We start from the raw sequence: 61,067 nt of genomic DNA on the forward strand, positions 1-61,067 counted from the left end.
ATAAGACCACATTCTGAGATTCAAGGTGGACAGAAATTTGGGGAGGGGACATAATGCAACCTACTACAGGGCCTGACAACCTCCATCTAATCTTTCTATAACCCTTATTCAATGCAGACTTCTATTAATGTTTAGATTGTGTGGAGCAGTGGTCCGCTCCGCGGCTCACTAGGCCAATCCTCTGCCTGTGGCGCCAGCACTCCGGATTCTAGTCCCAGTTGGGGCGCTGGATTCTGTGCCGGTTGCTCCTCTTCCAGTCCAGCTCTCTGCTGTGGCCAGGGAGCACAGTGGAGGATGGCCCAGGTCCTTGGGCCCTGCACCCACATGGGAGACCAGGAGGAAGCACCTGGCTCCTGGCTTTGGATTGGCACAGCACGCCAGCCGTAGTGGCCACTTGGGGGGTGAACCAACAGAAAAAGGAAGACCTTTCTCTCTGTCTCTCTCTCTCTCTCTCTCACTGTCTAACTCTGCCTGTCAAAAAAAATAGATGTGTGGAGCAGCAAAGTCATTTGGATGAATATCCAGCATTAGTTCAATGTGTGCCTGTGCAGAGAGAATGACAGGGAACAGAGTGCAGACACTCCACATGAAGGCTAGCAAAGGACTCATTATATAGGTAAGAGGAAGGGCAAACTACACAAGTGTCGTTGCCTATCTTTAGGAGAGAGAGGCTTGACCTAAGTAGACTGGAGCTTGCAGTCCAGTAACTGTGTGGTCTAAAGAGAGAAAACACTAGTCTTGAAGTCAAACTGGCTCATTGGTTGTGCATTAATAATATGAGGTTAATACTAAGATTCCCATCAAGATGTTCAAGTATGAAACTTCATTAGCACAAAGGAGCATAGTATGGTCTTGTCTCACCAAATATGCTTTCAAAAAGTAGAATAAACATGTATCAACAACATGGGGTCCACTCTGTCTCGATGCTGTCTTTCAGTTGAGTGCCTCTGTGGTCTATATGAAAGCCTTATGGGACAAGTCCTGTGGGAATTTGGGATCTCAATAATCTCATGTCATTTAGTTATATTCCAACTGCTATTTTATAAATAGTGAGAGTATACTACTCAACCCACCACTTGTATTCTCAGTTATTGTGTTCTTGTAAATAATTAATAACCAGGTCTCTGAAAAATATTGTATGCATACCTACACATATAACATAGCTTATTATAAATTTTACTTATATAAAAGATGTATAATACATTACTTACAAAGTACAACTTATTGTGTGTGTATGTGTGTGTATTTAAGATTTACTTGTTTATTTGAAAAACAGAGCAACAGAGTTCACTCCCCAAATGCTGCAATAGCCAGGACTGGATCACGCCAAATCCAGGAACCTGGAACTCCTTCCCATGTGGGTTGCAGGAACCCACATACTTGGGCCATCATCAGCTGCCTCTCAGGTACATTAGCAGGAAGCTGGTAGGAAGCATAGGGTAGCAGGTTCTCTAATGAGGTCCTCTGATAGAGGAGATGAGCATCCCAGGCATCAGCTTAACCCTCTGTGCCACAACACCTGCTCTCCAATTTGTTGTACATTAATAAAATGTACATCTCCTTTTTTTTTTTTTTTATAGGCAGAGTGGACAGTGAGAGAGAGAGAGACAGAGAAAAGGTCTTCCTTTTTCGTCGGTTCACTCCCCAAATGGCTTCAACAGCCAGAGCTGCACCGATCCGAAGGCAGGAGCCAGGTGCTTCCTCCTGGTCTCCCATGGGGTGCAGGGCCCAAGCACTTGGGCCATCCTCCACTGCCTTCCCGGGCCACAGCAGAGAGCTGGACTGGAAGAGGAGCAACCGGGACAGGATCCGGTGCCCCGACCGGGGTTAGAACCCCGGGGTGCCGGCGCCACAGGCAGAGGATTAGCCTATTGAGCTGCAGTGCCAGCCACATCTCCTCTTTTAAATTTCATATCTTCTAATGATTTTCACAGAATTTCTGTATTTATATTGGCCTAACTCAAACCATAGGCAACCTTTGATAAGAGCTGATGAATGTAGTTACAATGTGAATGTTGGTAAAATGTCCTCTTCTATTTTTTTAAAGATTTTTTATTTATTTATTTGACAGAGTTACAGACAATGAGAGACAGAGAGAAAGGCCATCCTTCCGTTGGTTCACTCCCCAAATGGCTTCAACAGCCAGAGCTGCACCGATCTGAAGGCAGGAGCCAGGTGCTTCTTCCTGGTCTCCCACGCGGGTGCAGGGGCCAAGCACTTGGGCCATCCTCCACTGCACTCCCTGGCCACAGCAGAGAGCTGGACTGGAAGAGGAGCAACCAGGACTAGAACAGGCACCCATATGACAGAGGATTAACCTAGTGTGACATGGCACAGGCTCCAAAATGTCCTTTTTTAAGTTAAAGAAATGTGAGACAATAAAGAAATGTGTTGGAACATCACTTGTTCATTAGTGACACTGACAAATCAGATGACAGTTTTTGAATACTAAGAAAATATTTTCCCTGTTTTTTTTTTTTTTTACATCATCTTCAACATAAGGGCTATAGTCACGGCACATGTTTCCCTGTCACTTTTCACATCTAGACAGTATTATAATAAATGAAAGCTCCGGCTTATATTGTTTACTGATTTCCATGGTATAAATCCCCATGTCTGATTCCAGGCTCCCAACATGATGTCGTTGAATGAAGAGCTGGGAAGAGAGTCGCAGCAGCATCCATGACCTAGTAACTTACTTCCACCACAAAGAGACACTAGCTTTAACAATAGTAACTTCATAAAATAATTAGTAAGTATTGAGTAATTAGAGGGTTTTATTCCCTCCATTTTAAACATAATTTATTCAGTGTAAGTTTGTGTAAATACATGTATCTTAATAATGGCCGTGTTTATCAATCAGCTCACAGTTTCCTGAAAATATAATAATTGGCTTTCATGAGTTGATCTGTACTGGCTCTATCGCAAGATAGAGTGTCGTGCTGTGGGAACCATGGTTGGCTACTGGGTGAAGAAGGAAGGGGAACGGTGAGAATAAAGAGCAAGTTCCCACATATAACCAATTCTTATCACCCTGATCCCCTTGGAGAGGCCAATAGGAGAGTGTCTTTGACCTTTAAGGTGGGTTCCAATTATGCTGACCTGGCCTTCCAAAGCCTCCTTGAGAGCACTGGTGGTAACAGCGTCTTCCCGTGTTCTATTCTCATAGCTCAACTCAGAACAGCACAGGGTCTCCTCCACCAATTCTAGCCATTTCTCTTCAATGAAAAGCCACACATTCCAAAATAAAGGTAACTCCCCAAAGCATGGCACAGGGCTCACTATATTCCAGCACATTGTATCCACAGGGAAACTGGATTTCTGCCAAGAAATCCACACCCCCACCCCCCACCCCACCTCTCTGTGCCTGTGGCACCAGGGCTGGAGTGCAGGCAGAAGTGTTCTCTGAGATTATAGGGCAAATGCATAGGAAGAGTTCTATCAGTTCAATAAAATTCAGTCATCTAAGTTGAGCTTGGAGCTGGCACATTTGAGGCTTGGCTTGACGAAACTCCCTCTTTTCTTTGCACTCTTAGAAGAGTTGTCAGAGGGAACTGCTCAGAGAAGTCATGACATCCATTTCCTGGAGACAGCGAAGGAGAGTAGGAAGGGAGCCCATTTCAACCCCACTCGGGGGTTTGGCCGGGATGACTACACAACCCTTTTCCCGGCTCCAGTAATGTAAGTGCCTGACTCGTACGTGTTTCTTGAGAACAAAAAGTGACTTCAGGCCTGAAGAGAGATGAGCAATCCTCGAGACACAGGCAGAAAAAGTCCCAAGTGAGACAGGAAGCTAGTTCAGGAACCTGCTGGCTGCTGATGTGTAAACTAGACAGCAGAGGCAGCACTGCTGACACGCAGCCCGCTTCTGCTGCCGTGCCTGCGAGCGGCCGCCGGGCTCCCGGCCAGGCCCCCTTCCCTCTCCTCGCTGGCTGATGGATACCAAGGGGTACTTCTCCTGGAGCCTCCTGCTGGTCCTGTCCCTGGCTTTTGGACTGAGCTACGTAGCGGGTGAGTGTTCTTCTGTTTAGGGGTTTGAGTCCCACAGCTAGCTGCTGGGGACCAGCATAGCCTTGTGGATGGAGAGAAGGCATAGGGGCTGGGGACTGTGGGTCAGCTGCCTCTTCCTTAGGGACTGGCTGTGAGTTTTGACTGCCTCTTTAAGGAGGAAGGACCATTATGAGTTCCTGGGCCCTTGGGTTCCCTGCCTTAACCTCATCAACCCTAGTTTCCAAGGAAACCAGGAGCTCCTAGCCAAAGGCATCTGTCACACTCAAAACCAGCCTCTCATCACAAGAGGTTCTCACCGGGGTCCTATCCAAGCGGGTTGATTTTGCATGACTACCCTTCGGCAAGACCCAGGCTTTGGGGGACAGATCCCTAGGATATGATTTGTCTGAATGCTTACATATACAAGCACACAAACCAGAATCTGGCCCAACAAAAAGCAAGGGCTACAGTGAGAAGAAAGGGTAAGAAGTGAAAACCCCAGGCCTTTGGTTGAGAACAAAAACAGTGGCCTCAGTGTGGTCATACTGGTGGCTACTTTCTTGGAAGAGAAGCTTCCAAAGCAACAGAAGGGGGTAATATTGGGATTTCTGAACCCAAGGCTGGTTACAGTATGTGGGAAATGCAAATTGAAAGCCCTCAGGGTCAGAGTGGCTTCAGCAGTAGAGCCAGATGGCAGCTGAAACTTTGGAGCTGGGCTTGTCTGCCTCTCAAGGCAAACTATTTTTTTCTGCTTAGTAGTTTCAGGGCTTGAGATTAAAAAAAAAAAATGCCAAACAAGAAAATAGACATTAGGCTGTTGGCATGAGGAGGAGAAGGATCTCCTGCCTACACCCCTGCGACTTAAGTTAGACTTTGGGAGGCAACCTGGAATAGAGGAGGCATTAGAGAAAGGGGCAGGGGGAAACCCTGAGGCCCAGGGTGTTTTTGGGGTTTTCAAGACCACAGATCCATCATAGACTTTGGCAGGAAAAGCCCCGGGATCTATGAGGGATGCAGGGAAGCCGTGTGTGGGATCTACCTCGTGCCAGTCTCCCAGGTAAAGAGGCCTTTCCATGGCCTCACTCTCTTGCAGAATCAACAAAATCAGAGTTCTTACTTGTGGGATCTAGAAAAGGGACAACTGAACACAGGGCTCAGAAGGCCACACTGGACCACTTAGAGTGATCACAGGGAGAGCCAAGCTTCCCTTGTTGTACCTCATTTGTGACTTAGGTTTTTGGCATGCTTGTGTGTGACTGTAAGGAATGATGGATTGTCCTAGCGGTTGGATTTTCTGTCTCCATGCTTATTTGAATGGTCAAGTCAGTTACACTGGTCAGTCCAGCTCAAGGTATTTCTCATACAGCTTACAGCGGCTCTGGAGGTAGTTGGTGAGGGAGAAATGGCCCAGCCCCAGAAGGCGTGTCTGCTCAATTGGCTGCTGCTCCTTCACTTGTGTTCCATCTTCTGAAATGTATACAAAATTTTTTCAGTCTTTCTCTTCAAATATGCACCCTTTTGTGAAACCCCAATAAAACCCAGACGGAAACACTTTGCAAATGGGACAGGTCAGTCATGACAGATTTACCCAACCAAGGTTTGATTCTTGTAAAATCAGCAACACTCTCCTTTCCATCTCTGCTCAGCTCAACTTCCAATTCCCAGTCAAAATCATAAAAGCCTAAAAATTCACATGTCCCCTTCCCAGCTCCCACCAAGGAAATTTTTCTTAGAAGATTTTATTTTTAGAGCAGGTTTAGGTTGACAGCAAATGTAGCAGAAGGCAGAGGTTTCCTAAAACCCTCTGCCCCACACAGACAGAGCCTCTTCTGTTATCCATACCTCCTACTATGGTGGTACATTTGTTAAACTTGATAAACCCAAAAAAGATTTTTTCCTTTTTCCATGCAGGACTTCCTCATCCTCTTCACATACAGGGGCTAAGAGGTGAGAAGCAAGCATACAGTTCTAGCCTTGACCTGACCTTGTGTGTTTAATGGTCCATTGTATTCCAGGATGTTGATCTAGGTGCTTGTAGTTCCCAAAAGCTTTCCTACTGTGACATCTAAACTAACTCCAGGACTGGAGTGGAAATCAGAACACCAGGACATTTTGGTTTTATCCATAGATGGACTTTGGGTGATATCTTTTAAGCAGCTATCTATTAAGAAAACATGATATGGTAAGCATTGTACAAAGTGTGGAGAAAGCAAATAGAATGATCACAGCCACTGCCTAGCCCCTGGCACAGTTGTTTGTATGTGAAAGTGCATCCAGAAATGTTTGTTGAAAGAAGAATGTTAGTACACATTTCATATTTGCTATGTACCGGGCACTGTTCTAAGTGCTTTGTGTGTATCTGTCATTTACGTCTCACACCAATGCTATGAGATGTATTATCATTATTACCATTACAAATTTATAAAAAAGGGAGGAGAGGTATGGAGTAATTTAACAGTTTCTCCATGCTCATACAACCTGACACCGGAGATCTCAATGAATGAAACTGGAGAACATTATGCCTGGAAAGCGGGGATGATGCTGAAATTTGCATCCAGCTCTCATGGTATAAGTTAGAATATGCGTTCTATAATTGAACTGTGTGAGTTGGATTGAATTACACGGAAGTATAGCATTCTCAAATGGTGAGAAATGTTGATAAAAATTATAGATTGTGGAGAGCATTTAAGAAATATTTTATCTAGAATTTGGAAAGTGGGTAGAGATTTTTTTCACCATGCCAGTTTTCACTTGATTTTTTAAGCTAACCTGTTTATTATAAGAATATAATGTTCGTCTATAAAACTTTAACAATATGTGAAGTGAAGACTCATCTCCCTTCCATGCCCCTTGCTGAAGGCAACCACTGCTACCAGTTTCTTATGTGTCTTTCTAGATATGTGAGTAGGTCTAGTAGGTTGGATTTTTATGGGACTTGCAAAAGAGTATTCTACCTGAAGGTACAAGTGCAGAGGTGAAGGATTGTAGGGGTTGAGGGGGAAAAGCAAGAGATTCGTTGTACCAAAAACTTAGAGGTCATAGCTAATATGCTTCCATCTCTTCACCCAGAAAGTGGGGAAAGGGGTTCCCATTATTTCCCCCCATACTATACCTTTTAGGGATGTTATAAAGACAAAGTCAAATACATAATTATTGTAGAAAGAGGAGAATTATATTTCTGTGTTGTCATTTATCCACTTATCCATTCATTCATCTCATTCTGTTTTGCTCATCAACTTGGGCTGCAGGATTTACTAAGCTCATGCTTTGTCCCAGGTGAGTATTAGGGATACAACAGTGAATAAAACAGACACAGTCCATACTCTTAGAAGCTTGTAGAATGGAGTAAAGGTGACAGACCTTGAATCAGAGTTAGAAAGGTGATAAATGATGTGAGAGAGAGATGCAAAGTGCTTTGAGAGCATGAGGCAGAAAAACCAAATCTGTGCTAGCAGTCAGAGAAGTCTTCCCTAAGAAAGAGGTGTGGAGGGTGGAAGGTGTCAGCCAGGCAGATAAAGGGTGGTTATAGGCTTTCACGCTGGGGAATAATAAGCACAGATAGTCTAAGAAAAGATCCAGCACTCCCAGTAGCATCAAGGAATGGGAATAGGAGTTTGACTGATTGGGCTTTAGTTTATTTATTTGTTTATTTTGAAAGGCAGAGAGAGAGAGAGAGAGAGAGAGAGAGCGAGGTCTTCCATCCACTGGCTCACTCCTTAAATGTCTGCAATAGCCAGAGCTGGGCCAGGCCAAAGCCAGGAGTCTGGATTTCCATCTGGGTCTTCCACATGGTAGCAGTTACTCAAGTACTTGAGCCATTGTTTGCTGCCTCATAGGCTGCTCATTAGTAAGAAACAGGAATTGGAAGTACAGTCAGGATTGAAATTGAAATTGGAGTTTAAAAAGTGACTGAGACAAGTTATCTTTTTCTTTCTAGACCTCCATTTACTGTAAGAACAATTGGAGTCAGTAAGTCCGGTCTCTTCTCTACCTCAAAGAAAGGCAGTAAAAAGTTTGCTAAAAGTACATGTGAAGTATCAGAACCAGGTCTCTCTGCCCCCTCAAAAGTTATCATTAGGTAGAATCCCAGCTTGTGGAAGGGATGGCTAAATTCTACTAATGTCAGGCCAATATCCATGGTCCCCTGTGAATCACTCTACTTTCTAAGTAGAATTACCCATGAAGGAAAGTGAGTTGGTGGCAACAGCTCTAAATGTTTCCTCCCCAACTCTCAGTAAACAGGGGCTGACTGAATCACAGGGCCCCTGGAAAACACTTATCAGACAGTCAGACGTTTCAGGAGCAAGGACTCCACTTGACGAGGTTGATGAGCCACTTTCAAGTCCCCATTGATTTTTCCACTTGCGCTGAGGTGGGGATGATCTCAAGTACCCCCTGCAGACCTGGCCACTCACACACTCTGGTGTTACATCATCATTCTTTGTGTGGGTTGAGGGGTGATAGGGTCTCCAGTCTTGATGAATTTTGATTCCACTCCCTATGTGCGCAAACCTCTCAGCCTTTCCTTCTTATCTTCCCCCTCCTTTTTCTTTCCCTCTGTCTCTTTATATTTTCTTTCTTTCATTCATTTATTTTTGGCTACATCATACTCCATCTTGTATCTTCTTTCTCCCTTCCTCCAATTCCAAGTTCGGAAAGCAACTGTGGTTCAAAGAAAGAGCCTGCAGGTTTAGGTAGGGAGAAAGGGCACGTGGGAGATTTGTGGGAGGGTGAAGGGTTATGGTCTGAGAATCAGAATAATTTTCATTCTTTTTTTCTCCATGTCAAAATTAGGCTTGAAAAAAAGCTATCAAAGGGGTTCTTAATCTTGTTCTGAATCTCAGATGCTTCCGAGAGATAACACTGACAGATACACTCCCAGTAAAATGTGCCTGTGCTGATACACACAATTTTTGGTACACAAGTGCAGGGATCCACACTTGCACGTGACTCTAGACTTTCTCTTACTCCTTTATAGAGAGAAGTTAGGTTCAGAATTCAAGAGTTCACTTTCTTGGGCACTATGCCTACAATTCAGACATGTGACAATCAGAGAGCCACATCACCAGACAGTCAAAGTGTGGATTAGAAAGTCCAAAGTCTTCCCTATTATCTATGTAAAAATAATAATGACTACTGTAACATCCCTTAACTCATCAAACAACAGAGAGCACTTTAGTTTAAGGAAGATGTATTAACACTATTTAACAAAGCAAATGTTTTATTCCTTTTTCACTTTTCTTTAGCAAGTATGTATTTAGCATTCCAATCCTGATTTTAACTCAAGTAGATTACTTTTTCTTTTTTCCCAATCACTGAATCTCATATTAGTTGGGCCCTTTATTTGACAGTGTTGGGATTTTAGGGCATTTTGTTATCAAGAACATTTTGGCCAGTTTGGTCAGTTTTCTCCTATCCCATCTTAGCCCCAAGTATAATGTGGAAGGTCTTTTCTCAGTAGCTATCTTACCTAAGTAGACGGTTTTATTTAGCTCCTCTGCTTTCTTATCAACCAGAACAATCTATGCTCGCTGTCTGAGTCATGGGCCCCTTCTTTTACAAACACTAGATTATGGTTAAGTTCAGTTATATACATAATAGGTAAAACTAAATAAGAGATTTTAGAAAAGTAATACAGTTTTCAGCATTTGTAGGCTGAACAGATATTTATTAAAAGCCTCTTAAACACCAAGTCATATTGTTTTTTGTTTGTTTTTTTGTTTGTTTTGTTTTTGTTTTTGACAGGCAGAGTGGACAGTGAGAGAGAGAGAGACAGAGAGAAAGGTCTTCCTTTTGCCGTTGGTTCACCCTCCAATGGCCGCCGCGGCCGGCGCACCGCACTGATCCGAAGGCAGGAGCCAGGTGCTTCTCCTGGTCTCCCATGGGGTGCAGGGCCCAAGGACCTGGGCCATCCTCCACTGCACTCCCGGGCCACAGCAGAGGGCTGGCCTGGAAGAGGGGCAACCGGGACAGAATCCGGCGCCCCGACCGGGACTAGAACCCGGTGTGCCGGTGCCGCAAGGCGGAGGTTTAGCCTCGTGAGCCGCGGTGCCGGCCAAGTCATATTGTGAGACTTACAGACAAAACAGCAAGTGAAATGAAACTCTTCTTGAGGGATTTGCATTCTAGTTGGAAATATAAAAATAAACAAATACACATTATTACATCAGGCATTGATTAGTTCAATAAAGGGGAGGCTATTTTGTACAATTATTGGAGAAAATCTCTCAGAGGGCATAGTTTTTTGAGCAGAAACTTAAAATAAACTGGGAAATGAAATATCCATGCATGTACAGGAAGAGATTTCCAAAGAGAGGAAGAGAAAATTGCAAAGCTTTGAGATATAAATGTTCTTGATGGGACCTGGGAGCCAATGTGACCACAGGGCAATGAGCAAAAGCAGGAAATGGATTTGGAGTGGTGCCAGGGACAGGGTGCAAGGGGGTTCTGAACCTGTATATTTCGAGGACTATGGAGTTTATTATACGAATGCCAGAAGACTCTGGAAGTTTAAAAGCAGAAGGAAGACAAGACTCAGGCATGGCTTTAAAGGTTCTACTTTGTCTGTTGTATGGATGCAGCGAAGTCAGTTAAAGACAGCGCTTGTTCCCCAGGCCTACAATGATGTGATAGAAAAAAAAGGTGCAGAGTGCTCAGATGCCAGAAGTCCATTTAAATTGAGGGTCAACAGGACTTCCTGTTAGACTGAAGTAGAGTGTGGAGAAGGAAAAGAGTCTGGAGTGCTTGCAATGAAAAAGAAGCTGGCTGAGGTCTAATGTTTGCAGAAGGGGCTGTGGAGTCAGGAGTTCATTTGCTGAGAAGTTTCAGATGCCCTCAGACCTCCAAGTACTGATCAATGAAAGCACTCGGGAGTAGAGCGAAGGGTCTGGGTAGGAAACATAACTCTGTAAACATTCCAGAATATTCCAAACTGTGCTACTGGGTGAGAAACACAATGAGTGTAGAAAAAGAAAAGAACTGTGAGTACCTAGCCCTGGGATGCACCAATATTTAGAGAGCTGAGAGCAGAAGGTCTTCACCAAGGAAATAGAAAAGGCAGAACAAATGAAGTAGAAGGAAAATCAGAAGAGTGTGGTGTTCCAGGAGCCAAATGAAGACAGTACTCCTAGGAGGGAGCGATGAGCCGTCAAGAGCTTCCAAGAAAGCGAGTCAGATAATGGTGGAGAATTGACCTGGCTACATGGAGAAGACAGACACTAACCTTGATAGGGGTGGCTCCAGTGAGTAGCAGAGAACACCTGCTTGGAATGGAGACAAGGAAATGTGGGTCAGAAAACGGGAACAGAAAGTAGAAATAAACATTAAAGGCCCTTCTATACAGAAAAACAGAGGGGAGAGTGTTTGGTGCAGCTGTTAAGACTCCACTGAGATGCCCACATGGCATCCTGAGAGGTAGCAGATGATGGCTGAAGTGGTTGAGTCCCTGCCCCTCCCGTGAGAGACCCTGGGCTTCAGCCCAGCCCAGTCACAGGCAATTGAGATGTCAACCAGCAGATGGATGATTCCTGTCTCTGTCTCTTGGATGTCAGTGTGTGTGCACCTCTCAAAAAAAATGAAAATAAAGAAAGAAAAATTTAAAAAATTGAAAACAGAGCAATGAGGAGGTCACTGGAGATGGATCTGGGATCAGGAAAGGTATTTCTAAGAGAGGGGAATTACATATCTGTGTGTTGAATGCAGATGGAAACATGCCAGTAGGAAAGTGACAATGCAAGGGAAGGGGCGATTGCACAATCAAAGCCTTGAGCTGGGAAGAGCTCCAGCAGGGAAGGTCCCGGCATTCAGTGGGGATGGAGACCTTCCTTCCAGTGAGGTGGGCTGCTTTGGGGTGGTACAAGCAGAAATTCTCTTTTTATTTCCTCAGTTTTTATTTTCAGTCAGATCAAAAGCAAGACCATCAGCTACAAGAAGTGGGAGCAAGGCAGGTTGTGGGTTTGAGCAGAAAGGAGGTGTTAAATAATCAGCAGAGGATCCCTTATGGTGGTTTGAAAGGTTTTCAGGGTTTGTGGGTGTGATTTTCCCAATCTTTGTTGGTTCAGCTTTTTTTGAAAAAATAAAATAATATCTCACCCTTGGTAGTTTTAATTATCTCAGGGGTTTTTGGAGAGCAAGAATGGCACACCTTGAAAAAACTGAGCTCAACATCTTCCCAACTCTTCCCTCAGGTTTCTATTTACCTCATCTGAGATGATGCTTCCTTCACTGTGGTCCTCTGGGCTTCTGAGTTCAGAATCATTGTTGGTTGCTTCTCTTCCTTCACTCGGTACACCCAATGGTGATGAGAACCCTGGCAGGGGCACCAGCAGGCCTGGGTGCTAGTCCTGACTCTGCCACTCACCAGCTACGTATCTTTAAGGCACTCATTCAACTTTTCTGTGCTTTTTTGAGTTCCTCAACAATGCACATGAATCCATAGAAACCCAATGCTTGTGTAGGTGGCTCACGGCACTAGGGGCTTTGGGTGAAGAAAGATGAAATTCAGCCCACACACCACGCACCAAGTCTGCCCCTTGGCACAGAACCACACCTCCCTGCGGGGAGAAAGCACCTTCTTCTTCTTCTTTTTTTTGGAAATGAATAATGTTTTATTTCTTTAAAGCTTTTATTTAATGAATGCAAATTTAATAGGTACAACTTTAGGAATATAGTGGTTCTTTCCTCCATACCTGCCCTCCCACCCCTACTCCCTTCCCACCACCTACTCTCCCATCCCATTCTTAAGATTCATTTTTAATTTAACTTTATATACAGAGGACCAACTCTATGCTAAGTTAAGATTTCAACAGTTTGCACCCACACACACACACACAACAATACACATGAATCCATAGAAACCCAGTGTATTAGGCCATGTGAAGATTTTTATGGGGAATTTTTAAATATGGGTAATGCAGTGAGGGCCTTTGTGGGAACTGTAGACCCCTAAGAATCTGGCCACACCAGGGATAGCCCCAAGAGGAAGTAAGAGATACCCTAGTTTGTCATTCCTGATGCGCAGACTTAATGTGATCCTCGGAGGGCTCCATGATAAAGCATTCTCTCCTCGCTCCCACAGGTAGGGGCGTGATGGACTGCCCCAAGAGCGTCCAGCAGTTGGGAAGCAATATTTTGCTGCCTCTGACAAATGAAAGGATAAATAAGAGCATGAACAAAAGCATTCGCATTGTTGTCACCGTGGCAAAATCACCAGAGAGCAGCGTCAAGAGGAAAATCGTGTCTCTGGATCTGTCTGAAGGGGGCTCTCCAGAATACGTAGAGGATGGTTATCGGTTTCATCCAGAAGACCTGAAACTGGGCCTCTTGGAAAGCAGGAAGGAGCATGAGGGATGGTACTTTCTGAGCCTGGAAGAAAACACTTCAGTCCAGCAATTTTGTGTGCAGCTAAGTCTTTATGGTAATGATGGGGACTTCCCCAATCCAGACTGGAGGGCCAACCAGGTCCCCCGTCCAAGAATACAGGCCTTTCTCAGAAGCAAAGGGTGTTCAGAATTAGAAGAAACTTGAGAGATCATCTAGTCTGGGGGTGTCAAAACTGTGCTTCATGGAAGAGGCTTCAGAGTTTATCTTTCTTTTTCCTAAATTGCATGTGCGTGGCAGCTGAATAGCCGTTGCTCTCCCTCCCCAGACTTCCCAAAGGAAAGGGGTCCAGATGCCTGGGGGCTCAGGGGTCTAGAGCCCCAAGAGTCTTGGTTTGCAAGGAAGATTTTACTTGACAAAAGTAAGTTTTTCCAGTTAGAATACAACTGATCAAACCCAAGTTCTCTTTCACAGATGGGGACACTGAAATCCAGAGAGAGGTGGTTTGCACATGCTCACACATTGCTTGTGTAGGTGGCTCACTGCACTAGGGGCTTTGGGTGAAGAAAGATGAAATTCAGCCCACACACCACACACCCAGCCTGCCCCTTGGCACAAAACCACACCTCCCTGCGGGGAGAAAGCACCTTCTTCTTCTTCTTCTTTTTTTTTTTTTTTTGGAAATGAATAATGTTTTATTTCTTCAAAGTTTTTATTTAATGAATGCAAATTTCATAGGTACAACTTTAGGAATATAGTGGTTCTTTCCTCCATACCTGCCCTCCCACCCCTACTCCCTTCCCACCACCTACTCTCCCATCCCATTCTTCAGATTCATTTTTAGTTTAACTTTATATACAGAGGACCATCTCTATACTAAGTTAAGATTTCAACAGTTTGCACCCACCCACACACACACAATATACGTTTTGAGTACAAGTTTTGCAGTTAATTCTCATAGTACAACTCATTAAGGACAGAGGTCCTACATGGGGAATAAGTGCACAGTGACTTCTGTTGTTCATTTAACAATTAACACTCTTATTTATGATGTCAGTGATCACCCAAGGCTCTTGTCATGAGCTGCTAAGACTATGGAAGCCTTTTGTGACCACAAACTCCATCAGTATTTGGACAAGGCCACAAGCAAAGTGGAAGTTCTCTCCTCCCTTCAGAGAAAAGTACATTCTTCTTTGATGGCCCCTTCTTTCTACTGGGGTCTCACTCACAGAGATCCTTCATGTAGGATATTTTTTGCCACAGTGTATTGGCTTTCCATGCCTGAAATGCTCTCACAGGCCTTTCAGCCAGATAGGAAGACTTAAGGGTTGATTCTGATATCAGGGTGTTATTTATAGCAATTGTAATTCTAGGAGTCTGCTGTGTAGACTGCTTCCCATGTTGGACATTCCCTCCTTTTTCTCCTTTTTAATTCTGTCTATTATTATTACCAGGCACTTGATGTTATTTATATGATCTCTTTAACACTTAATCCTATCTATATGTTCACTTTAACACTTAATATGATCACTGTAACAATTAAGATGTGCCTTGTTCTTAATCGAATGCGGGCTCTGGTCATAACATTGCTTAGTTGCAGTACATAAATTAGAACTCAGACCCAGCTAATCCCAAGCCAGAAGCTTTTTGAACCCCTTTAACTGCCAATTCCACTTGAAAGCACCTAGAGTTTGTGTCGCTGAGACCTAGAGGCTCACCTGGCTTCACAGGAATTCTGATAGCCACATGGGACTTTCTCACTTGTTCAACGTGACTTCCTTGTTGCTGATGCTGGGATATAAGGGACTCCACCTATCTCTCATTTCATTAAAATCTTCAGGCAACTAGAGCAAGGATGTCACTACCGACCCTAAGCCTCCTCTGCCCCAGCATTCCTTTTCCTTCAAACAGTGCATTCAGAATGTCCCCAAACCTCCCAATAGGTAAAGAGTATGTTTTACCTCTCTTGGACTCAGTTTCCTCATCTGTGAAATGGAAATAATTATGACCAGACAATAGCTATTGAGAAGATTAAAGAAGATGATGAATGTGAAACACCAGCAGTGTGCTTGCCCTGGTGTAGTTCATAAATAAACAGGTTTTCCCTCTTCCCTTGCCTATTTTATGGTGTTAGAGAGGAATAGATTAAGAGGCCTATGGCTGTCACAGAGAACTACCTCATACACACAAAAGCAGTTGCTGTACACACACACACACACACAATGATGAAACATCACCACAAAAAAGTCATCCTTTGGGGTCTAAGAGATACTACTTGAAGTCAAGTAAAACCCATGGGGGATGACTTGACAGTAAAGCACACTTATATAACACAGGAGAACAATCTAGATCAAGAACATCAGGAAGTACAAGCAGATCCCCATCAGTGTTGGTCGAAGGGAACAAAAACTAAAAACTAAATTCTCTATTTTATCCCAAGGTAGTGTAGTGGGGAGTGAGAGGTGGGGTGAAGCAGTTGTTCCCACGGCAGATGAACCACACTAAAGCCCCTCGGGGAGGGAAAAGTGCTGTACCGAGTTCTAATAAGGAGAATTCAAGGGGTTCATGTCAGTGATGGCTCCCTTCCTCCCCCTCCTGACAGAGCAGGTCTCCACTCCAGAAATTAAAGTGTTAAACAGGACCCAGGAGAATGAGAACGGGACCTGCAGCTTGATGCTAGCCTGCACGGTGGAGAAAGGGGACCATGTGGCTTACAACTGGAGTAAGAAGGAAGGCCTCCACCCACTGGGCTCAGCCAACAGCTCCCACCTCCTGCACCTCACCCTTGGCCCCCAGCATGCTGACAATATCTACAACTGCACCGTGAGCAACCCGGTCAGCTCCCGCTCCCAGGCCTTCAACCCGTGGTCTATCTGCAGGTCAGACTCCTCAGGTGAGTATGCCTGTGGCAGCTGGTGCACTGCAATAATGAGCAAGGGCTCCGTAGCCACCTGGGCCACCTGCCCTGCTTACGCCACCATGGCCTTCCTGTTGGTTACCACACTTTTAATTTTCTTTACGGTTTGCAAAAGCCTCCCCTGTGTGCTTTCAGGGAGCGCATGCTCATCTTGACCTGGATGACATTATAATGCTCAGGACAGAGTTGCGAGAACCAGAGGAAATGATGCAGCCAGACCCAGAGCCCAGGTCTCCAAGGTGTGATCCTTCCCTTCTGCCTCCTGCCCTGGCTCCAATCTGTAGGAGTGACTGGGGAAAAGGACTGCAGGTGGCAGATCTTGACTCCCAAGTCCATGCTTCTGTACTGGTGGGGCACTTCAACATCATCAGCATGTGTTTGTTGACCCCTTACACTGCAGGTATCAGGACTAGATACGCAATGTGAGCTCTGCTGTCCTCCCATGTGTATTAAAGACTTGACTGGCTAAAGAAAATGTGATATATATATATATATATATATATATATATACACACACACACACACAATGAATACTACTCAGGCATATAAAAGAATGAAATCCTGTATTTTGTAGCAAAATGGATGCAACTGGAGACCATTATGCTTACTGAAATAAGCCAGTCCCCCAAAAATACAAATATCATATTTTTTATCTGATATGTGGCAGTTAATGTAGAATACAAAAACAACGTGTAAGAATGAAACCGCTATCTTATTATTTGATTATTGTTTATAACTCTTGTCTGTATTCCTGTGGAACAGTGGTTTTTCCACTTTTTACTTGTTGAACACTATGGCTAGTGGTGCATTAAGCTTGTGATTATACACTAAATTGAAAGTATGTTATTGCAAAAACTAAAGGAAAAAAAGAAAGGAAGGAAGGAGGCGGGTATTGAGGAGGGAGGGACGGAAGGAGGTACTGTTATCTTCTTAGAATTATTATCTATGAAAAACATAAGACCTGTTCTCTTTACATTAATAAGATAAGAAAGGAAATAAAAAAGACCTAGAAATAAGAAAAGTGATAAAAATAGCAACGACTTTAATAAAACTATTATAGATGTTAAAAATGCTCAGTAATAACGCAGGACATAATGAAAGACCTCATCTTATGTAATAAACAGAATCCCAAGGGAGGTCAGAGAGCCAGGGATGTCAGAGAGACGTCGGACTCTAGTTGGAGGGAACACTGATCAATTGCAAAGCACTTGATTATTAACAAAGCACTTTCAACCGTATGACCTCTTTTGACCCCTGCAGTGACCTTGTTAGATAGGAATTATTATCCTCACTTTACAGATTTGGAAATTGACATTCGTAATGTTACATGCCCTCCTCAAGTTTCTTCATCTTGTGAAGAGTGGAGCTAGCAGTGAAACCTCAGTCTTCTGTTTTTTCTAGAAAGAAAGCATAATTGTTCTGTTACCAAAAGGAAGAGAGAGCTGAATAAGTAAGTTCATCTAACTACTTAGAAACAGGCTTGAACACTGCCTCCGTCACACCAACAGATCCTGTGTCCCTGTCTCAAGCAGGCTCAGGGGCAGCAGGACAATGCTGCCGGCCCTGTAAGGCATGGCAAGGCTTATGCCCTGACATTCTCTTCTCTGTGTCTACTGAGGGAATATAGGAGTCATTCCAAGGAAACCTCTGCCCGCAGTAGACCTGGTGACCATGGGGTGGCCAGGTTACCAGAATCCAGCCAGCTTATGTGCTCAGCAAAGCACCTCCTGCCATGAGACCCCCTGGATTGTTACCAGGTGGATAGCTGGGAAAATCCCCCTTTCAAGAAGCTGGATGGCACCTCACCCAACCATTTTATGGCAAGCCAACCATCTGTGTGACAAACTGCATGTGTCTGGCCACTTGCAGACAAACCATAATCAGAGGCTATCTCTCCAGCTCAAACCTCTATCCCTTCACACAGTTGCTCAGAATAGGCTAGCAGGACCAGGAGAGCAGTGTTGCATAACAGACAGTTTACAGAATGAGGCCCCTGAGCTCCTAGATCTAATGCTGCATTTTCTACTTAGAAGAGGAAGTCATTCAACCTCTCTGAGGCTTAGCTTCTTCATCTACAAATAATGACAACTAACAGTTATGTGGCTTCTCATCACATCTTCCTAGCAGCCAAATCATCTTGATAGACTGCTATCCCCTCTTTACAGATGAAGGAGCAAAAGTATGAAAAAGTTGGGCAAGGTTTTACACAGCAAGCAATGGGGCTGGGTTCTCTGATCCTGGGATTCTCACTAGTATTAGTGTAAGAGACAGTGCACCTAAATACTTTATAAATCATAATGAAAATGTGGTTTTTTTCCCTTGGTGGGGAGGAAGTGGTAGCCATTACCCTAGCAGCATAACTCTGGTTATTGCAGCCCTATTAAAGACAGGGCACCCAATGCTTTGTCTTGGCCTATCCTTTAAAAGGAAGAGAGCTCTATCATGCTTCTCCATGCGGTTTCACAAGAATGTGACTAGTGTACACCAAAGTCTTGATGAACCGTCAAGTTTATGCTTGGGGCTCTGGGCCCAGAACAGCCTACGGAGACATGTGAAGATACTATTTGCACCTAAGCCACTTTGAGGACTGAGAATCCACTAGTCTGAACCAGGTTTACTGACTATGAGGCAGCTCTTATCTATAACTTGGTGTGGAGGGACAAGAAGCAGCAGAGACATAGCACTGTGGCAAGAGCCCCATCACAATCTTGGCTCCGTCATCAAGAGAGCTACCCGCCATAAGGCAGCTATGTCCTTCCCTTAAGCCTGCTTAATCATCTGAAAGATGAAAAAGGTGAGCTAGTGAAGTGTCTACCAGATGGATGGTCTGTGAATCATTGTGTGTGTATGTCAATAGGAACTGCTAGTAAAGGGTTGCCAAGGAGTATTGGTTGTTAGGGTTGTCACCAGAAAGCACTACAAACTAAATGGGTTAAACAATTTACTGTCCCATAGGTCTGGAGGTTAGACTCCCAAGATCAAGGTCTTAGCTGGTTTTGTTTCTTCTGAGGCCACTCTCCTTGACTTGCAGGTGCCACCTTCTCCTTGTGTGTGTACATGGTCTTTCTTTCCTGTTCTTATAAGGAAACCAGTAAGAGTAGATTGGGGCAATCCTTGTGACCTCATTTTAACTTAATTGTTTCCAGAAAAAAAGGCCCTATCTCCAAATACAGTCACATTCTGATAAATTGGGCATGAGAATGTCAACATATTAATTTGGAGGAAGAGGCACAATTAAACTTCTAGCACTCTCCTAATGGCTTCATTTTAACTTGATTACCTCTTTAAAGACCCTATTTCCCAACAAGGTCACATGTCAATTTGAGGAAAACACAATTCAACCTGTAACACAAGGACATCTCCTCTGGGGCTGGGAGACTATACCATATCTAAAGCAGATCACACAGCTAGTTTGCTCTATGTCCTTCCCAGTTCACCATGTTGTCTAAATTATTGGAAAAAAAGAGTTTTATTGGTACATTTATTTGTGTCTGCAAATGAACACCACTAATTCTTAAGGCACTGTTCTTAGTTTGACATTCATTGAGGTTTTATGTTGCAGCACTGTCCTCAATGCTGAGTGCACAAGTATGAGGAAGACATGATCTTTGTCCTTAGGAATGAGATAGCTCCATAAATGGAACCCTAGATTACAGTGTGAGACAGGTGCAAAGCAGCAATGCAGGCAAAGTAACAAAAAGGAGGGATACTGTTAACACTATATCAAGGAATTAGGGAGAACGTCACAGAGGCTGTGACATAAACTGGGTTTCAGGCATAAATAGTAATTATCCAAGATGACAAAAGACTTCAAGCAATGAGAAAAGCAGAGCCAGCTGGGTCTTGTTCTGTGTTATCCCTTAAGTGATGGGAACTAATAGAGTTTTAAATACAGTAATCCCATCAATTTTGTATTTCAGAGAGGAAATTCAGTCACGAGAGAATAGACTGAAGCAGGAAAGAAGTAGAAGAGAAACTAGTTATGGAGGGACCTGGCTGCCCTGATCTTTCAAGAGATGCCGATACCCGCACCACAGCCATGATTGTTTGTCTAAAGTAGATTTCTTTCACGGGCACTCAAAGGGAAGCCACAGCCTCAGGGTGAAATGCTGGGACAACCAGGCTTATTAGAGGCCACCATACATAAACAGGACAATGGTTTTAAGGTATTTTTCACGTTCATTAATGAAAACCTCAAACTTGTTAATGATGTAATTAGACCAAACAGGACACCATGTCAGCACTATCTTTTGACACGACTCACTCAAGCTAAACCACAGAAAAACATATTTTTCTTGAAATCTTTTTTTCTTTTAAATGGCATTTTTTCCAGGCTGTTTTTCTTATAGTCATATTTGTTCCCATTGATATTTTGGCGTTTTTCAGTAAGAAACACAATAATGTCTTTAATAATGAAGCAGTTTTATTGCAAAGTCCAATCCTAGTGGGCAACAAAACCGTCTATCTAGGTCATGTGAAGGATGTTGATGTGGGTCAGCGCTGGACAGCATGCAACTTGCCGGTGCCCTTAATCACAGTGTTCCTAAATAGTCATGTCTGTGCTAGGATAGTTAATATAAAACCTGTGACAATCAACTAGAAGGGAATGCCCCTGGAAGCTCATCTTGAAAAGGAGACCTCTTTCAGTATATTAACAAAAAGCTAGCTCAGCAAGTCTGAGTTAGCTGGGTGGAAGAAAGGGTTGACACCTGCCAGTCAACTCTAGGGGCTCCCCCTTTCTCACAAAGCCATTTCCTCAAACAGGGAGATCCCATTGTTAGAGTCACCCAAATGTTCTATGCACGGGGGCCAGGCCCATTCCACAGTCTTCCCAGTCTAGCAAGCCTGAGATCGTGGTGGAAGCATGGAACCTGGGCACATGTCATCAGCCAGAGCATTGTCACATGGTTACACCTGCTAAAGGGAAGTTGAGAAATGTGGTTTAGCTGGGAAGCACGTGCCTGGACAAGACTTGCATTACCATGAAAAAAATGAGAGAAGCAATATTGGGGGCACAGTCAGTAGCCCCAACAACACAATGCTAAGTGGGATAGGCAGGCATAATGAATTTTTCCAGAAGCTGTTGACTCTGTAAAAAATGTTTACTTGGCTGGTCCCAGACCTTAAATTAGTATGTAGTTCGTGAGCATCCTTCCCCACCCCCAATTCTGAGTGGAAACCGCCAACAAAATCTCTCTTGAAGATGGCCGACTTCAAGGAGACGCGCTCCACGCTGGCAGCCTTGCTGACAGAACCACATCAAAGGCAGGAAAGAGATCCGGTACTCTAGGGCCGTTACGTGAGCGTCTCTGTGTCTCCTGGGGGTGAACTACATTTGTTTATCAGGTTCTTTTTTATGTTCTCCTTTACCCTCCTTTAAAAATAAGATTTGGGGAGCTGAGGAGAGGGAAGCTTTCACGTTTCTAGGGCAACAGACTTGCAGACCGTAAAGGGCCTCTGGCGTTTTCCTTGGAGGCGTGGCTACGTGCCCAGTTCCCACAACCGCCAGAGGAGAGGGCCGCAGGGTGGAGCCCGATGTGAAGTCGTCCTCTTAAGCCACACAGGAGTTCTCAACCGGCCTGCGCAGCCCCCTCTGAGAGACTCCAGCGGGGAAAGGCCCCCGACCTCTGGTCCAAGAGTGTTCAGGCAGTGTTTCTTTGTGAATGAAGGACGGTGGGATGTGAGATCACCACCTGAAGGCCTCCCCACGTGACCGAACAAAAAAGAGGAAGAAATGAGACATGGAGTTTCTGCCCCAGGAAATGGTGGTTTTGAAGCACAGGTGACCTGCTGCAGGCAGAGACACACACTTGCCTCCTGGCTCCATTCTCGTTCTTATAAAGCAAAAGCCTAGTAGGTCATTGCCCCTTCGCTCCGACTCCTGCCTTAGGCCATTAAGAAGGTGACCCTGAAACCTCCCCATGTTGGTCACTGAGATTATGCTTCATAAAGGGTTCATGACACTCTTCCACCATACCTATTCGAATGGCCACTGACTTAATTTAATTTAGTTCATCAAGTATATATTGAGTAGTCCCCCCATAAGCTACAAGAATTACCTTCATAGGGTTCAGCTGGAACTTCCATACCTTACCAGGCAAGGAATCTGAGTGTGTGTTGGATGATTCTGTATGAGAAAGGGAGATATGTTAATCTACAGAAAAAGAGGAAGAAAAGATCTGACGCTGTTAGGTGATGAAAGCTGCCTGGAACACGATGGAGTCTGCTCCCAAGACCCGGAAATCTTATGCATAGAAGTCTTGGTGTAGGGTTCTTTTGTTTTTGTTTGTTTGTGGGAGTTGGTGAAGGTACTGAGGCTTGAACCCAAGACAGCACTGAGTAGGAAGAATAGGAGCAAGGACTTAGAGGAACCCAGGAAATTTTCTTCAGAAATGACAAAAATCATAGACAGCCTGGTCCCAACAAGCTGGGAAGTCGCATTTTGTCCACATTTATATGAATTCCCACAGCATAGATTTCCTGACACGTGGTTCCCATATAAACATCACAGTTAGAATATAGCACCAAGTGAGTAAGCACGGAGAGTAAAATTAACTGAACCTGCAGCACAGATAGGGAAATTAAGTCATAAGCAAAGGGCAGGATGGAACAAGAACAGCTCTGGATATCAGTGAGGAGACTTCTTTGGACTTGAGATCACACCCGTCTTACTGTCTTTCCCATCAAGCAGAAGAATTTACCGAAGACCTATCATGCGCTGAGTCATAAGAAAGCCTCCAAGGAAGTATTACATGTGAGATGGTCTCTGGTCTCCAAGGAATTGGGGAAGTGAGACTAGTAGAAGGAGTCAATGCCCACTGACCACATAGCAGGTTCCAGGCACTTCTCGGGAAGCTTTCTGTAGGTTACTACTTCATCGGAACAACTCTGCGAGCTGAATGTTGCTATGCTCGTATTGCAGATGAAGGGACTGAGGCCCCAAGGCTATGAGTAGCCTGCCTACCTTGTTTATTTATTGGCTTTACATTTTTTCATCTCAAATGAAATTTGAGATAAATATTATCTTTTGAAATGATATCAGTGATTGAAGTGTTTGTCCTCAAATTAGCTGTTACTTTAGAAGTTCCCAAAATACATGTGATGGAAGAAAAAAGAGGAAATGGTCTCAAAAGAGTAAGTGCTATCATCAGGGGATCTTCAAAAAGTTTGTGGAAAATGATTAATTACAAAACTAAGCATGGGTTTCAAAAATTTTTTGCACTGAAGTAAATCTGTCCTTTAATTCCATTTTTCCATGAACTTTTTGATGTCCTCTCACCTGTTTGTGGGGTCAGTTCCGGGGCTTGAAAGAAACACTAAGCTTCAGCTGCTGATTGTGCTGTTTCTGTTAGTATTTGGAAGGTTTCTCCTTGGTCCCTGCTGGTCACAGCATAAGCCTTGACTCAGTCTCCTTCTCTGGCCCACACAACTGTACACAGAGGATTCCTGGCCTTTCAGAGTGGTCAGCCCATGGGAGCATGGGGCTGTTCACAGCACACCCCATCAGGTTCACAGAGCAGCCTCAGCAGTCATCAAAATCTTATGCTTTGTTCAAATTCAGGAGTATTTTTAGAATTATCTGCTTGGGGTGAGCCTTGTGGCATAACAGGTAAAGCCACTGCGTGCAACATTGGCCTCTTGTATGGGCACCAGTTTGTATCCCAGACACTTCTCTCTCTCTCTCTCTCTACCTCTCTACCTCTCTCTGTAGCTCTGTCATTCAAATAAATAAATAAATCTTAAAAAAAGAAAAAAGAAAAATTCTATAGATATTCGTTAGGTCGATTTGGTCTATAGTATCAATTAACTATTGTTTCCTTGCTGCTTTTCTGTCTGGTTGATCGGTCTATTGCTGAAAAAGGGTATTTTTTTAAAAAGATTTATTTGTTTATTTGAAAAGCAGAGTTAAAAAGACACAGAGGCAGAGAGAGAGAGAGAGAGAGAGAGAGAGAAAGTCTTCCATCCTCTGGTTCATTCCCCAGTCCCCAAGTGGCTTCAACTACTGGGGCTGGGCTGATCCAAAGCCAGGAGCCAGGAGCTTCTTATGGGTATCCCATGTGGGTGCAAGGACCCAAGGACTTGGGCCATCCTCCACTGCTTTCCCAGGCCATAGCAGAGAGCTGGATTGGAAGTGGAGCAGCCAGGACTCGAACTGGCACCCATATAGGATGCCAGCACTTCAGGCGGCGGCTTTACCAACTATGCCACAGTGCCGGCCCCCAGTCTGTGTCTTTTAACTGGAAAGTTGAGGCCATTTACGTTCAAGGTGACTATTGATAAGTAACAACTTGGCCCTGCTGTTTTTCCATAAATATTCCTGTTGTTTACCTTGGATTTCCTTTGTACTTTTACCAGGAGATTTTCTGCCTTCACCTTCTTTCATGGTGATGACCATGTTTCTGTGTTTCTGTGTGCATCACATCTTTATGCATCTTTTGTAAGGCTGGGTGAGTGGTGACAAATTCTTTCAATTTCTGTTTATTATGGGAGGTCTTTATTTCACCTTCATTCATAAATGAGAGCTTTGCAGGATACAGTGTTCTGGGTTAACAGTTATTTTCTCTTAACACTTGGAATATAGCTCACCATTCTCTTCTAGCCTGTAGGGTTTCTGATGAGAAATCAGCTGTGTGTCTAATTGGAGATCCTCTGAAAGTAATCTGGCGTTTCTCTTGTGCACATTTTAGAATCTTTTCTTTATGTTTGACTGTGAAGAGTCTCACTTCAGTGCTTCGTGGTGATGATCTTTCCTGGTCATATGTCTTAGGAATTCTATGTGCTTCCTGTACTCGGACATCCCTTTCTTTCTCCAAATTAGGGAAGTTTTCTATAATTATTTCATTAAAAAGGTCTTCTAATCCATTCTATCTTTCCATGCCTTCAAGAATTCCTAAGACCTGTATGTTGGGTCATTTGGTAATATCCCATAAATCTCTGACACTGGTTTTTAGTTTCCAAATTTCCCTTCCTTCCTTCCTTCCTTCCTTCCTTCCTTCCTTCCTTCCTTCCTTCCTTCCTCTCCTCCTCCTCCTCCTCCTCCTCCTTCTCCTTCTCCTACTTCTGCTGGACTATGAAATTTCAAGAGATTTGTCTTCTAACTCAGATATTCTTTCTTCTGCCTCACCAAGTCTGTTAAGGCTTTCCATCACATTTTTAATTTCATCTATTGAATTCTTCATTTCCAAAATTTCACTTTGATTTGTTTTTAAAATCTCAATCCTATGGGAAAATTTATCATTCATTTCATGTGTGGGTTTCTTTAATTCATGAATTTGATTCTGATTACTTCTCTTTTTTATCTTTTATTTAATGAATATAAATTTCCAAAGTACGACTCATGGGTTACAATGGCTTCCCCCCCATACCGTCCCTCCCACCCACAACCCTCCCCTTTCCCACTCCCTCTCCCCTTCCATTCACATCAAGATTCATTTTCGATTATCTTAATATACAGAAGATCTGATTGCTTCTAAGTCATCCTATGATCAATCTTTTGAATTCTGTTTCTGGCATTTCTTCCATCTCTTCATTTTCAAATTCTGGTATTGAAGTGTTGTTGTGTTCCTTTGGGGGTGTCATGTTGTCTTCCTTATTGTTGTTTCTTGATTTTCTGCATTTATTTTTAGGCATGTGTGGAGATACTTATTGGTTTTTTTCCTCCTGTGGTGGCTTATATCTTTGGACTATGCCTCTCTGGATTAGTGGAGTATGTGTTGGATGTGGCCAGAGATCTCTGTTAAGTGCTCCAGAATGAGGGGAGTGTCCAAGGTGAACCCAAATAGGGTGTGATAAATCTCTTTCTTTTATTAGAGGGAAGGTTTAATCTACTCTGTTGGTGTAGTCTCATGCTCACCTCCTCTCCTCCAAGGAGACCAAGGCCTGGGGGCTAGGCCCCGTGCATACAGTATTCATCCGTGCTGCCACAAGAACCATACAAAGGATCTGTGCAGTCCTCGGTGTGAAGATGGATCCCACAGCAATGACCCTCACCAGGGAAACCAAGGAGCCCCAAGCATGTAGAACTGCCCACAGTGACTGCCCAAGGACCCAGCCACACCCTGTTCCCTCACATACAGCCACAGTGTTTTCACAGTCCTGGCATACAAGGCTCCTACCGTCAGGAGCACCTGTCAATTCTCCCAGATGGACAGACTCAAGCATCTCCTCTTGTCTGGTTGCTGAGAGCATGGACACAAGTTGTTGTAGCTGTTACATATGTCCAAAATGGCACCCGCCACCTCTCAGCTAATTACAAGATGCCAGTGCCAGTGCCAGGTGGTTGGGGAGAGAGAAATGTGCCCCCATCTTTTCCCCTCCAGGTTGGCAGGTACACTGTCACCCACAGAGCTCCAAGCTTGACTCATACCAGGCTCTTCCAGCAGTTTTATCTCCTGTACCTTGGGCTGCTGCAGTCTGGTCTCACCTCACTCTCAGCTGCTGGGGTCCTGAGTTGTGTGAGTCCACACCCTCCATAGAGATCCATTGTCCTTCTAATTTGCATGGAGTTGCCTCTGCTGTTTTATCCCTACTCTACCCTGAGATTGCTCTCTCTCCTTATTTTTTTTTTGTCTTCCCCAAGACTAGAGCAGTAAGCTCCCTCCCTGTTATGCCATCTTGCCTCTCCTCCCCAGGTATCTTTCACTGTTTTCCCTGGCCATTAGCAGTGGGCTGGATTGGAAGTGGAGCAGCCAGGACATGAACCATAGCCTATATGGGATGCCAGTGTAGTAGGCAGCTGCTTAACCAGCTATGCCACAATGCCCACCTCATTTTTAATTAGATCATATGACTGCCAAGGATGGTGTCTGGAAAGATTAAAAAATTTTTAATTTGGGAAAGAGAATATATAATCAAAGCTTAGCAAGATAAAGAATCTTTTTCACACCAAGAAAGAAACTTATGGTTAGCCATCAGGATGGACACCCACCTAGACCATGATTAGATGCCTTTGATAACCTCAGTGAGATTTCAGCCTTATTTTTGGTCAGTTCTGTAAACATCTGAATTGTTCCTGCCATTACTCTGTTCCTCTGTAACCCACCTATTCCTTCCTTTCAACTTTTTCCCAACACAGCCATCACAGTCACAAACAGCATCCTTATTAGAGAAAATGCACACTATCATTTCATTCCAGTTTTCTATGAACTTTCTGAGGCCCCCTCCCCTGTGTAACCCTTACATATTAATACTTAACACCTGGCATTACACAATTTAGAACCTTCATGCTATTACTTTGCTTAGAATGGTAATGCTTTAGATTGGCTTCCAGTGTTCATTATCCTGGGATTAGTCTCCGCCAAGCCCATATGTCTCTCTGATTCTCCAAGAAGTCTGTCTCTGGGATTCAGCTATGTTCCTACTCCTAGATTACGCTCTAATTCTTGAGGTTTTCTATGCCTGTCTCCTTGTCCATAACGTGAGAGTAATGAGAGTACCTACCCTGTAGGGCTGCTGTGAGGACAGAGTACATTAGTGTGCATACTGCTTTAAAAAAAATGTCCCATTGTAAGCACTCAATTATCATCTACTATTAGCTTATCAAGCTAAATGTCTTGCTCACTAGGGCAAGAGGTCTCATTCGCTGTTTTCCAGGGTTGCTCCCTGTTCCATGGTACTTGGTAAAGTGAGTAAAAGAGAGCTGGCAATAAAAGTTGGCTCTCTCAGTTTCAGCATGGGTGACCTCAGTTAATTTTAAACATGAGGGGATGATTGACAGGAAAAACTACATACTTTCCTCTCAGTTAAGGTCTAGTGGGTTTGACACAGTTATTTGCATGGAAGAACAATAATAGCACGATTACATATATTTTTCAAAAAGAAAAGTAGGTCTTTCTTCCTCCCAGCGTCTCATGAGAATTGCACTGTGGCAGGGAGGCCACACGTGGAACCACCATGTTCTTTTTAACAAAAATGGATGCAAGATTTATTAGAAATTTTGAAATAGAGATGAAGCTAAGCAGAGAAGATTGAATTAGGAGCGATTAAGAGAAGTTTCATTTTAAAGTGGTAGTTGAGGTGAAAATAAGGCATTTGTCCAGAAAAACCTTCATGGAAATTAAGAATATGAAAGTCAAGTATGGTGAGCAAAATTAAGATGAGAAAACAGGTATGGAAATCTTGGGTGACCTAAAGCTGATCTCTAAACCATGGCAATAAATGTCTCCCTGGGGAGAGAAGATAGAAACAGAACTCAAGATTCAATCTTCCCACTTCCGTGCAGGATGTTTCTCAACTCACTGTGTTTTTGAGATTGCCCTTTGACTTCTTTTTCAGGTTCGAGACAGTGGGGACTGTATGCTGGGCTGTTCCTAGGGGGCATCGTTGTTGCCATCATGGTGCTTGAGGTGGTCATCCTACTGTCCAGAAGAAGAGGTAGGTTCCTAACTGTAAAGAAATTCATGTCAGACTGTGCTAAGCAGGGGGCTCTCTCCCCACAAGCATAGATTGCTGTCAACCACTTTGGGTCTCTGCCTGGGGCCACCTTTGAAAAATATAGAATAAAAGTACTGGGACCTGGCTTAATTCAGTCTAATTCAACTCATATTGAGCCTCTCTACTAGGCCATGGGGTAAGTTAGTGAGAAGAGCCATGGTGTCTGATGTCAAAGACATTATGCAAATAGTTTCAGTACTGCAGTAGAGGCATGTAACTGAAGCGGTGCAGACAAGGGTCTTAACACAGTATTCACTAGGGAGCCAAATTCAGAAAATTCATTGATTTCCTTAAACAAGAAGTCATCCAAGGTAGTTCAAAACCATTAAGGAATGATTATTTCCTTGCATTTCAAGTGCCTACAGGTAGTGCCTCCTGCCTTGTCCCCCAAATTGTCCTCTGATTCTATATCTCAGGGAAAAAGCTCCCTTTGACCACACTGATTATTATCAACCCACACTGGAATCAGAACGTCCTGCCCCAAACCAGGGCAGGAACCCTGACTGGTCTTCCTGTGGTAAAGATGGAACTTGATCCTTACTGATAGCTGATCTCATTCTCAAGTAGAACAGTGTTGTCCACACACAACCTTTTTAGAAAAGCCCTTATCTCAGCACTCTGGCGTTGGTTTTGCTTATATAAGAAAATCTAGATCATAGCACAACTACCTACTTTTGTCTCATTTCCTTCATTAACAGCTGGGGAGGAGCTAGAGGGTGGGGGTGTGATTCAGAGAGAAATTATGTTGACAGCCTAAGGAGATGGGGGTGGGGCAACCACATTTGGTTTGCATGATAAAGAAACAGTCATCATTTAGTCCTTGTATACCAGTAACACAAAAAACTTTGCCTCAAACCTTGGCAAAATTTGTATTAAGGTGTTAGACCTGCCACAAAACTTTACTCAAGAGATTCTTTCTTTTTTTTAAGGGCACAGTTAGAGAGAGAGAGAGAGAGAGAGAGAGAGAATCTTCTATCCATTGGTTCACTCCCCAAATAACTGCAATGACCTAGTTGGGCCAGGCCAAAGCCAGGAGCTTATTCTGGGCTTCCCACCTGAATGCAGGGGCCCAAGGCCCATTTCCACTGCTTTCCCAGGCACTTTAGCAGGGAATTGGATTGGAAGTGGAGCAGCCAGGACTCAAATTGGTGTCCATAAGGGATGCTGGGGTCAAGACTTTAACCTGCTGAGCTGTAGCATAGGCCCCACTCAAGAGATTCTGTTGGCAGCTTCTAATAGTATCAGCTCTTACATAATGTGGTCTGACTCTGAAGATTTTCATCTGGACTCTGGCAAGTTCATGTCCAGAAGAATACTGGTTAAGGACATAGGATTTGGCATTAGACAAACTACATGCAAACGTAGGCTTTGCCACTGATTAGCTGTGTGACCAAATGACTAAACCACTCACCTGCAAAATGGAGATAATCTCATACCTTTAGTACTGTTGTAGGGATTGGTTAAGTCAGTATACAGAAAGCACTGCACATAGTGGCTTCTGTGGATGTATGGATCACACACACACACACATCTCCATAATGTAGGTGAGCTACAACATCAGTGTTTAAATCCTATGGCCAGCAGAGGACTGCCCTGGAAGCATCTGGAAACAGTACCTAGAGCAGGCTTAAAGTACTTGAAGTCACAACTTTATGCTTCATCTGAAAAAGATTTTAAGTGGTCTGCAGCCTCATTGAGATGACTTGATTTGTCCAATGTCAGACAATGGTGGTGACACAGACTAAAATGTGTGTCTGTATATGTGTATATTGAGATGCCCGAATTATAAGGCCAAGACCTTTTCTGTTAGACCCTAAGACCTTGCTCATTTTGAGCTGAGTCAAGTTGGCTCCTGAAAATTTGTTCTTGCACTGGGAAAAAATAATGTGAGATTATATTATCTTGATGCAATGGTTTCTTTGAACTTCAAGGATCAGACTCTTTCTCCATCTGTCTAACCATTTCAGATGCCCCCACTAATACTAAATGTCCTGAGCTCTCCCGCAAGACCAAAAGTCCTTAAGGACCAGAGTTTGTTCTCTACTTATGTGTATCCCTTCCAGTACCTATCACAGTGCTGGGCAGACATGTCTAACTGAAAACACACACAGATTCCAACTTGAAGGGTCTGTTTCTCAGAACTCAGAACTCAGAATTTGCACTCCTTTTGGTACCTCCACCCTCCTTTTTATATGTGTGTGCATGTGTCTACACACATGCATACATGCATTGTTCAGTCAGGATCAACTGGAAGAAAAAAAAAATACAGTTGGAACCACCATGTGTATACTTCCAGCTTCTTAAGCAGATAAATAATTGATGTTAAAATAAATCTGCCAGGGCCGGCGCCGCGGCTCACTAGGCTAATCCTCCTCCTTGCGGTGCCGGCACACCGGGATCTAGTCCCGGTTGGGGCGCCGGATTCTGTCCCGGTTGCCCCTCTTCCAGGCCAGCTCTCTGCTGTGGCCAGGGAGTGCAGAGGAGGATGGCCCAGGTGCTTGGGCCCTGCACCCCATGGGAGACCAGGAGAAGCACCTGGCTCCTGCCATCAGATCAGCGTGATGCGCCGGCCGCGGCGGCCATGGGAGGGTGAACCAACGGAAAAGGAAGACCTTTCTATCTCTCTCTCTCTCACTGTCCACTCTGCCTGTCAAAAAAAAAAAAAAAAAGGAAAAAAATGAATTAAAATTAATTTCAAATAAAAAATGTAAAATTCAGTTCCTCAGTTTCACTAGCCACGGTTCAAGTGCTCAGTTGCCATATGTGGCATGTGACTACGTTAGTGTAGACGTCGAACATATTCATCATCTCAGAAGGTTCTACTATACAGAGTTGGCCTGTACAGCTAGGTATCAAACTTTTGAAACTGCTTACTTCTGAGAATGAAACTGGATTGGTTAATAGGGGAGGGATCCAGTTTTTTTTTTTACTTTATGCATTCTAAACAATTTTTATTTTATCATCAAAGTAATTATTCTTGTAATTTAAAAAGAAAACTTTTTAAACTGGCTAAACATTAAAATGCCACAACTTATTAATTTCCAGAGGCCTAGGCTCTCAGAAAAATTTCCAGATGATGGGCAACTGAATAACATTGTAGTTTTATCTTCCAAATAGTTCCAAGTGGATCATTGCTTCTATATACACATACCATCCCACATATACACCAAGTCACTAAGAAATAAGGAGAAGAGAAAGCTGTGAGTAAAGCAATGCAAAGTGCAAAAGAGATACAAATAGCAAGGCCTTCCCCCAAAGAAAAGCTGTAAGACACAGACAATAATAGAGATTGCAATAATTGAATGACATACCAATGAAAATAACCTCCAACAGATAGAGGTCATTTGTAATGTGCCAGATGCTGTTCTAAACATTTTACAACATCTCCTTTAATTACAGGGGCCCAATGAGGCAGGTATTTCAAGTACTATTTCAAAGATGGGGAAATAGACATAGAGAGATCAAGTAACTAATCCAACATCAAATGTCAAATATGGAGAGTTTGCACAAAGGGCTTTGTTTTCATGGTACTCTTGGGAAAAGTGGGTATGCCATGAGGTGTTAAGAACAAAATGACTGAGCACAAAGTTCATACCGGAGGCCAGAGAGAAGATATTCACTGTCATTTCTCTCTCCCAGGCAAAGCTAACCATTACCAATCAACGATGGAAGAGAAGAGCCTTACTATCTATGCCCAAGTCCAGAAGTCAGGCGTAAGTTCTGTTCTTTCTTTGGGATGAATCTTTTGTGCTTCCTGTGGGATTCCTGGCCAGTCCACCTTGTACGCCTGATATTCATGGTTCTTGTATGGGTTCTAGAGCAGAGGCAACTGGGGAAAAAGTCAAGAACAAGAGAAATGCTAAAGGTCATTAAACTTCAGTGTTGTGAGGGAGTATTTATTATCTGAAAAACACTGGGTAAACATATGTTTCTTCATAGGAACAAAATGAGGAAGCTGCAAACACATGATATATGACTCCACCCAGCCCGGCTTCCTAGGCACCTATAGTTCCATGTTACCAAATGTATTGTGTAGTTGTGTCTGGATCAAGTCTAAGCATTTGCAAAGTGCAAAAGGGACAAGGAAGAGGGCATTGGATCTTGAGAATTAGGACGAGAGCGTGGCTAATTAGATGCAAGATGCTTTGTAAAGTGGAGATGGAAGAAAGCAAACTGATGATGGAGTCGTTGGACCAAGAAGGATGGGGAAACTGGAGACATGATGATATTGAGGAGGCAATGAACTGGAAATAAGAGATGGGAAGGCTAAAAAATTGTAGGTAGATACAGTTTTTCAGACATGGAAGTACTGCTGGGTGAATGTATAGGCCAGAATCTGGCCATTTAGAATATGAGGGGAGGCAAATTCTAGAATAAAGGATGTGAAGATAAAAATAGCTTTGATTAGTATCTTGAAAAATTGCATCAGAAACCAAAAAATGTATTTCCAAGGGCCAGGATATGAATTAGAAAAAAACTCTTATTGATTCTTCCCCCTAGTGGTCTGGAGGGGTTATTATACAATCTTTTGCTCCCTGCTAAGAACCAAACTCCATTTAAACACCCGAGTCCCAAGAGTAGCCCCTCTCAATTCTTGCACTTATGAATTTAGGTAATCAGGTTCATTTTTTTCCTTATTTACACCTTTTGGTGAATTTTCATTTTTATTAATATAAAGTGAACATATTTCATGCATTCCATAAATACAGAACCAAGAAGAAAACCACACTTCCCTCCCCTCTGCAAATCCTCTCTCTCTTTCCTCTCTCTTCCTTTCATCAGTTTTTGCAAAGACATAATGTTAATCCACTCTATATTCACATGCTTAATTTGCCACTGGCCTTAATATTTTCACCATGTGTCTGTCCATCTACTCTATCCCATGCTGTTAGAATCTCCCTGTATTCACCGAAAAGTGTAACGTATGTGCTAAAGATACACAACATGTAAATGTCAGCTCAGTGAGGACCCTAAAGTGCACATCTTTATATCAGTTAAAGCTAGTCTTCCCACCTTGTTTATCTTCAAGGGTTTGGGGGCTATTCTTATCCCTTTATGTTTTCATATGTATTTTAGAATCAGCTTCTAAAGTACCACAAAAAGAAAAATATTTTATCAGGATTTCATTGCACCTACATATCTATTTCAGGAGAAATTACACCTTTCAGAATTGATCCTTCTAATGTAATACAACTCCCATTCAGATCAAGAGGACTGCCAGTAGCTCTAACAGACCTCCTGTGCCACCTCCCAACTATCACTCCTTCACTTCTACCTAAGGATGACTACAATCCTTATTCTACAGATACAGTTTAGTTCCCCTCCCTCTTATTTTTTAACTTTATAAAAATGTATGTTACTGTTTCTCCTCTTGTATTTATCTTCTTTTACTCAAGAGTACCCTCATGAGAGTCATACATGTCTTTGAACTTAGATATAAAGCATTCATTTTCATTACTTTATACATTACCAATCTTTGAATATACTAAGATTTACTCATACAGGTAACTAGTGATTTCCAGTTTGAGGTAATTATGAAAACTGCAGCTATGAAAATTTATACCCATGTCTTTTGGTAGATATATGCACAAATTTTAATATTTTTGTTGAGTAGAGGTAGAACTCATAAGTCCTAGCGTATGCATAGCCTCAAACTGACTAAGTAAGGCAAACTTTTAAGATTTATTTATTTAGGGGCCGGCACTATAGCATAGTGGGTAAAGCTGCTACCTGCAGTGCTGGCATCCCATATAGGTGATGGTTTGAATCCTGGCTGCTCCATTTCTGATCCAGCTCCCTGCTAAGGTGCTTGGGGAAGCAGTGGAAGATGACCCAAGTGCTTGGGCCCCTGCACCCACATGGGAGACCCGGAAGAAGTTCCTGGCTCCTGGCTTCAGATTGGCACAGCTCTGGCCATTGCTGCCATTTAGGGAGTGAACCAGTGGGTGAAAGACTCTCTCTCTCTCTCTCTCTCTCTCTCTCTCTCTCTCTCTCTCTGTAACTCTATTTTTCTGGATGAAGCCAGAAGCCAGAAGCTTTATCCAGCTCTCCCACAAGAATGGTAAGGGCCCAAGCACTTGGGCCATCTGCTTCTGCTTTCCCAAGCACATTAGCAGGGAGCTAGATCAGAAATGGAGCAGCTGGGACTTGAACTGGCAACCATTTGGGCTGCTGGTGCTGCAGACAGCATCTTAACCTGCTATACCACAGTGTCTGCCTGAGGACAAACTTTTTAAAAATGAGTGCACCAACTTACTTTTCTACCAGCTATATATGAGAGTTTTAATTGCTACAAATGCTAACCAAGACTTGATGTTATCAGTTGGATGTGTCTCACTGTGGCTTTATTTTGCATCTCCCTGTTTATCAAGGAAGATCAACAACTTTCTTATGTTCGGTAGTCATTTTTTAAAAATATTCATTTATTTATTTGAAAGAGTTAGAGAGGCAGAGGCAGAGGCAGAGAGAGAGAGATCCTCTATCTGATGGTTCACTCCCAAGATGGCTGCAATGGCCCAAACTGCGCCTATCAGAAACCAGGAACCAGAAGCTAATTCCACATCTCCCATGTGGGTGCAGGGGCCCAAGCACTTGGGCCATCTTCTACTGCTGTCACAGGCCATTGCAGAGAGCTGGATCAGAAGGGGAGCAGCTGGGACTCAAACCGGCACCCATAGGGGGTGCCAGCACTGCAGGCGGTGGCTTTAGCTACTGAGCCAGAGCACTGGCCTGCATTAATCATCTTAAAATACTTTCTTAAAGCGCCAATTAAATCTCTTACCCACTTGCCTTTGAGTTTCATTTCTTTTAAATGGATTTGTATGAGTTTTTTATGTTTTGAATATGAGTCCTTGTCAGTTGCATATCTAGGAAATACCTTCACTCATCTGTGGTTTGCTTTTGCAATGTCTCAGAGATATCAATAAAGAGAAGTTCTTAATTTTAGTGTACAGCAATTTGCTAATCTCTTCCTTTACTATTAGCATTTTTGTGTTCTTGAGAAATCTCTATTCCTAGGTAATGAAAATATTCTATCATCTAAAAAACTATAGGATTTTTAGAGTAGAGTGTGAGAAGAATCAAATGTCGTGTTTTTCCATGTGACTGTCCTATGAATCATTTATTGAAAATAATGTGTTTGCCCTACTGTAGGGTAATTTTTATCACAAATCAAGCTTCCATATGCGTGTGGATCTATTTGATGTTCTCTAGACTATCACATTGATCTGTTTATTTGCTTTACTTGCACAAGTGTCATACTATTTTCATTACAGATTTATTATTAATTTTGATATCTGATAAAATGAGCCTTCACACTTGTTCTTGTCTCCAGGAGTTTTTGGTCATTTTTGTCCTTTGCATTTTCGTATATATTTCAGAATCAGTTTGTTAAGTGGTGCCTTCTCCTTTTGCATCTGTCAGGCATGTTCAGCACTGGATTTAGGACATCACCTAATCCAGGGTGATCTCGTTTTGAAATCCTTACTTTAATTTCATCTTCAAAGACTTAATAAAAGTCTTATTAATAAAATCATATTAATAAAATCATATGCAGAGATTCTGGTTGGACACATCATGTGAAGGCCACAATTCAACCCACCATGGTGTATCTTTCCTCTTAGTCTGGAAATGCTTAGTAGGGTTGATCTGCGAGAATTCACTAGTGAAGCTGAAACTGGGGTTTCTTTGGTGGGGGATTTATTTTTATTTTTATTATTCCATCTTCACTATCAGCAATTAAACAATCTTTCTCTGTTTGTTGAGTGCCTGTTCTAGAAATTACAAAATGCATCCTAGACTTGTCAAAGTTTGTTATTCATTCTCTTTCTTAGATAGCACTTTAGCTCCACTATAACTTCACCTCCTGATTCATGTGCCATTTAGGGAGTATTATTTTAATTTCACATATATTTAAGCACTTGAGATATAATTATTATTGTTTGATATAACAATACCCACTCAAACTTATCCATATCCTTACAGTTTCCTTTGTTAATATCTCTTAATTAACATGTTCTCTTTTCTTACTTGTACTAGCTGCATCATATCCTAACCAACAACACGATAGCATGGAAAGTTATTCAGCAAATGTTTGCTATTTACTAAGAACTCTCCTCGGACTTATGAGGCTTGCTGCCTTTCACATTTAGTTCCAGGGGCCACCATTTACAAAGAACATATGAAAATAGTGCCCCAGGAGCTGCTTGTAAATGATGTCCTTGGGTGTGTGCAAATCAGTGGCACACTGAAGATACTAACCTTGAAAAATGCACTAAATTGTTACATTTATGTTCCTATGCTCATATAAAAATTCTGAAGGGAATCTCACAATGTGTATAGTACCTATAGGACTCTGAGTGATTATTTTATACCTTTTTCTCATTTCTGAAAAGTTCAATTAAATATTAAAAGGGGGCAGGCCTTTGGTACAGTGGTTAAGTACCACTTGGGATGCCTGTATCCTATGTCTGAGTGCCTGGCTTAATTCTCAGTTCCTCCATTTCCAATCCGGCTCCCTGCTAATGGACCCTGGGAGGGAGTAGGTGGTGGTTCAAGTATCTGGGTCTCTGCCACTCACATGGGAGATGTAGATTGAGTTCTAAGCACCCTGGCTTCAGTCTGGCCCAGCCCTGGCTATTACAGGCTTTCACGGACTGAACCAGCAAATAAAAGAACTCTCTCTCTCTCTCTCTCTGCCTTTCACTAAAAAATAAAAATAATTATTTATTTTAAAATATAAAAAGCAAATGTTAAAAGCATAAATTCTTCCAGTCATGGAGACTAAGTGAAATTATCTTAATGAACTGATTTCATATTCTCCTTATCCATCTCATTGCTGCATAAATTTCTTCCTTAAATTCAAATTTTCTCCAAAAGGTGATATCTAAAAATTATACAGATCTTGAAAGTCATCCATTTGAACCTTCCAATTGCTGCTTGAATCGTCTTCTACAACGTTTCTCCAAAGTGCTGACAAATCCCTTTTTACTAAAATAGAGTCAGAACAAGCAACATCAGCATCACCTGGGATCGCAGAAATGCAGGCTCTGAGGCCCCACCCCAGAGCCAACCTTTCAACAAGATCCCCAGGTAATTTCTGTGCACAATAAAAGCACGAGAAGCACTTCCAATACTGGGAGCTCACTGCCTCTCAAGGAAGTCTAGCTCACACTTGACCGTATTTCCACTATTAGAAAGTTCTTCATTACATTGAATCAAACTATTTCCCACAAATTCCAACCCCTGAGAGATTCTACAGACAAATCTAAATCCATCAAATGCATGAAGAGAGGGATCATGTCCTACCTTGAATCTTCTTTCCTCCAGTAAACTTTTCTAGTTCCTTAACTCTTGGGTTACATAATGCAATTGCTAGCTCTCTCCCATTATAACACAGGAGTTGTGGTTTCAAATCTTGCAGAAAGCAACATTAGCCAATCAACAATGTTCCCCAAATGTGTTTAAATGATGACTTCCTTATCTTACAAGGTTATGATCTTACTCCTGCACTGACTTTGTCCTGGGATTATGGAGTTTAATTCATTCAAATTAACATCAATATGTATCAACTGAAATTTTTTTAAACTGTACCCAGCACTGTTTTCTTATGAGTGCAAATATATCTGTATGTGTATGGTGTTTCTCAAGAAATTTACAGTCTGATTGGAGAAATAGTGAATAAATATATCAAAGTGTGTTAGATAAGCATAGAGTTGCCACAACATGTGAATTAGACTTTTATAGCTGAGGGATTTAAGTAAAGGATGGGTCACTATAAGTTGGCATAACCAAAGAATAGTTCTGGGAGGAACATGCTCTTTCAGTTAAAAGAGCTTGGTGGGACTCTTGGCTTTGATACTTCTTGAATTGCACATTAGGAAAGTAGTTCATCTTTCTGAGCTTTCTCTTCATCATCTGTCAAATGTGAGTAGCAACTATACTGAACGCTAAAAATGGTTGTGGAAAGACATGTGTTAGAGCGGGCAATAGCAGGACCAGCAGCATGGGATGGAATGAGCTCTGCGTGTCAAGGGAGACAATTCTGTTAAAATCCTGTGCATTCAGCTGCTCCTGGAAGAGCCACATCAGTTTTATTCCCTATGAGGAAGATTTTTAAATTACCTGGGAATCATGGACAAGAACTGCCTTGGGAGGCTATGAGCTCCAAGATGTCACTTGGGTTCCTTGGGAAGCTGAGAGAGAATCCACACCTAGGATGGAGGTTGACCCAACTGACTCTAAGGTGCTTTCTAAGGCAAGGCCTCCTGGATCCGTGCTTCTCTGTGGGAGAGTTGTGTGGGAATTAGCATGCTGCTCAGCTAATCTGCTTGCTTTTCTTCTCTTACAGCCTCTTCAGAAGACACCTGAGACCCCAGTAACCCAGGACCCCTGCACCACCATTTATGTGGCTGCTGCAGAGCCTGTGCCAGAGTCTGTCCAGGTGAGGCATCTCTCTGTGCCTCCTCTCTGCAGAGTGTGAATAAGAAGGTGGGGATGAAGGGTCGTTTTGGTAGAGATGAAATGAAGCAAATTAATGAGTCGTGGGCTGGGGAAGGTAGGCCACAGCAAGCAGACAGCAAGGAGTGCCTGTGGCCTTGATTTCAGGCTCTCATAAAAACCCTTGCACCCACTGACATAGGGTGAGCTATGGCTCCCTCCCTTTTGGCTGGTGTTTCTCTGAGAGTCATCCAAGGACCACATCAGAATCAACTGGCACACTTGCTCAAAGTGAAGATGCTTGGGGCCTTCCACCTACAAGCACTCTGTTAAATCCCAATGTCTATGATTACCCAGGGACCTGCTCATTAAAAATCAACATAGCCCAAGTTGTTCTGATATACTCTAGTCTGAGAATGGCTGCTTCAGTCCGAGAATTCCAACTCCAGCTGCAGAACAGAATCATCAGGGGAGCTCTGTAATAACACTCATGCAGAGACTCCATCCAGCCCCATTTAGTCAGGATATGTGGGATGGAACTCTACACATGAGTCCATAGAGTCATGTGCAACTCAGAAGACCCACCTATCCTACCCATGGACTAGGTTTACTTCTGACAGGAATCTTTCCTTTACTAAATGAGCAGAAATCTCGGCTAAAATCTAGATTCCAGCTGGACTCCGTTAAACAATACATTTTATGAGAGAGCCCATGATGCCTATGTCTATGCCTCTTCTTCAAAGCTCTTCCTGCACACACGCCCAGATATGCCTGGGTGGGTATGCTGTTTCAAGATGAAATAGACTTTCATGTTGAGGTCTATTCTCAGTACTGTGAGAGGGAGATAAAAATATAAAAGTATAAATCTGAACTCAAAAGCTTTTATTTAAAAAAGATCATAGATCTTTATTTAATAGCATTTATTTGGGAAGGAAAAAAGCATATTTCACATTGTATACCAAAACCTCCTAAATTTCCCCATTCCCTCTTTGCCCTTTGAGAGATCTTTGCACATGATTTTCTCCTCCCCTCCCTCCTGCTCTCCTGCTGGTACCACTTCCTGCTTTCCTTCTGGGTCTTGCTAGCCCATTTAAAAGCTCAGTAGTTTAGAGCTCTCTTGGTTTCTCCAATTTGTGCTCCATGTCTAACTACTAAAAAAAATTTTTTTTCCTTGCAAGGGAAGGAGAGAGAAGAGGGCAACATGTAGATGTAGATAAGACACTGCATGCTGGTCCTCAGGTCCCTGGGACAGGTCTCCCTGACAGCTTGCTTTTGCTAGAAAAAGGGCTGAGCCCATTAATGTCCACTTGGAGCAGAAGCCAAGGACCTGAGTGGTGCCTCCAGCAATGGACTGATCCTGAACAAGTCACTCTGCTGCTTGATTGCTGGACCCTTCCCTTTTCTAAGCAGTGAAGCTAGTGCTGCATCCCCCCACTCACAGACTGCTTCTGCTTTGTCTGCAGGAACCTAATCCCATCACAGTCTACGCCAGTGTGACACTTCCAGAGAGCTGACACCACAGACACAGTAAAGGGACTTTCTGAAGGAACGTAGAAGAACCAAAATAAACACTGAACTTGGGCCCAGGCCCCAGGTTCCCCATGACAGACGTTCTATAACTTTGTACTCTTCTCGAACCAACCTCCCAGTGGTGTTTCTTCCATGGACAACTATGCACTGGACAAAGAAGTGAGGCTTCTCAAGCATTTAACCCACTCTGCTGTGGGCACGGGCACAGGACAAAGAGCTACCTGATAAGCTTTTCATCTTTGTGGTATAGCAGATGGAATGGACAGTGTGAGTCCAGACTTCTGGGCATCCTACTCTTTGGTAGGACTGGATAACAAAGACCAAAGAGAGTGCCAGGGCATCTACTAGCCATCTCAGACAGCTGATGACCTGCCACAAAGCCTGGAAAAATTTACATCTTCACTGTTTCTGCTTTGTTCTGGAAGCTGGTCGTGAGTACCTGCACACCTGCCCAAGGCTCTGTGCCTCAGTTTCTCTCTCTGGATGAAGGGTGCACGAAGAGTGAAGGAGGAATTCCTTATTATATATAAAACACTCCAAGGTTACTCTACAAAAGAAGCTAAGGAAATCAGTATTTTATTTGCAAAGCCCAGAAGCTAACAAGCCAATAAACTGCACAAATGACTTTGAGGTCTCTGGGCCCTCACCGATGGAACGGAAACCATCTAACAGTCTTCAAAGTACGGGTCTACACAATGGCATTCACTTGTAAAGAAAAGTGGCAGGTGTCTGGTGATGCTGGTACAAAGGAACTTGGTGTGCTCAACTTGCCTCATGGCGATTTTTCACATTCCAAAAAGGATTCTTAAATCCTGCTTTTTTTGTTTACTCTCTTGAGTGACAAACCTGAGGTCTCAGCTAAGACTCTCCACCTTGGTTCTGAACCCACTTCACAACCTGGGCCTCATGCAGGTTAAGCGTCCCTACCAGACACTTCCTACTCCTGGAATACCTCTCTTTGCACTAAATGTACCTTTGAGTAAAAAATTAAATTATTTTGGCCCAATAGCTTCAAATGAGTGGATGCTCAATAACTTAGATTACAGGCTGCAGGCAAGAGTTTCTTTCTGTAAAGTCCTATTTTCTTTATATTCTCTGCTTTCACATAAGCTATCTTTATTTAAGCTCTTCTTTTTCTTGGCTTGTATACCTTTGGTGAATACTTTAAGAAATAACCAACTCCAGTCCCATAGTGTAGCTAAAGGAACCAACTTCCCAGCTCAATTCTCTGAAGTCAATTCACCTGCTGTGTTCTGTTGCTCAGTATTATTGTACCATTCCCTGGTCCAACTTCTGAAATAGGGCTCTTGGTTGCAATCAACAGAAACCGAATTTGCTTTATGTGGAAAAAGAATGCGTTGAAAAGACATTGGGGAGCCAGCGCCGTGTCTCACTTGGCTAATCCTCCACCTGCAACGCCTGCATCCCACATGAGCACCGGGTTCTAGTCCCGGCTGCTACTCTTCCAGTCCAGCTCTCTGCTGTGGCCCAGGGAGGCACCGAAGGATGGCCCAGGTGCTTGGGTGCCTGCACCCACGTGGGAAACCAGGAGGAAACACCTGGCTCCTGGCTTCGGATTAGCGTAATTCCGACCGTAGCGGCCATCTGGGGGGTGAGCCAACGGAAGGAAGACCTTTCTCTCTGTCTCTTTCTCTCACTAACTCTGTCAAATAAAAAAAAAAAAACACACACACACACAATGGTTTGTTTAAATAACTGTAGGAGATTTGGGAAAACCATGGTTTGAAAGTGAGCAGGGTAATGGGAGACCAGGTTGTGGCTAGAACCACAGCCAAAGTTACAAAACCAATGTAGGGAAACAATTTGGGGAACCACAGTGGACCGGCCACTGTCCTCAGCACTAGACATGGATTTGCAGCCTATACTGGACTGGAAACTCGGGGTTACAGCTGTGGCTGCACTGTACATCACCAAAATGTATTCCCGAGGGATCCCTTTTCATCTATGTTTCTAATGCAAATCTGGGATTGAGTGGTCAATCCTGGTCACACGTCCATGTGCTACCTCCAAGGGCAACTGGGAATTGAATATCTGGCATGTTCCATGTTCCTACTGGTTGATGGGCTCTGCCTTTGAGTGAAGGAATTCCCTCAAACAGAAGAAATGGGTTTCAGATGTTGTTTGGGGAAAAAAAATACATCCACTCCACCACCCTTCTATAACCTTAGGTTCTGTAGCCATCTGTTCTCAAGCCATGGAGCTACTGAACCTGAGGTTGTGAGCACTCACTCCACTCACTCATCTACCACTACTCAGATTGCTGGAGACTCGGCTGCTAACACTGGGTTCTTCTTGTCGCTGAGCTCCACCAGATGCAAAGACAAAAACAAAGGGAGAAGGTGGGTTCATCTCTCAGAACTTCCTGAACACCTAGGCTCTGAGCTTTACAGGGGAGGAGGCTGTGTCCTGATGGAGGGAGACTTTCCCTCCAACACTTGACCTTCTGCCCCACGCCCTCCAGGCCACCAGGGTTCCATGTGCAGAAGCAGAGAACCCTTACAGCAATGTGTGCTGCTCTGCAGTCTCCCCACATGGAGCTGTGGGTAAGATGCAGCTTGCCTTCCCCTTAGGCCTGAAGAAACAAAACTGAGACTTTAGAGTCGGGATTCCCCATGTTTCTCCTATGATGTTTCTCTGGACCAAGCACAGCTGAATTCTGGAGAAGCTGGGAGGAACAGACCCAGTCTTGGTTTTCAGAGACTGAAATTCTGAACCACCACTGGACATAGTCCCAGGCTTCTTTAGACATCTCAGATGCACTGACTACAGGGTGCATGTGCTGGCCAAGAGGCCACTGTGAACTCATTCTCCTCCTGGGGCTCACATTTCTCCTTCTTGGAAATGAATGAAATACAGCTGATCCATCAAGGACATCACGCTTTCATTTTGTGTTTGCTGTAGGATTTGTCACATGGCAGGGTGGCCAGTGTGCGTCGTAGCCTTGTTAGGAAACACTGACAGTAGCCACTTGGATTGGATTGACAGTGGACACTGTGAGGTTTTCCCTTTACCTGCGGGCAGGGGATAGTTCACTGCCTCCCATCACCAAAGTGCAGGGAACCACTCTCCAGGCAGAGAAGAGAACTGTGTTTAAGGATTTAGCTTTGCTCACTGCCAGAATAATCCCCTTCTCTGAACTTCCCCCGAATTCCCCTTGTAGAGACATCTAGAGCCAGGCTTCCTAGCTGCAGCACTGTTGACGTTATGAGCTGGAAAAGCTTTTGCTGTGGGGGCGGTCCTACACATTGTAGGATGTTTTGCAGCATCCCTGGCCTTACGCACTAGACACTCCAGTACACCCTCTGCCCTAGAGCATGGCAATCAAAAATGTCTCCAGACTTTGCCAAATGTTCCCTGGTGGGCAAAATCTTTTTTTTTCTAATTCTTTTTTTTATTTAGTAAATATAAATTTTCAAAGTACAGTTAATGGATTATAATGGCTTCCCCCCGCCATGATTTCCCTCCCACTCACATCCCTCCCATCTCCCACTCCCTCTCCCATTCCATTCACATCAAGATTCATTTTCAATTATCTTTATATACCGAAGATCAATTCAGTATATATTAAGTAAAGATTTCATCAGTTTGCACCCACACAGAAACACAAAGTGTAAAATACTGTTATAGCATTACTTCACATTGGACAACACACTAAGGACAGATCCCACAGGAGAAGTAAGTACACAGTGACTCCTGTTGTTGACTTAACAGTTTGACATTCTTGTTTATGGCATCAGTAATCTCCCTAGGCTCTAGTCATGAGTTGCCAAGGCTATGGAAGCCTTTTGAGTTCACCGACTTCGATCTTATTCTGACAGGGTCCTAGTCAAAGTGGAAGTTCTCTCCTCCCTTCAGAGAAAGGTACCTCCTTCTTTGATGGCCCCATTCTTTCCACTGGGATCTCACTCGCAGAGATCTTCCATTTAGGTCTTTTTTTTTTTCTTTTCCAGGGTGTCTTGGCTTTCCATGCCTAAAATACTCTCATGGGCTCTGCAGCCAGATCTGATTCTGAGGCCAGAGTGCTATTTAGGACATCTGCCATTCTATGAGTCTACTGTGTATCCCACTTCCCATGATGGATCGTTCTCTCCCTTTTTGATTCTATCAGCTAGTATTAGCAGACACTAGACTTGTTTGTGTGATCCCTTTGACTCTTAGACCTATCAGTGTGATCAACTATGAACTGAAACTGATCACTTGGACTAGTGAGATGGCATTGGTACATGCCACCTTGATGGGATTGTATTGGAATACCCTGGCACGTTTCTAACTCCACCATTTGGGGCAAGTCCGATTGAGCATGTCCCAAATTGTGCATCTCCTCCCTCTTTTATTCCCACTCTTATATTTAACAGGGATCACTTTTCAGTTAAAATTTAAACACCTAAGAATAATTGTGTGTTAATCACAGAGTTCAACCAATAGTACTAGAACAAAACAAAGAGAAAATACTAAAATGGATAAAGTATTACATTGTACATCAACAGTCAGGACAAGAGCTGATCAAGTCACTGTTTCTCATAGTGTCCATTTCACTTCAACAGGTTTTTCCCTTTGGTGCGCAGTTAGTTGTCACTGATCAGGGAGAACATATGATATTTATCCCTTTGGGACTGGCTTAATTCACTCAGCATAATGTTTTCCAGATTCCTCCATCTTGTTGCAAATAACCAGATTTCGTTTTGACTGCTGTATAGTATTATATAGAGTACATGTCCCATAATTTCTTTATCCAGTCTACTGTTGATGGGCATTTGCGTTGGTTCCAGGTCTTAGCTATTGTGAATTGAGCTGCAATAAACATTAATGTGCAGACAGCTTGTTTGTTTGCCAATTTTCATTTCCTTTGGGTAAATTCCAAGGAGTGGGATGGCTGGGTTGTATGGTAGGGTTATATTTCTGAGGAATCTCCAGACTGACTTCCATAGTGGCTTAACCAGTTTGCATTCCCACCAACAGTGGGTTAGTGTCCCTTTTCCCCCACATCCTCTCCAGCATCTATTGTTGGTAGATTTCTGAATGTGAGCCATTCTAACCGGGGTGAGGTGAAACCTCATTGTGGTTTTGATTTGCATTTCCCTGATGGCTAGTGATCCTGAACATTTTTTATGTGTCTGTTGGCCATTTGGATTTCCTCTTTTGAAAAAGGTCTACTGAGGTCCTTGGCCCATCTCTTAAGTGGGTTGTTTGTTTTGATGTTGTGGAGTTTCTTGATTTCTTTGTAGATTCTGGTTATCAACCCTTTATCGGTTGCATAGTTTGCAAATATTTTTTCCCATTCTGTCGGTTGCCTTTTCACTCTCCTGACTGTTTCTTTTGCAGTACAGAAACTTCTCAATTTGATGCAATCCCAAATGTTAATTTTGGCTTTGACTGCCTGTGCTTCTGGGGTCTTTTCCAAGAAGTCTTTGCCAGTGCCTATATCTTGCAGAGTATCTCCAATGCTCTCTAATAATTTGATGGTGTCAGGTCATAGATTTAGATCTTTAATCCATGTTGAGTGGATTTTTGTGTAAGGTGAAAGGTAGGGGTCTTGCTTCAGGGTTCTGCATGTGGAAATCCAATTTTCCCAGCACCATTTATTGAATAGACTGTCCTTACTCCAGGGATTGGTTTTGGATCCTTGATCAAATATAAGTTGGCTGTAGATGTTTGGATTGATTTCTGGTGTTTCTATTCTGTTCCATTGGTCTATCCATCTGTTTCTGTACCAGTACCATGCTGTTTTGATTACAACTGCCCTGTAGTATGTCCTGAAATCTGGTATTGTGATGCCTCCGGCTTTGTTTTTGTTGTACAAGATTGCTTTAGCTATTCGAGGTCTCCTGTGTCTCCATATGAATTTCAGCATCATTTTTTCCAGATATGAGAAGAAGGTCTTCAGTATTTTGATTGGTATTGCATTGAATCTGTAAATTGTTTTTGGGAGAATGGACATTTTGATGATATTGATTCTTCCAATCCATGAGCATGGAAGATTTTTCCATTTCTTGGTATCCTCTTCTATTTCTTTCTTTAAGGTTTTGTAATTTTCATCGTAGAGATCCTTAACGTCCTTGGTTAAGTTTATTCCAAGGTATTTGATTGTTTTTGTAGCTATTGTGAATGGGATTGATCTTAGAAGTTCTTCCTCAGCCGTGGCATTGTCTGTGTATACAAAGGCTGTTGATTTTTGTGCATTGATTTTATATCCTGCTACTTTGCCAAACTCTTCTATGAGTTCAAATAGTCTCTTAGTAGAGTTCTTTGGGTCCCCTAAATAAAGAATCATATCATCTGCAAAGAGGGATAGTTTGACTTCTTCCTTCCCAATTCATATCCCTTTAATTTCTTTTTCTTGCCTAATAGCTCTGGCTAAAACTTCCAGAACTATATTGAATAGCAGTGGTGAGAGTGGGCATCCCTGTCTGGTACCAGATCTCAGTGGAAATGTTTCCAACTTTTCCCCATTCAATATGATATTGGCCGTGGGTTTTTCATAGATTGCTTTGATTGTATTGAGGAATGTTCCTTCCATACCCAGTTTGCTTAGAGTTTTCATCATGAAAGGGTGTTGTATTTTATCAAATGCTTTCTCTGCCTCTATTGAGATAATCATATGGTTTTTCTTCTGCAGTCTGTTAATGTGGTGTATCACGTTGATTGTTTTCTGGTGGGCAAAATCTTACCTATTTGAGCACCACTGATCTAGAGATAGGCTGGGTCCTGAGTCTGCTTTGAGCAGACCAAATACACTTCCATACTCCTAGTACGTGTAGAGCTACCAAAAATCATATGCTGAAAGTGGTCCACTGATCACCTAAGCATGGTCCCAATCTGCCAATATCCCCACACTTTTCTAACTACTGGAATTACCTGGTTGCTTGTAAAATATCAATGCCTGTGGTAGGTATTTGGCACTGCAGTTAAGATGCTGCCTGTGATGCCTTCATCCCCTATCAGAGTGCCTGGGCTTTGAGTCCAGCTCTGTTCCCAGTTCCAGCTTCTTGCTAATGCACCCTGGAAGGCAGCAGGTGATGGCTCAAGTAATTGGGTCCCTGCCACCCATATGGGAAACCCACAGGGAATTCCTGTCTCCTAGTTTCAGCTTGGCCAAGCCCCAGCTGTAGAAAAATTTGAAGGAGTAAATCATCAGGTAGCAGACAGAAGATCTCAATCTCCCTCTCTCTTCTTCCCACCCTTCCTCCCTTTCTCCCTCTCTCCCTATCTCAAAGAAATAAAAAAATTTTTTTTTTTGACAGGCAGAGTGGACAGTGAGAGAGAGAGACAGAGAGAGAAAGGTCTTCCTTTGCCGTTGGTTCACCCTCCAATGGCCGCCGCTGCAGCCGGCGCACCGTGCTGATCTGATGGCAGGAGCCAGGATCCAGGTGCTTTTCCTGGTCTCCCATGGGGTGCAGGGCCCAAGCACCTGGGCCATCCTCCACTGCACTCCCTGGCCATAGCAGAGAGCTGGCCTGGAAGAGGGGCAACCGGGACAGAATCCGGTGCCCCGACCGGGACTAGAACCCGGTGTGCCGGCGCCGCAAGGTGGAGGATTAGCCTATTGAGCCATGGTGCCGGCCTAGAAATAAAAAATATTTTTAAAACATAAATATTGATGCCCAAACCCTACCTCAAATCCAAATGAAATCTAGATTGAGATTTACTAACCATCGTCCTACAGGCTCTGACATCAAAGATTTTTAGTGAGTTCTACACAGCAGCCACAAGAGGGAGATGGAGCAATATCGTCCACTCTGCCCCAGAGTCCCTGCTACCCCTTCCCTCCCATGCAAAGGCCAGGGTCTTATTCAGGGATCAGCTAGTCATACTTGCAGGCTGGAAGGAGAGCTGCCCCTGCCCCTGAGAGATAAGGAGGCCCAGTGGGATTGATGGCAGCTTTAGTAATCTATTGTATCAGCTTTTTCCTGCATTTTCTTCAAGATAGTAATTGTAGCTAATTTTTTAGAAATATTTTTATTTATTTGAAAGACAGAGTTACAGAGAAAGGTAGAGCCAGATAGAGAAGTCTTCCTTTCCACTGGTTCACTTCTCAAATGATCACAATGGCCAGAGCTGAGCTGATCCAAAACCAGGAGCCAGGAGCCTCCTCCGGGTCTCCCACACAGGTGCAGAGGCCCAAGCACTTGAGCCATCTTCCACTGCCTTCCCAGCCCATAGCAGAGAGCTGTGCCGGCCCCAGTTGTGGATATTCTCTTAGGCAGATGCTGAGGCTGTTCACCTCAGTGCACACAAACCAGCTTGGCTGGGTTTCAACTTAGATAAGGCTTAATCTACCCCTGCTTCACCCAGTTCCACTGGCCTGGCCCTCCTTGACCTTTGATTAAGAGACCACCACGCATCTACTCTCAGATCTGAGAGACAGCGGGAGACCAGCTCTTCCCTTCAGAATTTCCTGGTCCAACCCTTCAGTCTCATCCCACACAGCTTCAGACTCGGCAAAGGAGCGAAGGGAGAGGCCACTGACTTCCACTCTGCTTTTTTTTTTTTTTTTTTTTTTTTTGACAGGCAGAGTGGACAGTGAGAGAGAGAGACACACCCTCCAATGGCCGCTGCAGCCGGCGCGCTGTGGCCAGCGCGCCGCACTGATCTGATGGCAGGAGCCAGGTACTTCTCCTGGTCTCCCATGGGTGCAGGGCCCAAGCACTTGGGCCATCCTCCACTGCACTCCCTGGCCACAGCAGAGAGCTGGCCTGGAAGAGGGGCAACCGGGACAGAATCCGGCACCCCGACCGGGACTAGAACCTGGTGTGCCGGCACCGCAAGGCGGAGGATTAGCCTAGTGAGCCGCGGCGCCGGCCTCCACTCTGCTCTCAGAACTGGCAAATGAATAGGAGGTCACTATTTTGGATCAAGCTCCAAGACACCAGACCCAAACAGCCCAGACTAAAAATTAAAAAGAAGTCACTCATACTAAATTTGCACACCACCAAAATGAAACTAAACTGTTGTCTGATCTTCTGAGAAGTCAGGAGGAAGATGATTGCCAAATTTTTCACTCAGACCAGTTTCAATTGCATTGCTTCTGCTTTTCTCAACTCTTCTCTGTCTATAAATCCCACGTCTTCTGCTACACTCGCCAGAACACTAATTGTATTTCATGGAGTGAAATGTCCAAATCCTGAATTGCAAATAAAGCCATTAGAGATTTATTTATTTGAAAGACATAGTTATGGAGAGAGAGGGAGAGACAGAAAGAGATCTTCCATCTGCTGGTTCACTCCCCCAAATGACCTCAATGACCAAGACTGTGCCAAGCTGAAACTAGGAGCCTAGAACTCCACCCCAGAACTCCACTCCAACAAGGGTGACAGGTGCCCAATCACTTGGGTCGTTTTGTGCTGCTTTCTCTGGAACGTTAGCAGGAAACTGAGACAGAAGTGGAGAAGCCAAGACTCCAAGCAGTGCTCTGAGATGGGAAGCCAACATTGCAAGCGACAGTTTAACCCAGTGTACCACAATACCAGCCCCCAATTAAGATCTTTAAGCTCAACTTGTAATTTCGTATTTCGACAGTCCAGCTCCCCAAACCCACTATATGGCCCTCAAATCTACCAAACGTCCTGTTGAGAAAATTAGCCATGTGTTAGAGGCCACCTCTGGTTTCCAGTTTCCTCTCTAGATTTGCATAGTCAATAAAGTCGTTATCTCTCCCCTCTCTTCCTAAACTAAGCTCAATAATCTCCTCCTCCCCCTTGCTCTCTAGAAGGGGTAAAATGATGGGTGGTTGTCAGGTCACCTCAGGAAGGTCCTGCCTCTCTGCAAGCTTAGGCCATGGTGTCGCCTATCTCCCCAGCTCTCCTTTTAAGACTTCTATAAATTGGAGCCGGCGCTGTGGCACAGAAGGTTAAAGCCCCCAACCTACAGTGCCAGCATCCCATATGGGTGCCAGTTCAAGTCCCAGCTGCTCTACTTCCAATCCAGCTCCCTGCTAATGTGCCTGGGGCAGCAGTGGAAGATGGCCCAAGTCCTTGGACCCATGCACTCATGTGGGAGACCTGGAAGAAGCTCCTGGCTTCAGACCTGTGAGCTCCATCCATTACAGCCATTTGGGAAGTGAACCAGCAGGTGCAATACCTCTGTCTCTATGTCTCTACCTCTCTCTGTAACTATGTCTTTGAAATAAATAATAAAATAAATCTGAAAAAAAGACTTCTGTAATTCATCTGGCCTTTTATATTTATTCCAGCAAGAGTACCAACCTGCACAAAGTGTTACATCCCCCTTGGAAGGGGAAGACCTACGCTTTGTAGTATCTAACTTGCACAAATTCTTAACTAAATTGGAGATATTTTTATTCTGCACCAGATCTCAATGAAGTTAATAAAGACTTCAGTTTTGCAAAATTAATTTGGGCACAATAACCAAAAGAATAGTAAATGCATAGAACTTATTTGACAAATGTTGTGTAGCAAAGCAATTTGTGTAAGTAAGGTACTGTGAATGGAGGTACTAATACAGAATCTGAAAGTACCTGCACTAAAAGGTTTAAATGTTCTGCATGCAAGTATTTAGAATTCAGAATGCTATGGTCTGAATGTTTGAGTTGCCCACAAATTCCTACATTTACCTAATCTTCAAGATGATGGTGTTGAGAGGTGGGCTCTGGGAAAGCCCTGTGGATTCAGATTTGTGCCCATGTAAGAGACCCAGGGGGCTGGCTCTTCTTTCCCACTGTGTGGTGGATACAATGAGATAGCATCAGCTAGGAAGGAGGGGGCCCTCACCAGATGCTGAACCTACAAGCACCCTGGTAGTGGACTTCTCAGGCTTCCAATTTGTGAAGAATAAATGGTTGCTGTCCATCTGCCACCCACTTTGAGGAATTTTTCTATGGCAAAACCCAAACGAAGACACAGAACACCTTCTATTGCAGAATCTCCCCTGAGCTTGCGTGTGAGCAATCACAGAGACTTATCTCTCAGTGAAAAATAGTGATCCACAGTGAAGAGTCCTGTAAAGATACCAACAATTTTAGACATCATATAACAAACATGTGAAGTAGCAGGGCCAGTGCTGTGGCGTAGTGAGTAAAGCCACCACCTGCAGCACTGGCATCCCATATGGGTGCTGGTTTGAGTCCCAGGGGCTCCACTTCCAATCCAGCTCCCTGCTAATCCACCTGGGAAAGCAGTGGAAGATGGCCCAAGTGTGTGGGCCTCTGCACCCATGTGGGAGACCTGGAAGAAATTCTTGGTTCCTCACTTTGGATCTGCCCAGCTCCATTCATTCCAGTTCTCCTGGGACTGAACCAGCAGATGGAAGATCTCTCTCTCTCTCTGCCTCTGCCTCTCCTTGTCTGTAACTAACTCTGACTTTCAAATAAATAAATAAATCTTTAAAAGAAAGAAAAACAAAATGTGAGGTACCCTGCAGGCTATTTACTATTTATCTATTTTTGCTTATAGACATTTTATAAGAGAGTTAGTAAGATGAAATTTTATATAAAAACATATTCTTCAGAAAAAAATTCCAGAGAACTGGTACTAGAGACAAATATAGCTGAAAAATTAATGAAACTCTATGAGAATGTACCAAAAATATTATTTTTGATGTTCATATGGCCAATTATATATATTTAATGTACAAATAGTAATAAATAATTTTTATTTTATTGTTACCTTAATAAAAACAGATGTCATGTTTATTTTCAAAAATTATTTTCTTTTTTAAAAATATTTTAATGAAACTATTGCAAGTATATCATTATAATGAAACTCAAATTTTCATCAAAAATATAGGTATTTCAAAACATCAGCTAGTATTTGTTTAGGGTCTTTTTTTTTTTTTTTTTTGACAGGCAGAGTGGACAGTGAGAGAGAGAGACAAAGAGAAAAGTCTTTCTTTTGCCATTGGTTCACCCTCCAATGGCCACCGCGGCCAGCGTGCTGCGGCCGGTGCACCGCGCTGATCCGAAGGCAGGAGCCAGGTACTTCTCCTGGTCTCCCATGGGGTGCAGGGCCCAAGCACTTGGGCCATCCTCCACTGCACTTCCGGGCCACAGCAGAGAGCTGGCCTGGAAGAGGGGCAACTGGGACAGAATCTGGCGCCTGACCGGGACTAGAACCCAGTGTGCTGGTGCCTCAAGGTGGAGGATTAGCCTAGTGAGCCGCGGCGCCAGCCCTAGGGTCTCTTTTAATCCCAAATACATCTCCTATTTTGAATGATAAAACAGTTTTATTCTAAAAAGAAGAGATTAGGAGCAGGTGCTTCACCTAGCAAACATGCTGGGTTGGGACACCCTCATCCATCTTCGAGCACCTGGGTTTGATCCTGCCTCTTCTTCCAGCCCAGCCTATTCCTGGCTGTTGGGGGCATTTGAGGAGTGAACCAGTAGACAGGCTCACTCGCTTGCTCTCCCTCCCTTTCTCTTTCTCCCCCCTCAAATAAATAAATTTTAAAACACAATGATTTAAAAAAAAAAACTTAAAAATAAAGGAAAAATAAAAAGAGAAGCTGACTGAACTTGACAAGAAGAATCTTTCATACTCGGGAGGTTTATCACAGAAGACTAAATAGGAAAGAAAAGTAAGAGATTTGAGCCTCTACATTACCAAAAACAAGGTTGGGTTGCCTGCCGCCCAAAAACAAGTACTTGAGAGATGAGAGTCGATACAGACAAATCGGATTTATTCGTGACGCTGGCAATCTTGGGAGATGGAGGACACAGTTGCCATCAAGACCATCTGGGAGCCAAGATGGCGCCGAGCAGAGTACATGTCCGAGCCGTGTGCTCGGCATGTACTCGTGTATGGCAGCGTCTACCAGACTCCACCCTGGGCCTCCAAGCGTGGTTGCAAGGCATCTGACTGGAATTCAAACCAGCCTGATGGACTGGTGGCTCCCAAATCGCTTTGAGGGGGAAGACTGCCTACATCAAACTCCAAGATAAAGTTTCAGGGGCACTCTTTGCACAGGCACCAATAGAACAATATCCTGGCACTGCTGTGGAGACAGTGGCAGGTTGCAGCGGCTACTTAGTAATCCTGCTCCAGGATGGTCCTGGGGGGAGTGCTTTCATTGGCATGCGCTTCACAGATAGGGGAGACGCCTTTGATTTTAATGTCTCCTCGCAGGACCACTTCCAGTGGGTGAAACAGGAATCTGAGATTTCCAGAGAATCTCAGGAAATAGATGTTCGTCCCAAATTGGATCTGGGCTTCAAGGAAGGACAGACCACCAACTTGAGTATCAAGACTATTACAACCACGAAAGGAGGTACTTCCAAGGCCAGGACTGTAGGAACTGGAGGGCTAACCCTACTCCCACCTTAACATGGCAGTGAAGTTACTATTCTCCCACATTCCTCAGATACCAGCAGCAGTCATGCCACCCCACCCCCCATTCAAAAATGTAACCATGGTAGTGATGCAAATATCCTTTTAATTTGGATTCTCCTGCTTTTGTTACGACACCAGCATTGGCATCAATTTCTGCAAGCAATGACTTGTGGGGAGACTCTAAGCATTGCATCTAGCTCTGTTCCAAACCAGGCACCACAGCCATCCAACTGGGTCATTTTGAATGGCACTGGCAAGACATTACAAACAGACTTGAAGAATAAAAATGACCTTGAGGGCACCAATCAATGTGTGAGGGAAGTTAGAACCCCTCCCTTCCCTGGAACCAAATTACTGGACAATCTATTTGTAGCTTCTCCATTGCATTCAAGCTGATGGATGTCACGCCCCTGTGTTGTCACTTGCTGTGCAGCCAGGAGAGTATCTTATATCTTGCTTACTACCAAGGTCGGGGAAGAGTGGATGGGATCATACCCATGGCTGACTATGCAGGATTCAAAAGGCCAATCTGTATTTGAGGGGGAATGGTTTCTAACATCTGCAAATCTTTTTTCTGTGCTTAAAATTCATCTTATTTCAGGATCAGCACTGTGGCACAGTGGGTTAATGCCCTGGCCTGAAGTGCCGGCATCCCATATGGGCACCAGTTCTAGTCCCAGCTGCTCCTCTTCCAATCCAGCTCTCTCTCTCTCAGGGCCGGCGCTGTAGCACAGCAGGTTAATGCCCAATCCAGCTCTCTGCTATGGCCTGCGAAAGCAGTAGAAGATGGGACCCCCCTGCACCCATGCAGGAGACCCAGAAGAAGCTCCTGGCTTCAGATCAGCATAGCTCCAACCGTTGCGGCCAATTTGGGGGTGAACCAGCAGATGGAAGAACTCTCTCTCTCGCTCCCTCTCTCTCTCCCTACCTCCCTCCCTGCCTCTCCTCTCTCTGTGTAACTCATTCAAGTACATAAATAAATCCTTAAAAAAATTTTTTAAAAATCAACTTACTTCAAAAAATCATCTCGGCCAGCGCCGTGGCTCATTAGGCTAATCCTCCGCCTTGCGGCGCTGGCACACCAGGTTCTAGTCCCGGTCGGGGTGCCGGATTCTGTCCCGGTTGCCCCTCTTCCAGGCCACCTCTCTGCTGTGGCCCGGGAGTGCAGTGGAGGATGGCCCAAGTGCTTGGGCCCTGCACCCCATGGGAGACCAGGAGAAGCACCTGGCTCCTGCCATCGGATCAGCGCGATGCGGCGGCCGCAGCATGCCGGTTGCGGCGGCCATTGGAGGGTGAACCAATGGCAAAAGGAAGACCTTTCTCTCTGTCTCTCTCTCTCACCGTCCACTCTGCCTGTCAAAAAAAAAATCCAAAAAAAAAATTATCTCATGACCCTGTGTGCCTCTTTGTTTTTTTATAAAGATTATTTATTTATTTAAAAGTCAGAGTTACACAGAGAGAGAATGAGAGGCAGAGAGAGAGGGAGGGAAAGGGGTCTTCCATCTGCTGGTTCACTCCCCAACTGGCCACAGTGGCCAGAGCTGTGACAATCCGAAGCCAGAAATCAGGAGCTTCTTCCGGGTATCCCATATGGGTGCAAGGGCCCAAGGACTTGGGTCATCTTCTACTGCTTTCCCAGGCCACAACAGAGAGCTAGATCAGAAGTGGGGCAGCCAGGACTTGAACCGGCGCCCATATGGGATGCTGGCATGGCAGGCGGCGGCTTCATCTGCTATGCCACAGCTCTGACACCGTGCCTCTTTGTGTAACCCTATTTATCAATTTCAAAAGAGACAAAAGCCTTAAAACTTCCCTTCTCCACCAACCCAAGACTGAAAATGGACAGGCTGACCTCAGTGTTTCCAAATTCAAAATTTTGATAGTGGTAGGTTTGGAGAAAATATGTTTCCTGTGCTATAAATACAGCTTCCTTCGGGCTTATCCTGTGCTGGGTGTGGCTCCACCACCCTCTTGCATATTTACATTTCTCTTCCTCTAAGAGGGCTGTGCTGGTGGCACCTTCACTATTCTTTGTGTTTGTTGAATAGTTCAACATCTTTGACCAGTGGATGTTTCTGGAATGTAGAAGGCTCAAGGGGTTGTGCTTTCCAAGTTAGAGTCTATAGAAGATTTGATGTCACGCAGCCCTCTGTGGTTGCTGCATTTGAAACACAGCATTAATCTGTATTTGTCCCATGGTTTGACCTAAAGTTGAAGAGTTTAGAGTATTTAACCTTATCTGTAGAACAGAGAGGTTGAAAACAATTAACTTTCATTTGATACCCACATTGCCTTGCTGCCTGGGAATCTCACCCCCTACCCATAAACATTTATTTTTCCAATTTTTAAAACTTTCATTTAATAAATATAAATTTTGAAAGTGCAACTTTTGGATTATAGAGGTTTCCCCCCCCATAACCACCCTCCCACCCGCAAAACATCCCATCTCCTACTCCCTTTCCCATCCCATTCTTCATTAAGATTCATTTTTAATTGTCTTTATATACAGAAGATCATCTTAGTATATACTAAGTAAAGATTTCAACAGTTTGCACCCACACAGACACACAAAGTATAAAGTACTGTTTGAACTAGTTTTACCATTCATTCGCATAGTACAACACATTACGGACAGATATCCTACATGGGGAGTAAGTACACAGTGACTCCCATTGTTGATTTAACAATTGACACTCTTATTTATGATGTCAGTAATCACCCAAGGCTCTTGTAATGAGTTGCCAAGGCTATGAAAGCCTCTTGAGTTCACAAACTCCAAGACAAGGCCATAATCAAAATGGAAGTTCTCTCCTCTTTTCAGAAAAAGGTACCTCCTTCTTTGATGGTCCATTTTTTCCACTGGGATCTCACTCACAAAGAACTTTCATTTAGGTCACTTTTTGCCACAGTGTCTTGGCTTTCCATGCCTGAGAAACTCTCATGGGTTTTTAGCCAGATTCGAATGCCTTAAGGGCTGATTCTGAGGCCAGAGTGCTATTTAGGGCATCTATCATTCTATGAGTCTGCTGTGTATCCTGCTTCCCATGTTGGATAGTTCTCTCCTTTTTAATTCTATCAATTATTATTAGCAGACACTGGTCTTGTTTATGTGATCCCTTTGACAATCCTATCTTTATGATCAATTACGAACTTAAATTGATCACTTTAACTAGTAAGATGGCATTGGTACATGCCAACATAATGGGATTTGGAATCCCATGGCACATTTCTAGCTCTACCATTAGGAGTAAGTCTGAGTGACCATGTACCAAACAATACATCTCCTCCCTCTCTTATTCTTCCTCTTCTTTTTTATTTTTATTTTTATTTATTTGACAGATAGAGTTAGACAGTGTGAGAGAGAGAGAGAGACAGAAAGAAAGGTCTTCCTTCTGTTGCTTCACCCCCCAAATGGCCACTATGGCCGGCGCTGTGTTGATCTGAAGCCAGGAGCCAGGTACTTCCTCCTGGTCTCCCATGCAGGAGCAGGAGCCCAAGCACTTAGGCCATCCTCCACTGCCTTCCCAGGCTACAGAAGAGGGCTGGAGTGGAAGAAGAGCAACCAGGACTAGAACCCAGTGCCCATATGGGATGCCGGTGCTGCAGGCAGAGGATTAACCAAGTAAGCCACGGCGCCTCCCCCCCCCCTTATTTTTAACAGGGATCAATTTTCAGTTAAATTTAAACACCCAAGAATAATTGTGGTTAATTAAAGAGTTCGACCAATGGTATTAAGTAGAAGAAGAAAATATTAAAAAACAATAAAATAGTAAGCTGTTCCTTGACAGTAAGGACAAGGGCTGATCAAGTCATTGTTTCTCATAGAGTCCATTTCACTTCTACAGGTTTCCGTTTAGGTGCTCAATTAGTTGTTACTGATCAGGGAGAACATATGATATTTGTCCCTTTGGGACTGGCTTATTTCACTAAGTATGATGTTTTCCAGATTCCTCCATTTTGTTGCAAATGACCGGATTTCATTTTTTTACCACTGCATATTATTCTATAGAATACATATCCCATAATATCTTTATCCAGTCTTCTGTTGAAAGGCATTTAGGTTGATTCTATGTCTTAGCTTTTGTGAATTGAGCTGCAATAATCATTGAGGTGCAGACAGCTCTTTTATTTGCCAATTTAATTTCCTTTGGGTAAATTTGGTGGAGTGAGATGGCTGGGTCATGTGGTAGGGCTATACTCAGCTTTCTGAGGAATCTCCAAACTGTATTCCATAGTGGCTTTACCAGTTTGCATTCCCACCAACAGTGGGTTAGTGTCCCTTTTTCCCCACATCCTCACCAGCACCTGTTGTTAGTTGATTTCTGTATGTAAACCATTCTAACTGGGGTGAGGTGAAACCTCATTGTGGTTTTGACTTGCATTTCCCTGATGGCTAGTGGTCCTGAACATTTTTCATGTGTATGTTGGCCGTTTGTATTTCCTCTTTTGAAAAATATCTAATTAGGTCCTTGGCCCATCTCTTAAGTGGGTCTTTTGTTTTGTTTTCGTGGAGTTTCTTGATTTCTTTGTAGAATCTGATTATTAATCTCTTATCAGTTGCATAATTTGCAAATATTTTTTCCCATTCTGTTGGTTGCCTCTTCACTCTCTTGACTGTTTCTTTTGCAGTACAGAAACTTCTCAATTTGATGTAATCCCAAGTGTTAATTCTGGATTTGACTGCCTGTGCCTCTGGGGTCTTTTCCAAGAATTCCTTGCCTGTGCTATATCTTGCAGGGTTTCTCCAATGTTCTCTAATAATTTGATGGTGTCAGGTCATAGATTTAGACCTTTAATCCATCATGAGTGGATTTTTGTGTAAAGTGAAAGGTAGGGTCTTGCTTCATACTTCTGCATGTGGAAATCCTGTTTTCCCAGCACCATTTGTTGCATAGACTGCCCTTACTCCAGGAATTGGTTTTAGATCCTTAATCAAACTTAAATTGGCTGTAGATGTTTGGATTGATTTCTGGTGTTTCTATTCTGTTCCATTGGTCTATCCATCTGTTTCTGTACCAGTATCATGTTGTTTTGAGTATAACTGCCCTATAGTATGTCCTGAAATCTGGTATTGTGATGCCTCCGGCTTTGTTTTTGTTGTACAAGATTGCTTTAGCTATTCGAGGTCTCCTGTGTCTCCATATGAATTTCAGCATCATTTATTCCAGATATGAGAAGAAGGTCTTCGGTATTTTGATTGGTATCGCATTGAATCAATAAATTGCTTTTGGGAGAATGGACATTTTGATGATACTGATTCTTCCAACCCATGAACATGGAAGATTTTTCCATTTCTTGGTATCCTCTTCTATTTCTTTCTTTAAGGTTTTGTAATTTTCATCATAGAGATATTTGACATCCTTGGTTAAGTTTATTCCAAGATATCTGATTGTTTTCATAGCTATTGTGAATTGGATTGATCTAAACAGTTCTTTCTGAGCCATGGCATTGCCTGTGTATACAAAGGCTGTTGATTTTTGTGCATTGATTTTATATCCTGCTACTTTGCCAAACTCTTCTATGAGTTCCAATAGTCTCTTAGTAGAGTTCTTTGGATCCTCTAAATAAAGAATCATATCATCTGCAAAGAGGGATAGTTTGACTTCTTCTTTCCCAATTTGTATCCCTTTGATTTCTTTTTCTTGCCTAAAGGCTCTGGCTAAAACTTCCAGTACTATACTGAATAGCAATGGTGAGAGTGGGCATCCCTGTCTGGTACCAGATCCCAGTGGAAATGCTTCCAACTTTTCCCCATTCAATAGGATGCTGGTTGTGGGTTTTTTATAAATTGCCTTGTGTTGAGGAATGTTCCTCCCATACCCAGTTTGCTTAGAGTTTTCATCATGAAAAGGTGTTGTATTTTATCAAATGCTTTCTCCGCCTCTATTGAGATAATCATATGGTTTTTCTTCTGGAGTTTGTTAATGTGGTGTATCACATTGATTGATCTGCGAACTTTGAACCATCCCTGCATACCAAGGATAAATCCCACTTCGTCTGGGTGGATTATCTTTCTGATGTGTTGTTGAATTCTATAGGCCAGAATTTTATTGAGGATTTTTGTGTCTATGTTTATCAGAGAAATTGGTCTGTATTTCTCTTTCTCTGCTGCATCTTTTTCAGGTTTAGGAATTAAGTTGATGCTGGCTTCATAGAAAGAATTTGGGAGGATTCTCTCTCTTTCCATTATTTTGAATAGCTTGAGAAGAATTGGAGTTAGTTCTTCTTTAAATGTCTGGTAGAATTCAGCAGTAAATCTACCTGGTCCTGGGCTTTGCCAAACTCTGGTCCTGGGAGGTTTGGTCCTGGGAGGGCCTTTATTGCTGATTCAATTTCTGACTCAGTTATGGGTCTACTTAGGTTTTCTATGTTTTCACAGTTAAATTTAGGTAGGTTGTATGTGTCTAGGAATCTATCCATTTCTGATAGGTTTCCCAATTTGTTGGCATACAACTCTTTGTAGTAATTTCTGATGACTCTTTTTATTTCTGTGGTATCTGTTATTACATTCCCTTTTTCATCTCTGATTTTATGGATTTTGGTCTTTCCTCTTCTTGTTTTAGTTATGGGCCAATGGTGTCTCAATTTTCTTTATTTTTTCAAAAAAAAAACCCAGCTCTTTGATCTTTTGTAATTTTTTTGGATTCAATTCTTTGATTTCTTCTCTAATTTTAATTATTTCTCTTCTCCTATTAGTTTTGGGTCTGGTTTGCTGCAGATTTTCTAGATCCTTGAGATGCATTGAGAGCTCATTTGTTTGGTGCCTTGCCAATTTCTGGATGTAGGCACCTATTGCTATAAACTTTCCTCTTAACACTGCTTTTGCTGTATCCCATAAGTTTTGATATGTTGTGTTCATTTGCTTCCAGAAAGTTTTTGATTTCTCTTTTGATTTCTTCTATAACCCACTATTCATTCAGAACCATGTTGTTCAGTCTCCATGTGTTTGCATGTGCTCTAGGGATTCCTGATTTGCTAATTTCCAGTTTCATTCCATTTTGTTCTGAAAAGATGCATGGTATGATTTCAATTCTTTTGAATTTGCTGAGACTTGATTTATGGCCAAATATGTGGTCAATCCTAGAGAAAAAGCAATGCACTACTGAGAAGAATATGTATTCTTTAAGTGTAGGATGAAAAGT

General features: G+C 43.3%; 1 protein-coding gene and 1 pseudogene across 2 annotated transcripts; both read left to right on the plus strand.

Moving 5' to 3' along the window:
• The first annotated feature begins 3,795 nt into the window (after positions 1-3,795).
• Positions 3,796-41,632, plus strand: SLAMF1 (signaling lymphocytic activation molecule family member 1). Of its 2 annotated transcripts, none has more exons than XM_002715225.6 (7): positions 3,796-4,011; positions 13,067-13,405; positions 15,911-16,201; positions 28,499-28,597; positions 32,297-32,370; positions 39,006-39,098; positions 40,558-41,632. In XM_002715225.6, exons 1-7 carry the CDS (start codon positions 3,936-3,938, stop codon positions 40,606-40,608), a joined length of 1,023 nt encoding a protein of 340 aa, XP_002715271.1. In that variant the 5' UTR covers positions 3,796-3,935; the 3' UTR covers positions 40,609-41,632. The 2 variants fall into 2 exon arrangements, with proteins under 2 accessions (XP_002715271.1, XP_089155835.1); XM_089299709.1 differs by having other exon boundaries at positions 3,831-4,011; positions 15,916-16,201.
• An 11,670-nt stretch (positions 41,633-53,302) lies between these two features.
• LOC100343477 (adaptin ear-binding coat-associated protein 1 pseudogene) lies at positions 53,303-54,321 on the plus strand (annotated as a pseudogene).
• Positions 54,322-61,067: the final 6,746 nt, after the last annotated feature.

Source organism: Oryctolagus cuniculus, chromosome 7, assembly GCF_051225735.1.
Source record: "Oryctolagus cuniculus isolate XC-2025 breed Fujian yellow rabbit chromosome 7, ASM5122573v1, whole genome shotgun sequence".
NCBI classification, from domain to species: Eukaryota; Metazoa; Chordata; class Mammalia; order Lagomorpha; family Leporidae; genus Oryctolagus; species Oryctolagus cuniculus.

Bases quoted from the DNA above. Each gene is read 5' to 3' on its own strand.
- SLAMF1 (XM_002715225.6), top strand. From the start codon at position 3,936: ATGGATACCAAGGGGTACTTCTCCTGGAGCCTCCTGCTGGTCCTGTCC. The intron at 16,202-28,498 runs GTGAGTATGCCT...CTTCTTTTTCAG, and splicing joins CTGCAGGTCAGACTCCTCAG to GTTCGAGACAGTGGGGACTG. The intron at 32,371-39,005 runs GTAAGTTCTGTT...CTTCTCTTACAG, and splicing joins CCCAAGTCCAGAAGTCAGGC to CCTCTTCAGAAGACACCTGA.